The sequence below is a fragment of the Eurytemora carolleeae genome, unplaced genomic scaffold, assembly GCF_000591075.1.
Source record: "Eurytemora carolleeae unplaced genomic scaffold, Eaff_2.0 scaffold919, whole genome shotgun sequence".
NCBI lineage: Eukaryota > Metazoa > Arthropoda > Copepoda > Calanoida > Temoridae > Eurytemora > Eurytemora carolleeae.
The window spans coordinates 1-69,247 of NW_019396812.1; the positions used below are offsets into that span (position 1 = coordinate 1).

Sequence of the window (69,247 nt, forward strand, 5' to 3'; positions counted from 1 at the left end):
TATTTTCCATTGCTAGCTTTACTAACATCTTTCCAACCCGCCCATTTCCATCATAAAAGAGTATTGTTCAGTGTTCCACTTTTTATAAAACCAAAACAAAAACAAGATCCTTTGAAAGTGGCCGAATGTATAATCTTATTATGTAGCGGGTCTCAATAGGCAATAGGCATTAAATTCCTTCCATACTTTAACCCTCCCCGCCCCCTACCGGCTACCCCCCATAATAAACGAGTCAATAAAGTGACCTATGTTTATTTTATAGATACAGGGTGCTCCAATAATAACTAGAAGGTCAAAAAATATATGCAAATTAATTTGCTACGTTTGACCCAACTAACAACTTCAACCGGTGTGATGTGAGATAATGCTTGGTTACATTTTTATAATTTTAAACATATCTACCTAATAAACATATCTGCCTAATAAACATATCTACCTAATAAACATATCTACCTGATAAACATATCTACCTTATAAACATATCTACCTGATAAACTTTGATCAAAACCGAAAAAAGTATAAAGTGGAAAAGCGAAATATTTTAAATTATCATTAAAAGTTACAGCTGTCTGGGTCAAGGACCAAACTGTTAATTCAGCCCGCTACGGTGAATATTCTTCTTGTGAATTATTAAGAGCATCATTTATCAGATTTGTTCGACATTTTTAGCGATGATTTTGCTGCGACTTCCTCGCCTAGCTAGCCTGTGAAATCGCAGCTAAATTCTAACTCGGATAATTGGTATTTTCGTTTTATTATCACACATGTTAAGGTGAAATCAGCGGATAGTGCTGGAGAAGCAAACTGCCTGGCAATTTCAATTCAGGTCAAAAAAAATTAACTTTCACGAGCAACATTTTTTTATTCTTTAGTTAATCGTACAAATTTGCTTAACCAGAACATTTTATTAATTTCGAACATAATGCTCGTAATTTCGGTATGTTCGATATTAGGAACAAAATGTTAGGCCTTTTCTACCGGTGTAGAGATGAATTTCTCCAGCATGGGAAACATGGGAATTATATATTAATAATATTAATAATTATTCAATATTGTCTTAGTTCAAAGCAGGATTATTTTGCAAATATGATTTTGTAGTTTCACTGTTAAAACACTTAACACCGAAAACTACTAGTCTCGGGATTTCCAAAATGTGGTCTTCCATTTTTTCACCTTCAAGATTGACGGAGATATTTGGAAATTTGTCCAGATTCCAGTTAATAAAAAAAAAACTGTTCAAATGTGTTATATCTTGGTCGATTTTAAAGATGTAGACCACATTTTGAAAAGCTCATTAGACGTCCAATCTTTTCTTGATATAGTATATGTCGTTTATCAATTATCGGAAATCAAAGACGATATTCAAGTCGTCTCTCAATTCCCATGTTTATTTGGGACACCCTTCAGTTTTGAAAATAATCATTATGTTTTTTTATCAGGATGAGTTGTATTTTGTTACAGTAAGAGACTTACCTCCATCTACTGAATTGGTAGTTTTCTTACTTTTATAATGATTGAAAAAAATTGCTGGGAAAGTTGATTGAAATGTCTAAAGAAGTTTTGTAATTGTACTTAATGTAAATGTTCAAATTTAATCGCTGATAACTGCTTCTTATACAACTAAAAGAAAACTGGTTGCGAAGAATCCTGAGATGAGATTTTAAAAGCTTAAACACGAGTAAAACCCGGTATTTTCGTCTGCTTAGACCCAAGTAAAGCTCAAGTCAAGACCCGGGTTTTGAATGGCCTTGAGTTTAGTAAGAACCAACTATCTTGGGTTTTTCTCTCTTTAAGGCTCGAGTCTTCAACAGCTGATGATTGTAAATTTCGCAAAATCTTTTATATTTGTACATTAAAAATCTCGGGAATTATTTGTTATGTCAAATTTTATTAATTATATAAAATAAACATACTATAAAAATAATGTATCAACATAAAGTTTGAACTTTCGAAATTTACATCTCTTTGTCACAGCTGATCTGACAACATTCTGTCTGCTACAGAGAGAAAGCTTGCAAAACAGTCTCTCATTGGTCGGATCAGAACCAATCCTGACTTGGGTTCTATCTAAGCCCGAGTTTGGGTTTTCAGTTTAGGTTTAGTCGGGTTTAAGCTTTTAAAATCTCAGCTCTGGACTCATCTAGTTTATCTTGTTGGTCTTGACTTTTTGTATCCGATAATGCAAAAATGTTAAGACCGGCCAAATATATATTTGGCAAATGCAAACTCCTGACAAGACAAACTCCAAAAATGAAATAACTCCGGAATTTAAATTCCTGCAGAGCTCGGCCCCTATCCCCTCCAACTTGCAGCCTGCGAACCTCTATCGGCCTACCCTAATAAAATAATAAAAGAAATGTAAAAATATCAATTTTTCGGAGTTTAATCATTTCGGAGTTTGTACCAGTTTGTTTGTACTGTATACATGTCGGGAGCTTTGCTTTCAGAAGAATGTCTTTTTCGAAGTTTGTATTTCTGCAGTTTGTCTTTCATGATTTTATCATGGCACCATTGCACCGATCAGGCGCAATTTTTCTATGTGAAGCTGGCCTTTAATTATCTATATTTTGTTTTATTGTCAGACGTTTTATTCTCGTGAGGATCCAACCGTAGAATTTTGGACAACCTGGACGGAAGCGTGGGCAAACCAGGTTTGTGTTGATGTTGATGTTGATGTTGATGTTGATGTTGATGTTGATGTTGATGTTGATGTTGATGTTGATGTTGATGTTGATGTTGATGTTGATGTAAAAACTTTGTGTTGGAAGCGCTAATCTAAAGCGGTTGATCTCGATATCCATACTTACCACTTTCAAATATCAGAACTATGGGCTTGATCCTTCAATGTTTGACCACAGGATATCCCAGAGAAATTAATTCAATCCTTTGGGCGACTAAAAATAAAAAAGAGGCTTGATCTTTTGATTCATTTCACACAAAGAGATATAAGGATATTTACTTATCAAAGATTTTGACATCATTTCAAGATTAATTGTATGTAGCGAGGAACATAATTAACATATAAAAGGTGAAGAAGGTGAAAGAGTATATACAGTTTTTATCATTATGTTTATAAAAGGAACGAATCAAATTAATCTTAAATATGGGTTACTAGACATTTTTGGAAGACGTGTTTAACTAATCTACTTTATGACATTAAAGTGCACAGTAGTCAAGGATCCAAAATGTGCACGCTCTCACGGAAATATTTAACTGTTTTTGTCATTTATTCTTTGTTTTTAACTTAGAGAAACTGGCTCGCTGTATAGTTCTAAAAAGCCGCGGCTCAAATTTGAGACGCGGCTCAAATATGGCTGGTTCCACTAAAAATTGTATTTAATGTTTCAAGATATAAGGCGGCGCTCAATTGAAACCGGTTTTTGGCGGATTTGAGACACGACTCAAATTCATTTATAAATTCTGAATCTTGAATATGTTTTAGACCCGGTGCATTCGCTGCTCAATACAATTTGAAGATATTGCTGATTACAGGTGAGCTTAAAGGCCAAAGGGACTGTCGTGGTAATTTCACGAGACCCTCCATTACAGGAGGGCATGGCCGATTAAAAAGGAATTAATCTTCAGATCAATACTGTAAATATATCGGCGACAATTAATTCCTTTAATCCTCTTTTCACCTTTCATAGAGAACTACAATTGAACATAATCAACTTTCAAAAATAAGATTGTTGATATCTAATGCATTTTTGATCAGACAAAGCTTTTAAGGGTACCGTCTTTAATCGGACATGTCCGACTTAAAGGGACTTAAATGTGATTCAACAAACTAAACATTTTCTAGCACATCTTTCTTACTCTCACTTTTTTAAACCGCGACCGGTGGCCGTAAAGAATTTGAGCGGCAGTTTAAATTTAAGCTGCGGCTTAAATATGGTTGGTAACACTTAAAATTGTATCAAATGTTTCAAGATTTAAACCGGCGCTTAATTTAAACAGGGTTTTGGCGGATTTAAACCGCGGCTCAAATTCTTTAAATTCCATCTCCGTCCGCTTAAATATTGTTTTAACGATTGTAAACTTTTTAAATTATTTTCTTTGTCAAATTTTAGATGTTAAAGTTCAAAAGAAGAATTATAAAACTTATTATCGAAAATCTATCTTTTGATATTGCAATATAAACTCTTATTGAAAGGATTTGCTTTTAGAACGCTTCTTAAAAAAAATGTTAAAACTATTATTTTTGATTGTGTGCAATGTGCTTTTGTCTTTGTTCAGCAATAAATGTCAGCTTCAAAAGTCGTATAAATTGGTAATGGCATTTTTAAAATTAAAATAAACTATAAACTAACCTATTGGGCAATATTAGTTCCGCAATAATATCTTGACTAAGTGCGTAAGTCTTATATATCGTATTGACGTTTATTTTGATTTATCAATTAATCGTGAATTTCAGTTATAATGAAAAAATCTTGACAACAATGATTGCTATAATAATAATGATTTCAGAGTTCATATCTCTGTTTGGCATGACACTTCCTTTCAGGGGAACCCACAGGTCAATTATGAAATCAAATCTGAGCTGGGAACTTTAGAATGGGATACCTTTAATCCCGACTGCTTAATCCAAAAATCCAATGTGAACACTTTTAATTTCTTGCTTAATCCACTCTTTTTTGGATATAGGACAGACAAATCAAAAACCAGTTTTTCAAAATTAGAGAGCCCCTCCCGTTTCTGTATGTTAATTTTAAATTTTATACACTTTTTAGGATACAAGCACAAGATTTGGTTAGTCTCGAGATTAAGAAAAAGAGAGAATTAAACGTTAATCTCGATATCCACCATTCTAAAGTTCCCAGCTCTGATTATTTATTCTTTGATTCTTAATCCTCTAAAAAGGTTTTAAAAATTTACCAATCTGCAAATTCTTTTGTGTTTGATTATTTATTAGGACTTTAACCTCGAAACCTCTTCAAGAAAGTGTTCGCGAAAAATGAAATGAGGCATAGGCTTACGGCGAAAACTTATCGAAGGTGATCGCTACTAATCTTACTTCTATCTGTTGCGTATATAAGGAGAAAATTGTTAAAAACGACTCATACCTAAGAACGTAGCGTCCCTACAATTCAATTCTAAACAAACCATTCAGATATTACAACCTATAATCATATAATTTTTCGACACATTCGAATATAGCTGATATTTCATAATATTTTTGATTTTTTAAAAATTAATATTTCACTTTCACGGTCGCAGAGCTGGATTTTCGAACATTCCTGGAAAATATGAAAATGTCGTCGTTATTATCAAAAACCCTCGAAACCGAAATAAATGTTTTCAAAAGTAACTCTTAGATCATAAAGTAAGATTAGTGTCGATTTCCAACGATAATTTTTCGCGAACACTCCCTTTAACTGTATAAATTTATTTCTTCCTATATACATCTAATGGCAGTGGGGTTGTCTATTGGAAAAACATCAATAAACCCTCCAATAAAGCAAGTAATTTACCGTTATAGTTAACCAAGGAAAAAACAGGACATAAATAAACTTAATTATTCTTTGTATTCACAAAGCTAGGGATATATGTGTATGTATTATAGATTGAAAACCATTAAAGAAAAGAATAATTTTATAAATCTCTTTGCTTAAAGCTATTTTTGCACACATAATGTTAATATGCATGGGTATTTAGGATATTTCATATAAAGGGTATTTTATATACAGGACATTTCATGAATAGGACTTTTCATAGAAAAAGAAACTCATAACTAGGACATACAATAAATAGGACATTTAATAAATAGGACATTTCATAGATGGACTTTTCATAGACAGGAAATTTCAGAGAAGAGTTTTCATAGATAATGGTGATTTCATAGACAGAAAAGAATTTTTTAGAGACAATGAAAAACTACTAATGAGTCACAATTTTAGAAAATATGATCAGTTTGAGATACAAATAATTTTTATAACAATCCATATATAAATGTTGTTTGCAATGTGCGCATCTCAACTGACTCAATAAAGAAATTTGTTATAAGTTTAAAGCACAACTATATGAATAATATTTGAAGTATAAATCAGAGAGATCGTAGAGAGAATGATTTAGTAAATAAGATTGCTAGAAAGAAGAAAAAATGTTTCTTCTCTGTCTATGAAATGTCCCAATACCCATTTATGATGGGGTTTAATGTGCAAGATTTGTTTTCTTCAGCTAGAATGTTAATATGCCTAAAACTTGCTTGCCAAGATAAAGGAATTCTAGAATAAGAGTTTGAAGTATGATTTCAGTTTCTTTTGTACGGATTAAATATCATGGACTAGTTACAGCATATAATCTTTATGTGTTGGATTAGAAAAGGCGAATAGATAAACTTCCGATGAAAATTTCAGTGCCAATTTAATTTGAAAAAATAAAACCAGAAACTAGAATTGTAAAATATAAATTTTCTCAAATATTTTCAGAACCGAATATATTTCTGTCCAGACTGTGGAGCAAAGAGGATCGGGGCCAAGGATATTGTTAAACATTGCAGGTAATAGCCGAACAATACAACCAAGCATTGATTAAAGAAACTGATGTATGGACAGATTGAGAAAGTCAAAAATGTGTGACATCTCCTCCAGTTTTGATTATGTGCACAAGTATGACAAAGTTGCAAATTTATCCGAGTACAAGAGTAAAACATTTTTATTTTTTTTTGTTGTGATTGAAAACAGAAGATTTAAATCTTACGTAAAATTTACTCATGCAGTGTTATTTAGGATAATTAGCCTAGCTTATATGACCAAACTCGGTTTAAAGCTGTTCAAAATCACAAAAAAATTGTGATTTTTTGGTATTTTTGCAAAGATCTGAAAATTATTAAAAAATTTTAATTCTGGATTTGAGATTTTAAAAAAACTTCCAAAATTTTCAGATTTTGGAAAATATTGAATTTTTCGAGGCTTTTAGGCCTTAGAAAACAACTTTTTATTTCTTTTCAAAAATGTCAACGAATTTGACTTCCTTGTATTGTAAAACGGTGTGTGTACTGTTCATGAAATTGTACATTTGGGAAGTTTCCACCTGGGAAAATGCTCGAAAATTCGGCATTTGAACAAATTAATTTGCATGACATCCAAATACACATATTTGCATTAAAGGTATTGTCGTCAAGAAACCTTTCGTTAAAAATGGGCTTGCCCGATTGAAAACGGGGCCTTTAAACATTTATTAATGGAAGATATCGCCGTTTTTCAGTTCGAAAAGTGTTTAATTTTGAAAATTCATTCTTGCAAAGTGTGGACGAGTACCGTTGTGAATTTGACGTGCAATTCTGAAAATATAGGACCTATAATGTTTTTTTTGTTGTTAAAGGATTGAACATGGTAACCTGGCCTTCCCTTGTAGATATTGCAAAAGGAGGTACATTTTATCTATCTTCATACTTCATGTGTATATTTTTATTTCTGATATCTTTATCTACACGATTGTGTATGGTTTTCAATATAACAGAATTCTGCTCACGACTAAATTCTAGATATTGTGAAGAGAAAAAATCTGCCATTTCGTTTGAGCATCAATTATCATGCTGTACCCAGGGATCATCATTTTTAAATAAGAATGAAAAAAAATTCATTTGTCAAAACTAGCGAACCTTTGACTTTAAAAAAACGAAGGATTAAAACTAACGAACTTTTAGAAAACGAAAAACGAAACTAAAATAATGTTAGTTCTAATTAACCACAACTGTTTACCCGCGCTTGAACGAACCTCCTTGCTTAGACAAACAGAGCACTGCAGGTTAGCAGAAATCACACTACGTATATAATTGTATTTTAAATATTATCGGAGACATAAAATAGGTGGTGTATTTTTCGACCTACACATATCCGCCATACTCCACTTCTGACCTACGCCAAATCCGCTATACTACACATCCGACATACTAGCACGTGATATTACAGCTGCTATATGGACTTGTGGCCGCAGCGCCCGGCCCCCTAGCCTGTTCTAGCCGCGGCGCTCGGCCCCCTAGCCTGTCCTAGCCGCGGCGCTCGGCCCCCTAGCCTGTCCTAGCCGCAGCGCTCGGCCCAGAAATTGTCTTAACCTAACCTATCCCTCAAATAATACTAAAATAAACAGCTGGCGTAGGTCCGATATTGCAGTAGGTCGGAAAGTTAGTAAGTCAGAAGTTCAGTAGGGGGGATGTTGCGTATAGACGATGTAACATTACCATAAAATATCAAGAGTCGAAATCTAGTCAAGTTTCTTTATATCTCTGTTAGGGTTGAAGAGTTATCGCAGACCAAATTTAGGAAATCCCAAAAACTAATACTTGGGGATTGTTAACTAGATTGTTTTTAAGGGTGTTTTCCTACAGCTTTTTTATTACAAAAAATCGACAAATCTTAATCCAACGTTTGCGATAGTTAAACTTTTACGAATTTCAATTTATTTCAATTTCTATACTTATAAAATAAGAATAAAGAATAATAATTTAAATTTTAAAACTATTATCATTATTAGATTTGGATTTATTTGCAAATTTTACAATTTTCATTTTATCAGAATAACAATCTTTAAATATATATTAATTGAGGATAATGAGGGAAGCGTAATTTTAATGGGGAAAAAGTTTGAACTTTTTAGTTTTTGGTAAAATTTTGACCCCGCACCCTCACGTGCTACCCTGCAACTTTCCTAAACTAAAATTCTCAACCTTTATATAGTGTAATATTGACAAAAAAGAAAAGATTAAGAAGATTGCAAAAATATCTTGGAAAGATTTGAAAGAATTAACGAAATGACAAACTGATTTTTTCTTCATGATATGAAGTGTGATTCATTCACAATTTCACATTGGGTAGCAAAGATATAGGGATTAGAAATGTACGATTGTGACAACAACTCAATTCCTTTAGACTTTCTTACCTAACAGAAGTCATAGTTTGAAACATGAAAAGTCTACAACACCAGCTTGCAAAGATGTAGAGATTAGAAAACTATAATTTGTGGCGAATTTTTAGTTCTATTTGTGTTTTTTTTTAATGTTACAAAGTGAGTAACACAATGAAAATGTTTTCAGTGTTCATGTTTGAGGTTTAAAAATATCAAATAAAGTAAAACAAATGCTATTTATTTTTAACACAAACAACGCGAAATAAAATTTTAAAAAATTTTTTCTTTTTTTAACATATCGATTAAAAAATCAGTTTTTTATTATTATCTAAAGTTTCATAAAAATCTATTGATGAATAAAACATAACATGCATTTTCCAATTGATAAAATAGTTTTGCATTTTAGTAAGTATCTACATTTCTGAAGTGTTCAACCTAAAAATGAACCATGCCAACAGAAGTAATGATTTCAGTTAATTAAATAAACATGAAACACAGCTCACAGACTCGTTCCACTTAATAAGTTGATTTTTTGCTATTAGTAAATCATTTGCTTTATAACAGAAAATGCATATGTAAAATTTCATAAATGTCGTCTTCCTTTTCCAGATATTTAGTAAGTTTCATTAAACAATGGCAAATCAAAAATCTTTAATGTCCAAGAAACATTAATAAGATTTGAATTTTTACTATATTAACATGTTTAAAAAAAAACTCGCTTACACTTTAGAAAGAAACTAAGTTTTTTTTAAAATATACTAATCCCTATATCTTTCCAACCTGATGGTTTAAACCTTTTATATTTCAATATTAATGGTTTATGGCATCGGGTTGCAAAGATATAGTAAATGAAAATTAGAGGTTGTGGTATAAACTCATTTCCTTTAAATGTGAAATGAAAAACCATTAGTCTTTGCTGTCATAATCATTAGTCGAATCTCTTACATTGATATATTAGAGAAGTTTTGAAATGTTTTGATTGGCAGAATTATTGTTACACTTTTGAAATTAAAACTCAGCCCTCATAGCCTAACATTTTATGAACAATATTTTCATTAGGCAGATATCTTTCGTTAGCCTAATTAATTTATCTTTTTTTTGAGTATTCTTTAGGAAAAAATGTGCTTAGAGACATAAAATTATGATGTTGAAAAGCTAAAATACTTGGATAACACTTAGATGCATAGGACGCCATGTTCTGCTGATAAAGATTAACTTTCATAATTTGATTGTTTTTTCAATTGTAAAAAAGTAACACATTTATTTTTTAAATGGGATTGAAACTGCTTTCGTTGTTATTAATTTTTTAAGACGATTTAAGTTGGATCATGACGATTTGCCTAAAATTTTGAATGGGGAACTCAGTAGAACCACGAAAATATTCATAGACTGGTTTTTAAAATTCTAAATTTATTTGGTTGAATTTTTTAACAAAAGTTATTTCTCTGGACAAAGCTGGGTTCCATATCTAATTACAGTATAGTCCATTAATTGGGACGTGGTAGGTCATTAACGATTGGTAACGAAGATAGATCTTTAACGATCGATAACGAAGGTACAGTCATTAACGGTTGTTAACTAATTACATACGCTTACAGAACGACGACTTAAAAAGTACCACTTTGTTTTTTATTTAAAAAACGATCCTTTTTAAAATAAATCTTTTCGTTTTTGGTTCGTTAAAAAAAGTTATATAAAATCGAGTGAATGTCTGCACACCTTTTAGTCAAACAAAATTGTTCGACCTGATTCTAATATGAGTCAGATATGAGATCATGTCGAGTATCACCGTTTCTGAAACCAAGTAAATGTATTTATTTTTCCATAGGTTTGAGTCATACAATTCCCTGATAAAACATAAGAAGAGATTACATGCTGAGCAGAAACCACAGGAAAAGAACAAATAGACTTTTAAACACATTTAATGAATATTTTAAAGAATATAAATAATGGTTTGATAATAATATTTTCATATTTTTGGCTTTTCTATTTTTCCAATTTTTTAAAAAGCGGCTATACTGATCAATGATCAGATTTAAATTTTTGAATATAAAACTTTTTTTAAAATAAAATAAAACATAAAAACCGCTGAAATGTTGTTTTGTTATTATTTTCAAATGTACGAAAGATCTGCAACGATGAAATCTGAAAAACCAGCAACATATTTGCTTAAATTCTATTAATTTGACACAATAAATATTTGTGTAGTTTAATACAATATGTGTTCTAAAGTTTAAGTGTACCGAGTGTGGAAAGACCTACAGAGATTCCAAAGCCCTAAAGGAAAAACAAAACTTTCATTTTGTGTGGAAATTTTGATAAGATTATTCAATTCAAAACAAAAACATGGTCAGAAAAGGGGTTACCTTATCAAAAATAATAAGCTCTCACGCAATTATAACTTTGATTATTACTTCTCAAAAACAGAAGCTAAAATCTAAAGGTTAAAGTTCTAAAATTTAAATATTTCTAGATCTTAACAAAAAGTAAATTAATAAGGGGGAGTCAAAAGTATAGGCGCTGTGACACTTCAAAGCCGACACAGTCTTGAAAATTGATACAACATTCCGTATCAGTCTAGATCTTTGTGCTCCACATTTGTCGAAAATGCCCCTAATCAGAAAAAATCGCATGCCTAAAATACCTACACGCATGGAGCACGTGAAAAGTTATAAAATCATTGTTGCAAAATAATATTATATTAACTTTTTTGTTTCGGCATTAAGGCTCATGTAGACTCAATACACTACAAAGTGGCAGAACTGAACTGCGGACACTGTGAAAAGATGTTCTCTTCAAAATATGCTTTAAACAGGCATATCAAAGAAGTTCATGATAGGTAAAAAAAATTCTCGGTGAAATTTCTAGTGACCCTTCATTTGATTAGGATATCTTCAGTTTCTTAGCTTAAAAGATGGTTGATTGTGAAAATTTTATCCATCTCATTATTTTTGATAGGGCAGAGTTTTTAAGGGTGCCGTTGCAACTGCAAGTCATGAATGCCGCCCTGTATACAAAGATGCAATTTAAATTACGCTTACAGTCCCAAATTCAAAGATCGACTGGAAAAAAATCCAAAACCATCCCTATTAAAAAAGCTTTGAATGGATATTAAAATATACATATAAATATATTCATACGTAATTTGTTACTTTTGAAAGTAACATTGCAGTGACAGCTGACTAAGTAACTTCTTTGTGTAATAATTCACTTATCTTTCTCAGTGAAACTAACTGAAGAAAAGAAATTACAACTGCTTGTCCTATGTTAAAAATTAGTAATAAATAATAATATAGAAGATGTTTTTGAAAACTGTAAAAGTAATTCCAAGTAATCCTTAATTTATAAATTGTCATAAATACGTCTGCAGAGCAGACAGGATTTTTTCTAATTAATAACGATAATTTGTTATTTATTCTCTGTAGAAGATTCTTGCGGATGCAGTAGAGAGCTGAAGAAAATTAGAACATTTTTATAGTTTAAAGGCAGTTAAAAATGACGACTTCTTCATCATTGTTAATTAAAAAAATGGTTAAAGGGACAGACCGGCTATGTAAGGTAGTTGAATTGAGTTTGCAGTGTTGTGGACACATTCTTTAGGATTCATTTGAGACATATAAAACTTATTTAAGATCTAAAAATTCTGAGCTTGAGCGCAAGTCCACGTTCAAAACCGTACATTTGGGTGAATACGTTTTCACAATGGTTTTTTTTATTATTAAATAACGACGACAAAAATTGTAAACAAAATTCTACAGTGAACTAAGAAGTTGTATAGGAACAGGTTGAGAAAATAAAAATTAATCTTATCATAGAAAATGAGTAATCTTATTCAATTATTAATCTCTATATTCTCTCAATATTCACAAAGATTTTCTGCAGATTTTCTGGATTTTTTATTGAAAGACGACATTTGAAGAATTTGTAGAAATCTGCGAATAAATTCATACAAAATAAGAAAATCAATATAGTGATGTAAACGAAATAATTGATTCTTTTAAGAAATATGTTCCTAACCATTTAATTAGTTTACTGTATAATTTTATTTTATTTTTCCTCTTCGTGATTTAATGATTTAAAAAAAAACCGACTTTGAAACGTACCGACCCAAATTCATGATTTTATATCGTGGAAACGTTTAATATGTCTCAAATAAATCCTAAAGAATTTTTCCACAACTCTGAATACTCAGTTTAACTACCTTACATAGCCGGTCTGTCCCTTTAAGGGTATTGTTGTGAATCGGAAATCACTTAATATTGAGGGTTACTTGTCAACATTCAATTCAACCCCTTTAATGTGTATTTTTATTTTAGAATAGTCCAACATACGTGTGAGGAGTGTGGAAAATCTTTTGCCCAATTCAGGTAAAAAATATGTTTAAAATTTATAATAATACAGCTCTTCGCTCATATGTATTTATTATATTTATTTTAGCTTTAGCTTCCCAAACGGCTGGGCCAAATTGGCTGAAATTGTTTAAGGGAACCCATGGGTATGCCCTGGTGATAGGCTAAAAAAATCAAATTATGTTTTTTCCTTCAAAATTCTTAATTTTTTTTCAAAGGGTTTTTAAAATTTTAATGGCAACGTGGGGCACTAAGTTTCTTTATAATAAAGCTCTTCCCTCATATGAATTTTATGTATGTATGAACCAAATTGACTGAATTTTTTTTGAGAGAACCCGTGTGTAGAAATAGGCCAAAAAAATTGAAATTCCCCGGCAACGCCATGGGGCCCTTCGTCTTAAATCATTATTTAATACCAGCGCGGGAAAACGGCGCGGCAGGAGTAGTAATGAGTAATAATATGAATTTGGGCAACGCCGGGCACTCCAGCTGGTAGTTTATATCCTAGATCGTCTAGATTCTGGTAGTTACAGACTAAAGGAATTTTGATTTTGATACAGTGTAACTTTGTAACGTTTATAAAGCCAAATAATAATAGTGTTAAATTACTGAAAGTGACAGTAGACGTTTATTCAAGTGACCCCATAATGCATTTTAGGTCCGATTAACAACTGTACCTTAAACTTTTTGTTAGATCATTCATGTCGGGGATATTAATCGCAATAATTTCAAGGCGAAATTAAAAGCACATTTATTTCTTCTAGTTCTAAATACATGATATTTTATACACGAGTGTATAAAAGGAGAGGAAGTTGAGAAGGTCTTCTCTGGTTCCAAGATCCGACTCTACTGATTTGCGGATTTCATAATTCTCTTCCCGGGGATTTAATGTATACAATATCCTTTTTGTTCAGCAACTTAAAAATACACTGGAGAACACACACTGGTCTGAAACCCTTTATTTGTCAACATGAGAATCCAGTGTGTAGAGTTTCTTTCACTACAAAACAGTGTTTACAGGTAAATCAAGAAGATGAAGTTATTTACCTTATTTTTCATTTTCAAAAACCACAAATTCAAATATAACCTCTTTTTTTTACAAATATGATCAAAGACCGAATTTAATTAATTGGGGAGGAAGCTGAACTACATACCGCCGCCGATTCAAATCCTGATTCACCTATTAAAATTATGATGTTGAAAAGTTAAAATACTTGGATAACACTTGGATGAANCGCCGGTTCAAATCCTGAATCACCTATTCAAATTCCCATGAATTTTTAACTTTGAATCAGTAAATTAGGATTTGAACCGGTACAAGGTAGTTCAGCGGCCTCTCTCCGACGCCAATTCATTCAATTTCGTCCCAGTTTAAAGAATAATTCTATTTTTCAACATGATAGAAAATATACGCAGTAAGGCATAAATGCGTGCAATATGTAGAAGCCTAAGAAGAGATAAAAGCAAATCTTTGAACATCTCTGTTTTAAACGATCTATTTCTTTTTGATTCATTATAGACAAATTTCACGTTTCTTCAAAATTTAGAATAATAAACTTTCAAACTAAACCTATTAAACTTTTATTTATAGTGACATTGTACAGGGTGTCCCAATAAACATGGGAATTAAGAGACGACATGAAAGTCGTCTTCAATTTCTGATATTTAATGCTTGGCAAAGAAAGTATGAAAACGAGGTTGTACGTCTTACGAGATTTTAATAAAGTGTTCTACCTTTCTTTGTCTTAGAAATTGATGATTTTAAGACAATTTTAATTTATTAAATAAATTAAAATTTTTACAAAAAATGGTACAGCATATTTTTAAAATTTCAAGACCAGGCGTTATCGATGTCAGGTGTTTAAACTGGAATACTGAAAGAAATGCCATATGGATAGAAGACGATATACAAGTCGTCACTTAATTCCCATGTTTATTGGGACACCCTGAATCTGAAAAAAAAGGTTTTCTCCGATTCACAATGGTACTTTTTAACATTTATCTGAACAAAAATGGAGGATATCATCGTTTGAAAATGTTTAGTTTTGACAATTTCCTAATTATACTTCTGAAGCAAGTAACTTTCTATAAAAAAAACGCAATCAAAATTAATTATCTTGCGAAGATGAGATTATTGATATATCATGCATTATTGATCATGACAACGCTTTAAAGTGTACCCTAGTGAATTTAAAAATATAGAGGCACTTAGAATAATGTGTACAGTCCCTTTAATATGGCTGTTTACTTGTTTAGGTCCATTATAGAAAGATTCACGGATATAACGACAACACTATGCCAACAATACAATCTAAATCTTCAGACTTTCCTCATCATTACCGGTATCATAGACAATCACAACAGTGTCAACAACGAAAAGATCAACACGGGAATTATACCAAGTTGAATCAGTAAAATATTATACCATAGAGCTGCAGAGCAACTTTAAAGGTATCATGATTGATCCCGAAAATGTCTGACGTAAGTTAATATAAAATAATAATAAAATAAGTCAAATGTCTTGTCATGAAGACCGATGAATTGGCGTATTTTTTCATTGACAAATATAGAAAGTATTTAAAATTTTGTACCATTCTCAAAAATGCAAGAAGCTTTTGAAAAAGCTTAAAAGATAGTTAGTAATCCATATTTTAATTTTGTTTCTCATAACTTGCAACAATTGTTTTTTGCTTACATACGTAAATAAGTACAAAATATGAATGATGGTAAAATCAAATATTGTAAAAGTATATAAATTAGAATAATCTTTTTATAGATAGCACCAAAGCCTTTCATATACACACAAAGGATAAGACTTTAAAGACGAACTAAATCTTTTTATTATTGCGAACTGAAGGTTAACTTAGATCTTCTTCCTTGAAGGGACTGTAATGGAAAAATGAAAGGGGGGTAAAGGCTGAAACCTAAGCATTTTAGGAGTTGATCGAGACCCATAAAAGTTCTATCTGATGTTTCTGTTTCAAGAAATTGATATAAAACTGTGACAAATTTTACGAAAACCTATATATATATATATAACATTTTGTATAAAGAAATAGTAGGTTTAAACGAATAATATTGAGCAAATATACAACCAATCTGAAAACGACGGTATCCCAGAGGAGCCTAAGAAACTTAGGTTTGCTTCTACTATCTATCTCATCTATCTATCTATATATAAATTTGGCTTGTCTGTCTGTCTGTCTGTTTGTCTGTTTGTTTGTATCCAATAAACGTCAAAAAGGCTGAACCGATCGGGCCCAAATTTTTTGTGGGACATCACGTGACCACAGGGAAGGTTTATGAATGATAAAAATAAAATAAAAATGTGTTTTAAAGGTTTTAATTTTGTAAAAAAAATTAAATTCTTGAAAATCCGCGAATTTTTTTTTAAAAATCCGGTAACATTTTTTTCTTCTTTGTTTTAAAATGTAAACAAAAAGAACATGTTCACAATTTAAATAGAATAAAAGCCTAGTTATTTAAATTTAATAATTTTTCACTTATAAAATATATAATTGATAAATTATTCATACGTCCGTATCACGTGACAAATACTCCCAGCAATGGCAGTGCAGTATACTGATCTCATGATACAGATTACAGACGGAGTCACGTGATAATGATACTTCAATGCCGTTGTCACTCAATCAACTTCTAAAATGCTTAGGTTTAATTTTTCCTTTACAGTCCCTTTAAATAAGTTTTTCCATTAAATGATTTGACAAGACATGACTTTGTAAAACATGCCGGAATAATTTCTTCAGTCGGGTCTGATATCTTGTCCTTTGTGGGTTGCCCTGTATTTAACAAATTATGTAAATCAAGACTATTGATAGATCTTAAAATATTGAGATGGGAACTAGGTATGGATAATAGGTAGTTGAACTACTTCAATCATGCACACTAGGCCACACTAAATAGGAAGCATTGTTACAATCTCTACCTAGCTCAACCACTTGTCAGTACTCATCCAATCCAACAAACATTGGTATTTTAATAGCATTTGTGATTCTAAGCATACTAAATTTTTACTACCAACAATTAATGGTGTTCTTTAGTTATAAATTTAAATAGTTTTGTGATTAAATAAAAATAAAAACTAATCTCATAAAACTTAGCACAATTTATCTCTTTTAAGTTTAGTATGATAACAAAGTGTGTAAACAATATAGATATATTGCAGGGGAAGAAAGTTCCAAACCGTGATCTGGCCCAAACCTGACATTGAGTGTCAGGTTTGGGCCAAAGTTATCTTTTTTAATTGTTTATAGTTTTCAATTCAGGTAAAAAACATAGTTGTAAGATAGATGTTCCATTTTGGTTTGAAATTTTTAGACAGTCCGTTTACACCTTTTAGAGTATCTTTCGCATGGCTACTCATGTCAAACTATAAACTTTACTTTAACAAAATTTATTTAACATTAAAATACACACTGCACAACGCTTTTTTCACATTTTTGCAAAGAAACATTCCTTTGACAATAAACTACACAAAACATAATTAAAATATTTAAAATATTTAGATATTGTTAACATTATTCTAAAAAAATGCTGAAAATTAAAAAAAGTATGCAACATTGCCTTTAAAAAATTTTAAAATTATAAATTTAAAGCGCTTTCTTAAAATTTACTGAGCTTTACAAATTTCAAGCGGCAAACTGGTTCACTAATAAATATTATTAATATTTTAAACAATACCAACAACTGCAGTTTGTGTTGATCACGTTTCACAGCTCAACATGGAATATTATTTAAAGGACTATGGATATTTAGTTTTAAAACTGATTTGAAAAAAATATCAGCTACTGTTTTCAAATTCGTTTGAAATTAACATCCTGTTTTATGTAAGAGACACTCCTATCAAAATCACAGATTTTTTTAAGCAGCAGTGGACGAATTTAAAGCAGCAGAGATAAAAGGTTGTGAATTGTTTGTGTTATTGTTTATAGTCAAAATGGAAAATAGAAAATATCTGATTAAATGAAATGTTTTAAGAGTGGAAGTTAAGAAAAAAAGGAACAATTAAAAAATCATTAAAAGTTTTAGTGAACAAAATAGAAAGAAATTTAGTTCAGAGTTCATCTCTGATCATGATTGTTTCATCATCATATGCATCATCATGTTCGTCATCATCCGTGTAATAAATTGGTTCATGATAATCATTATCTCTTTTATCATCTACTGAGTCATCTTCAGGTTTTTCATCAAGACTTTTCCCCTTGATTAGGATTTCTTCAACTACCCCGACTATAGTATCTGGGTCCTAAAAACTTGCTAGTTCAAATAAACATAAATAAAAAAATTTCAAAACTTATTTTTTTATTATTTTGAAACATCTTGTAACTGGAAATGAGGGTCTAAAGAATTAACTTTAAAAGTCAGTAAAGTAATTGAGTCTTTGCAACAAACTCAGATCTTCTAATCCCTATCTTTGCAACCTGATGGTGTAAACCTTTGTTATTTTAAACTTAGATTATTATGACCAACCAGAATTCATACTTTGAAATATCTAAGGTCCACAACGTTGGGATGCAAAGATATAGAGATTAGAAAATCAGAGTTTGTGGCCAAGACTCATTTCCTTTGTGCTTTCCAATACAATTTTGAGTTCGCAATACTCCATCTAAAAATTTGAAAAACATTATACAACGCCTCCTTTTTTCAGTTTATTTTCTGAAATTTACAACGGTTTATCATTTTAATTTAGAATGCGGTGAAAAAGTTTAAAAAATGATATTCTCACCCTGGAATTAATATTTTGTGAGAAATAATCCTCCTCCGCATCAGCTCCTTGATATATTCTAAAAGTTCGTCACTTTTAGAGTTTGAAATAAACCATTTCTTGAAACGTAGATAGGTCATTTTAGCAACAAAAATACGGTTAATTCAGGTTTTTACGCATCCAATATCCGTTAGATTTGATTTCTATAACTTTAACAGATTTCCTTTCATAGTATCAAAGTTAATCTATACAGTTCCTATATGTCCCACAAAAATTATAATTGTAAATTTAAGTTGGTTATTAGTGTATTTAATAAACAAGGTAAACAAAATTAAACATAGTCCTATTTCTAATTACTAACCAGCATTAGATAAAAATCCAAAGAAAGCACGACGGCTTCTTAAATAAAAATTGTTTAAAACGAATTGAACTTCATTGATTAAAACGATAAGGCATAAACTTTGCAGCTCGGTGCATATTTTCAAAAATATTTGATGGTCGGGGGGGGGGGGAATGAAAAATTGGACGTGGAGGGTGGACAAAAAAAGGGTTTCCAAGAAAGAATATTACCTTATTGTTGGATAACCAGTTACTCCTGCCTGTTTGCAAATTTGCTTGTACCTAGTAAATCAAGGTTCAAATTCTAAAATTGCATTACCAAAAATAGTAAAATTGCAATTATGATAAATTTAAAACAGTTTTTTTTTAATTGTATATTTACATTTTTAATTACCTTTCGCAGTTTATTTTTCCGACGTTAGCCTTTCCTTTTAACGCCGTTGCAACCTAAATTAAAATCATAAATTATCAAATTTTGTATAAAAAGCAACAGTAAAAATCTATCGCCAATTATTCTTTTGCCATTTACTCTAACGTCCACTAGTTATATTTTTTTACATACCCTCTAGTACACCTCTATTATGACGTAATTAGCTCTTAATAGTTCTTATTCTTTGACTGAACATGTAATCTGCTCTATAAACATGTTTCATGTCTGTTAAAGCTAGTCTAACAGTAAATAGTTTTCCCAACACTTCGATGTCTCCTTTATTGCTATTTGCTCTATTACTGCTTGCTTTGTTGACTATTTTCTCTTTACCTTTATAGCCCTATTATTGCTCTATTTAACATTTGCTTGTTTAGTTAACACGTTCTTAGCTCATTATTAATAATGGTTTAGTATAGTAAAATTTAACTTTAATTCTAATGTTAAAGTCGGGGGAACTTAAGGCAGATATTTTTTTTATCTTCTTGATTATCCAGAGCTAGTTCCTAGCATTATGAACTCTTTTATCCAAAAAATTGCAATAATTTTAATGTTTAACATTTTTAAATGTTTAGTTACAGAGCAAATAACGTAAAAGGGGTTGTAAACTTGTAACTTTACGCAAAATTATAAAAATTATTTTTTATTTTGTTTTAATCACCTGTTCATATTCTGGTGCAAACTTTACACAAAACCCGCACCACGGGGCGTAGAATTCAACCAACCATAATTTTCCAGATCTAAAAAAAAAATCATTTAAGGCACTAAGAATAAGACCTAATTGAATTCTCTTGAAAACTTTACTTGATGTTATCTGAAGACAAAAATTAATTATTCAGCATTCTACACAATACCGCAGTTTGGTATAGAACGAATAAAATAGTCATTCCCCGTTTTCCAGCTAATTAAAAATTTGAAACGATATTAGTTTAAAATATTTTTAGGAATTTCAAGTTATCAAATATATCTAACATTTATATATTTTTATATATTCCTTTCACATTTCCTACCGTACTACAGAATGCTGGAACACATATGGTGTGATATTTTCCACATTGCTTGGAAGTGACTCCATTACCCATTGGTATAGATTATCAACATCCCTGCAGATCCATCATTTAACTATTCAAAATTTTATTAAAGTTAATCTTATTACTTCCAACTAAAATAAGATCATTTAACAGTAAAATATGTTGATTATTTTGCGCTTAAAAAAATATCTTACTCCCTTTGATCTTTTGTCGGCTTTAGAGTAATAATAGATGCAATAATTATAAAACCAAACTTGCGATTTATTCTTTTTTTGAACTATTTTGATTAAACAAAAAGTGTTGAAATTAAGCTCAGTTCCGTAAAATGAATAATGATAAAAATAAATAAGAAAAAAGATAAAATATAAATTAAAGAATATATAAATAAATGTGCCTATGATACTGCTGGTATGGGGTATAGCGTCTGCTACCAATACTCTCAAGAGGATACATTCTAACCAAACATCAATTTTTAATTCAGTTTTTGCTTTATAACAGATTTTAGATCAGGGGGGAAATTCGAAAATTCATTTAATTTCCTCAATTAGCGAGAACAAATTAAATAATTCCGCTTCGCATAAAACATACCGAATGGCGAATATAACTCACATCTGTGGGGAAAAAATATTCTCAAAATGGAGAGAATCTTTGTAAAGCAATAATGAAGAATCGTGAAGAATAAATTTAACTCATGTGTTGGAAATGAAGTTGTCCATGGACCAAATAATTCCACGAAGTTTGAAATTCTTTTTATTAATCGGTTTTCCTTATAGTTGGGTAGCCGGTTATAACATTTTCCTCACACAACTCAGACTCAGTCTAAAAACAATGAATCATTATTTGATTATTCATTTAAAAATACGACTTGTAAAAAAGTGCTTTAGGGGGGCTTAAAAACGACAGTTAGACTCAATTTAAAATTTGTATAGTTCAATATCGAAAATTATTTCAGTTACTACCAGATTAAGATAAATGGTGTCCCACGAAACAGACACAGATGGTGAATAGTTTAAAATGTCTTCTTCCATAATTTGTTTAGTTGTTTGATATTAAAGAGAATAATAAAAAATACTAAATGGGAATCATACTATAATAATATTGATTTTAAAGTAAAATATATTTATTGAGTAAAAGATTTTTTTAAAGGAATTAACCTGCAGTCTTTAATATTTAATACAATGTATAGAAGAAGACATTCAAAACTATTCACCAACTGTCATGTTTCGTGGGACACCCTGTAGATTGTTTAAAGTTTGTAAAGCATTCAAAACAAAATTCTAAAAGACTGCATTAAAGAAAGTAAACTTTTAATAAAACATAACATCTGATTAGAAATAAAAAAAATATGTAAATATATATCATTTATAAATATACCTGACAATCTACTTTTCCAATCTTTACATGCGGCAATTTTTCCAGCTTTCTCCCTTTAAAAGACTTCAGTGAGAAGGTGATCAACATTCAACATGTATGCAAATTTTATGAACAAAATATTACCCAAAGCACTCCATTCAGGTGCAAGCTGTCGGCATGGACCACACCAGGGGGCATAGAAATCCACCAACCAAACTTCATCAGCTGATTTCCCTCCAACTAGCTGCTTAAAGTTTGCCTATCAATGAAAAGAATAAAAATCCACTTAAAGGGACCAGCTTCCATTTTTTAATGACGTCACTGGTTCACAACAGTACCCTGGCACTTGTTTTTGTTGATAAATTTGTTTGCAAGCTGTTTTATATTCATAAAATATAGAGCCAGAAGTGACAGAAAAAAAAATTTTCTTTCAAATTTTTGAAAAATAAAATCTGGATTCTCGAGAAATGTTTTTCATGTCAGCTGTGTTGAGTTCACACTATATGCAAGTGCACAGTGCAACTATGCAGTACAGGTAATTGTAACACCGTTATACACTTAAAATATGAACAAAAGGATAGCTCTGTCTTCAATGATAAGGCGAAGTTTAAAAAGAGTACTGTTGTGAATCAGGCATACGCCTCTTCCAACGGAGGTTCACTTGAAATCACTCCTACAGTCCATTTAACTGATTTACACCAAATCTAACTGTTAAGCCTTAAATTATTAATAAAAAATACCAGTACATTTAAAGAATAATATGCTTATTGATCATTTCCTCAGTATTAATTTAACCATTCCATATAGCCCGTATCCCATCAAATCTTTATCCTTATCCGAGCTTATTAATAATCTAAATTCAGTCGATCCATGATGTCATTTATGTCTTTGAATAAATTTACTTTGTTAAGAACTGTTACGCTAGGTCTAAGAATATCAGTTACAAAATCAGCAATAGATTCTCCGTCATGGTTTCCAGAATAGATATGCCGAATGCTGCCATTGAAGAAGATGCTGGTCGGATAGGCATTGATGCCATGCTCATTGCAAAGTCTATAGTATCCATTTGAAAGAAAAATTATAGAAAATGTTAAACAAAGCATTATTTGTGTAAAATATTTTTGAATCCATATTTTCTTTAATATCATAAATTTCATTTATTTTATACAAATAAGCACATTTCATTACAAGGCAAGAACAAGAGTAAGGAATAAGAATATCATATTTTTTTCAGAAACATTGAAGATTCTTCCGCCTCCAAGGACGCATTAGAAACATGAGCACAAAGGTTACAATTGTGATATAATTCTAACAAAAAATGCATAATAATGATTGTAGATGTAAATTAAATGAAATTACCAATCTAATTTAAAATGTTTTTGCAATGTTAACGGGACTTAAAAGAAAAAAGGATAAAAAATACCGATAATAGTACTGGCTTTTCTAAACTCTGGAAGAAGTCTCATACAAGGTGGACACCAAGGTGCAAAGAAATCCACAAAGGCTTGTTTCCCTCCTGTTGAAATCTCTGCTAGATCCTCTTTGGACAGAGTTTTCATGGTTCTTGCCTTAATTATTATTACTATTATTATAGAAATTTGGTTTAAAAACTTTTGCTAAATAAGAAACCTCATTAAAACCGATGATAACCATTATAGATTAACCTTTAGGCGTTCTTCGAATCTAAAGGAATTGGCTCTTTGCCACAAACTCTCATTTTTAAATCTCTATTTCTTTGCAACCAAATGTCGTAGACCTTAGATATTTCAAACTATGAATTCTGTTAGATCAAATAATTAATGTTTGAAATATCAAAATGTTACTCTATCAGGTTGCAAAGATATAGAGATTAGAAAATTTGAGTTTGTGGTAAAAACTCCTTTTATTAAAATTGTTTACCTGAGCAGCAAGTCTAGCAAAAGTGGCAATATCTTGGACACCAGTTTTACCATAGTTGAATTCAATACCTCCTCCAACCTTTTACAATAAATGAGTTACAACTTACAAACAAATGTACGAGACTTTTATGTCAAAATAGCATAATATATAGAGATATTGAGTATTTCTAAATTTTTGAAATGATTTGCCTCAAAATTTTGATTTGGTGATTGTTAGAACCCCGGATATATTCTCCTATAAGCTTGATTTAAAATTTTCAAGAACAGTATTTAGTGTTTAGGAAACCCAATTGCTAGAATGTGAACCCAGCTTTGCCTCAATTTTTAAACTGATTAACCTCAAAATTTTGATTTGGTGATCGTTAGAACCACAGAAAAAATTCTCCTATAAGCTTGATTTAAAATTATCAAGTTCAGTATTTAGTGTTTAGGAAACCCAATTACTAGATTGGGAACCCAGCTTTGCCTCAAAAATAATTTTTTCTATAAACTTCAACCCAATCAACTCAGAATTTTAAAACCAAACTTAGAACATTTCCGGCTGGTTCTACTAAGATGCCTTATATAAAAATTTAAGGGAAATCGGTTAAGGGGGTTTATGAGTTATGATCTGACATACAAACAAGCAGACAAACAGAGACGAACACAATCTTGGGAACCCATCTTTGCCTTAAAACTAAACTTTTGATAAAATAAAAATTCAACCTCTTCCACTTTGAATCTTCTAACAAAGCTAAGAACATTTTCCCGTGATTCTTCCGAGTTTCCAAATCAAAACTTGAGGCAAGGTATTCCTGAGTTATAATCGGACAAACAAACAAACAGATATAAAAACAGATATTGCTACTTTCACACTCCTCTGCCGATTTTATAATTGTAAATTCGCGGTACAGTCCAAAGTAGGACTGCAGAGGTTGGCCCACCTCGGACAACCAATTATGTACATCGGTAGGGCGTGCTATACAAATACAGATTATAGAATACTTCTCCTTATTAATAGAATTGGTTTGATCTTCAAATCTGGATATTGTTGGTTACATTTCTCTATTATTGCTCATTTATTGTATTATACTATACACAAATTCTTCCTAATCAGTCTTCTGATCTTTCGCTATTGTTTTGTGGTATATTTTTTAGACAAGTTTGAAAAATATGTTGTGTCCAAAATATGTGTGATGCAGTTCAGTATTTTTATTGTATTTTTCAATAATATTATTCAATAAAAACAGATTTCATTAAATAAAAATTTTTTTCAAAATCTATAATTATTTTCTTTACACATTTTGATAATAATTGTAAACAAAATATTGATTATACTAACTACTTCGTTTCTAACATGAATTGTCTCTGTAATTTCTTGAAAAGATAAGTTTAGCAAAGTGCCAAAGTTATGATAATTGATAATATTAAGCATCAACTCATCACAAAGTATCCCATTAAATTTTGACTTTAAGTGAAACAATGTTCCAAAACACAATGTTCGATAAGTTGTACAGGTTAACTTTTTAAAAACTTAATATATAATACATCATCTCCCTTATGTGGTAAAGTTGTAACTCTTTATAGCTCTTTATTTAAAATAGCGATGACAACATTTTTGTTTGCACTCTCCAAATATTTATATACCTTAAATGCGATGAATGTTGGAAATTTCGTTACTGCTAGATTGGCACAAGTAGATCTATAGATGGCACAGTCAAGTTGGCCCATTCTTTGCCTCGGAATCAAGTATACCAGCTTCTTATATTCTAAAATTAAATCAAGATATATAAATACCGCACATCTTAGTAGATGGTAGTGGTACACACATTAATCGTCTTTGTTTGTAGATTCTATGTCCGAATTTAATGAATTTTAGCCGCGTCTCAAATCCGCCTAAAACCGGTTTCAATTGATCGCCGGCATAAATCTCGAAACATTGAATACAATTTTAGGTGGAACTAGCCATATTTAAGCCGCGGCTCTAATTCTTCCATTTCAGTCGATGGTTTATTATGCACAATTGTTGAACTTGGTTTATACAATTAGTTTAGTGAGATTTACATGTTACTAGCTTCATTTTTCATCTTTCATTAAGGGTTTCCATTGGCATACCTGTGTGTCAAAACATACCTAACGAATGGCCCTCATCTCCGTGCACGAACTGCACAACCCAAGCAGGGCTGACCTCTTTGCGAAGACGACTTTGCATTTCACTATTAATTTTATTTAAGTTTTAACTTTTAGATACGTCTAATTCTTTTATGCCCTGGGTGGCCTCTTTTTAATCTGTGGTGAACATATATTCCCAGCTAAGCTGGACTAAAATTTTCACTATTTTCTTATGGGTTAATAGTAAAATATCATCCCGGCTGAGTACACCTTTCAATAATTGCAAATTTTTTGATATTAAACTTTTGATAGTGTTAACCGAGCTGGGAACTTTTGAATGGTGAATATCGGGATTAATGCTTGATCCAATCTTTTTATTAATCTCTAGACTAAATAATGCTTGTGCTCCTTTCGTTACTAATCTCCAGATTAATTAAGCGATCGGGATTAAGGTTATCCCATTCTAAAGTTTTCAGCTCTGTTAACATTTGAATTCATATTTCTTTCTTTCCAGGGCATTAATTATCTAAACGTCCTGCTGGTTGAAGGGGGCTCCCTTCAACCAGCAGGGTTATAAATAGTTATTATTCAGTCCAAATTGTTCAATTTTGGGATCATAGCATAGGCCCATTGATGTTTTGACGTTCATTGGATACAAACAAAGTAAATGAACAAGTATTTATGAACAATGTCATTTTGGAAGTGCACTTAATATTTTTACAAGCCCTACGGATCTAATAGTGAATGATCTAACATCAGAATTCATCAATTTAATGTAATATTATTTATCCTATTCCATATTTCATGTAGATACTAAATATTTCGTAACGTTTTTATTAACTTTGTTCAATTCTTAAGGCATGTGGTGACTTTCTGTCTCATAGACAGGTTTCAGGTAGACACCGTTTATTTTTTATATTTAATTTCAGTGTTAATTAAATAAAATTCCTAAAGGAATCATCATCCAAAACTGTTGACCCAGGTAGTAATTCCAGCACTTCTCTTAATACAAAAGGTTCAAAAAACATGGATTAAAAATGAACATTTCAAATTAGTATAGGTTGAAAAATTAAATAAGTTGAATGTTTTACCAGAAATCAGATTTGTTGTGTAAAATAAAGTAAATTTTAAACTTTTAGATTTAGAATAAATGCGTGATCTCTGAATTTATCATTTATCCCTTTAAGAGTATGATTCAGCACCCGAGGGGAATAATTTTTGGGACAATGAAAAATTGGACATGAAAGGCAATTTTTAATCCTTTTTTACACTTTTCCCCAAAAATAAAAATTTATTTTCCCCCTAAAAATCATTTATTTTCTCAAATTCAGCAAATAATATCCTAAATTAAAAATTTACGCTATGCTTGATTGACAACTCAAAACTTTTGACTTCATGTCATATAAATCTGAATTTATTGAAATAAATTAAATAATTAATTTTTTTGTTGCGTCATTTAATTGCGTGATAAAATTAAATACGGCCAATTAAAAAGATTAAAATTAAAATCCAAGTATCTACTTAGAGAACAAATTACTTTAATATCACATTCGTTTTAGTTTCTTCAAAGTTTTTGCTTTAGTTAAAATTCCTGTACCTTTTTTCAAGTAAAACGGTCTAGCAAATACCTTGATATTTCTCCATGATCAAAAATAGAAGCCGGAATATCCACACCTTCAGTTGTTGTTGGATCACTGGAAAAGTACATGAGAGATCCAGTGCTTTTCTTGCCTCCCAGTTTGGTGCAAATAGACAGGTCCTGGCAAAGTAATAATTGTAAGTTACTAGTCGCTAAAGATTTAACTGCCCAGGGGCGAAAATAAGGATTTTCTAGGGGTGGGGGTAAAGTTGAAACCCCCCTTAATTACGCCACTGTACTGCCTTTAAATAATCTATATCTCAAAACAAAAATTTGCCCCAGAATATTTCGGCCTGTTTGTGTGCATGTATCGAATAGATAATCGTATAGGGAAGCCAAATCTGATGAAATCCTTGGGAAAGTCAGACTCAGAACTCTTTAAAAGATAAATAGTCCATACAAGATTTAATTTAGTGTACTATAATACTACACTTAAAGAAAACTCCAAGCAGGAGCTCTTGTGTTGTATCAGATTCAAGACTATGTATCATGTATCTCCTTGCAACTTGCTAGTGCCTGCATTTTTTCTTTTATTCTCCATATATTTGATAATATTTACTCCCCTGATATAAGTTTACGCTAAATCAACAGAAATCATTCCAAATACATGCATTCACTTTCAAGCAGAAGGCATTCAAAGGTTTCAACAAGCAACATTAACATTTAAACTTAGAAAGTTTGTAAATAAAGTTTTTTATTGATTTATTAAGCTCAAAAGTTCTTATTTGGTCAAGTTAAATTTATTTCGTAAAAAAAAGTATCGGGTTCCGAAAAATTCCAACTAAAAAGCCAAGTTTATCATAAAATAGGCGTAAATTTCGAAAAATATATACTTAATTACTTGATCACAATCTACAAGGCCCACTGATACAAGACCATGAAGAGTAGCTCCCACTAGTTTACGAGTGAGTGCATCTGGACATCCTAAAGAAACCAAATACTAATACAAATGTAGTTTCATAAAAATGTCCAAAACCAAACTATCAAGTAAAAAATATTTTCTTTAGGATGTCATAAATAAATTTCGTAATCAATACCTTATTTAATTTTAAATTTAAATTTCAAGTTACTAGCTGTCTCCCTTTTATTATTGATATTTCTTATTATTAAATAAAACCAAATAAGAAAAAAGAAAAGTTTAAATTTTTTGGATTCATTATAGAAAAGCTTTTTATGGGATTAAATCTTCATTTATTTTTTGTAGTCGAATAAAAAACTAAATATTTCATCTACCTAACTGTTCAGAACAGAACATTATAAGCCAGGGTTTTGACCTTGCATCTTGATTATTCATCCACTTATTCAGATTTCCAGACCAGAGATCAATCACATTCTCGGTCAGAAACCTGTGAAAAATGGCCGATTGTTCATGATCTCCTTTAGAATTACTAATAATGAATTTATTTAGCGGAATTGAAAAGTGTAAGCATGTTTTTGGGTTTAAGTTAGGAAACATGTGAACTGGATATTTTAAATATGATTAAAAAGTCAAACTTAAATGTGACAAAATTTCACGCTTTTACATGTTGAACTGTTTTATAATTATATAATCTATATCTAAATTTCTTTACTCAATAATTTATATTATATCATATCTGTTCGGTTCCATAGTAGTAAAGCTATCGTATAAGAATTCCCATTATTACACGGTTCAGGAGGAACAATTTTAATATTGTTCGCTTACTAGCGTTTAAGAATGCTTATTCTTACTCTGTAGGTGTAGAATTTTCATTCTTTAACGCTCAGACCGTGTAAGAATGGAAATTATTACACGGTCAGAGCGTGAAAGAATGTATATTCTTACACGCTCCGAGCATTAAAGAATGGAAATTCTTACACTAGTTGAAGAATATTCATTCTTACACGCTCCTTATATTGATTTTTTCAGTATAGATCAATATTGATATTTTGTACTGAAAACATGGACAGGGCAAACTCACCTTTTTTCTTTTACATTAATACATACAAACTTGCCTTTTTTAACTTAAAAACAACTTACCTTTTTCTTATATATTAAAACATGCAAACTTACCTCTTTTACTTTGTATAACATGCTCACTTACCTTTTCATGCTCACTTACCTTTTCGATGAACTAATCTTGATACATCAAGATTAGTTCATCTCGTTTAAGAATTTCCATTATTACATTTTTTTCCTCTTAAGATTATCATACTATTTTATCAAAATAATTTAGTTTTTTAATTTCCCTATTCCATTTTAATGACAGAAAAGCTTAATTGTGGAACATAAAAAATTTAACGAGTGGTTAAATACCTGGAAACATACTCTATGAGACTTTCTTCATCTCTATTTCCTTGATACTTCTTCGTACCTTCCTTCATTGTATACAGCTTTATAGTCGGGTAGCCTGTACAAAATTTAAAAAATAAAAACACTTTAACAAAATTTTCTAATCCCTATATTCTTGCAACTTGATAGTTTGAACTTAGATTATTTCATCTAAAAGAATTTATTGCTTGAAATGTCTTAAGTCTATGATATCAAGTTGCAAAGATGCACGGATTATAAAATTTGAGTTTGTGGCAGAGACTCAATTTCTTTCCATATAAAATAAAAAAATTAAAAACTTAAAATTCACAAATTATATATTTTTAATGTTATCAGACCTTTAAAAAAGCGGGAATTAAGTAACGACGTCCCATATCTATTCCCTGTATACGGTCATTTGCATTGAAACAAAAAAGTGACATACATGTGTTCATGTTTTTTGTGTAACATAAGATGTATCAATATTTGCGAATCAAAGATTTTAACCCCCTATAGCGCCCTTGTAAATATTGTTTAGAGGTGCTCTTTTTCTTTGATAGATTTATGTATATTAAATATCAAATTCATGCTACCGAGGAGTCTCTTAACACGAAAAAAACTGTTCGGCGATTATGATTAATCGATTTTACTGATACACACTTTTACCAGATTGAATAACCAAGATCGCCGACACATCAGATTGACTAAACCAAGATCGCCGACGCATCAGATTGACTAAACCAAGATCGCCGACGCATCAGATTGACTAACCAAGATCGCTGACACATCAGGGAATTGTTTCTGTGGCCTGTAAAATATACCTGTAATTCCTTGTCTTTGGCAGATCCAATATTCATCCTGACAATTTACAGCTCCAATTCTTATTACACCTGAAAAAAAAGTTTATCAATATATATAAAGTAGTAAATTCTCTGCCCGGTTTTTTTGTATGTCCAATAACAACTCGTTCACTTCATGACCGATTTGCCAGGTCGAGATGCGTCCGGATTCTTAAATTATAATTCAATCGTATTTTGGTCTAAGAAAAAGCTCAAATTCACGCGACATAATTGGTACGATTTTCTGATGTTGTAAAGAAAATATTTACCCCTGGATTGTAGTTACCTTGAAGCTGTTTTGCAAGTCTTCTCCATGTTGGGGCAAGGTCATGGCAGTGCCCACATCTTCATCAAACAATAGTTGTATTTTATATTAGTTCCATATCTGCTTAAACAAAATTCTTTTACTTCAAAGCAGAAAGTTATATTTTTTAGAAATTATATTTTTTTCTGTTTTTGGACAAAATTATCAATTGTTTTCCTTGGACTGTAGAAGTTTATAAACCAAATATCATGTGACTCCAGTACGCTGTTAAACAAGCTCAGTTTATAAAGTTAAACATTTTGACGAAAGGAACTGTAGGTGATATTTCAAGTGACCCTCAGTCCGATTTACAACCTTTATCTCGGCAAAAATGAGTTGTAGTTTGCTACCTGGAATTGAATTAATTAAATTTTAACAATTTCTGTTTTTCTCTTGAATTAGCGGGTCTCTTGAAATCACAAATACAGTCCCTCTCCACTTCTCAAGCAATTCAGTTTTAGTTTTATTTGAATTCATTTTGGCATATACGTATATTTTGTAAATGGTTCTATGGTAACCTGTGTTCGAATTTAATGAATTTGAGCCGCGTCTTAAATCCGCCAAAACCCGGTTTCAATTGAGCGCCGGCTTAAATCTTGAACCAATGAATTCGATTTTAAGTAAAACCAACCATATTTGAGCCGCGACTTAAATTTAAGCCGCGGCTAAAATTCTTTAAATTAGGTCTCTGATTTATTTTCATATATAAATACAATCTTAAAATTCTATGTTTATACGTTCATTTATGATCAATAATCTCTGCAGTTCTATATTTTTATCTGTGATAATGCGATTTTAAAAAAAAAATTCTACAAATTTTAAGGAAAGTTGAGCTAGCCTCTGTTGAAACTCCGCTTGATCTAAGGTTACTATTTCCACATCGTCGTCATAAATGCCAAAATCCTCATGATAGTAGTTCCAGGACTGATAATTTCCACCATGCCCTGCATGTTCATTGAACAAATAACTTTGATTTTGATGTAAAAACAAGACAGAAATTCGTGTCAGATATACATTTTTTTCAATTAAACCTTTTTTCCTTTTCATGTAATCAAATTTCTTAGCATATATTATACAGGGTTACCCACAAATTATAAGACTACGGAATGTTTGTTTTGTCGTTTCCTAATATTTATGATTTCCTAAAACTGTAAACTTAATGCTTTCTTTATTAAAGTATAAAATAAGATATTAAAAGACTTTATTTAAGGCAGAAGACTTGATCTAACCTTGGGATCGTTATATTTTATGAGTTTTAGGTCGTCTTTACAGTCTCATCCTTTGTGGGTAACCCTGTATGCAAAAATATAGATTACTTCAAATTTAAAATTTATTCAATACTTTGCATTGTGACTTTTTACCGTTCGTCAGCAACAATAAAGATATCAATTTATAATATTAATAATAGTTATTTCAACGTCATTCCTTTGTTTTCATCTAGTCCCTCTTCTCCAAACATGTCATACTTTTTTCTCAGGACTTCATCCTTACCACCAAGAATTCATTTCAAAATTTACATACTAAATTATAAGTCTTTTCATCTCAGTTTAATAGAATATCCAAACATGAAGTTAAGATTTGTAAGTTCTTGGATTCGAAATAATAAAATAAATTGAGGTTTAAATTGTAAACTGATTGATTTAAACAAAAAAAAATATAAGTTAATTAAAGATTTGGTATGAAGGGTTTCATCGAATTTGCACCATTAAAATATAATCCAGTAGTAAATTAGAAGAAAGAAAAAAGAAAACAAAAATAACTAATCAGCAATTAACAATTTAAAAAAAGCGATCAGTAAAGAAGGTTGATTTTTAAAATTTTCAAAAAATGTCGATTTGGGGTTTAAAAGATGCGCCTTGGACCGCTCACGTAGAATTAATTCCCTTTTTTCTATTTCTTTATTATGCAAGGCTAAAAAAACTAGTTTTTTAATACCCTGACATATATCTTTCCAAAAACCGGTTTTTGCTTTTAATTTGATTGATTTTCAAAGGATTTCTTTTACGAATTTAACGTTTCTCTAGATCTATTTTTTTCTGACTCACAGTAGTGTTCTGATTTACAAAAAAAAAGTAAAAATCTTAAGAGCTTGAAAATTACGAAAAAAAAATAATTCTCAAATCTTTTTTAAAAATGTATCAAAGAAAACTTTAGGAACTGGTGCATGGTGGATTTGAAAAAATGGTTAAAAATTTACTCTCTTATTGGTAAAAAGCATAAATCTTGAAATAAAGCTTGCAAGCTTGCCTTGAGAACTTCATAAGCGCGTGTCAGCTCTAAAAACTTTTCATGGGCATCATCTGCATCATTCTTAACATATAATTATGTTTTATACTTTGCAGTGGTTTGTAATTATTCTAAACAATTATTTTTAAATATTTTGCTTCAGGGGGGGGGATAAAATGAACATTATTCACAAGTTTAAATTCTAAAATGCATGTTACACTATAGCTCAAACATTCAATATATATTTCAACAATACTGTTCTTTATCAATGATACCATTTTAACATAACATCACATTAATTTTTTTCTTAGATTGAATGATTACAACCTTGATGATTTAAAATTTAATTTTTATTTCTGGAGTGGAAATTAAACTGCTTGGGGGAGAAAACAAAAAGACGAAATCTTTTTTATTTTTTATTTAATAAAACCGTATTCTACGAAGAGACTACTTTTGTATATTTTGTTATTGTTCTTATTTGTACCTTATCAGGATGAAGCTTCAGAGCCAGCTTTTTAAATGCTTTTCTAATTTCTCTATTATCTGCATTCTTTGGTATTCCTGAGGATGTGAAAACAAATTAGAAATTATACGATTAATGAAAAAAGTTTTATATTGATAATATGATAAAAGTGTTGCTTAACTCAATTTAAACGAATATTCTAAAAAATCATTTTGGGTAAAAAAAAAAAATTTTTGGTGACATTTTTTTTATTTAGTGTGCTAAACTCAATTTAAACGAATATTATAAAAAAAATTTTGGCGACATTTTTTTTTTAGTGTGATAAACTCAATTTAAACGAATATTCTAAAAATCAATATTGGTAAAAATAAAAAAATTTTGGCGACATTTCTTTTATTTAGTTACCTAGCAGTTGATAATATTCTTTTGATAAAATACTGTTTATGTTAAGAAATAATAAATACAGCTGAATGAGATTCATTTTCATTTTTAGATCTGGAAAAGAATATTTTAAATGCTATTATATTACACTAGCTTGGGAACCCAGCGTTGCCCTGGTTACTCAAAGTTACTCCTGCTGTTAACCCGCACTTTGTCGTTAATTACGATTTTAGCTATTTCTCCCGATAAAAGACGACAAAGTCAGTTTAGACTCTCAAAATCAGGCTAAAAACATTTCAGTGGTTCTCCCGAGTTCTCCAAACAAAATTTGAGACAAATCAGTCCAGGGGTTCCTGCGGTATGATCTGACAAACAAACAAACAAACAAACAAACTGACAAACAGAGATTACAACTAAATATATATGTTATACATTTAGAAATAGTTGTAATCCAAATTGTAGAAAAATATCTAGCGTTAAAATGAAAAAGTTCAAAATAATTAAAAATTTCTACAAGTTTTCAGAAAACTATTAAAATGCAATTAAAATTAGTGTTCTATATAAGAAGACTGAGACCCATGAAACTGTGGAATAGAATATAAAAACGACATGTAAGCAATCTAATGTGTATTATAGATGTATTCAGAATTCTAAACCATTAATCATTCATACAAATTAGTTTGTATAGACTCCGCTTTGATTACGGTGATAAGAGTAATTTGGTTCTCTTTGAAACATATTAGCTGAGATCGTGCCCATTGGTTTGGCATTGATTGATTAAGAGCTTGTGTCCTACTTGACATTGATGGCTAGTTATGGTTGAAACATATGAGCTGAGTTCGTGCCCATTGGTTTTGGATTGATTGATTACGTGCTTTTGTCCGTTGTGACATTGATAGCTGACGGGTTGTACCTGGATTGATACAGTTTTGGACGAAGTTTTAAGAGTACGGCATTTACTACAGGCCCACCTAAAGCATCATCATGGTTGCCAAGAATGGTAACTTTTTATTCCTTGTTTTAGAATAATTAAATTCGCAAATCAACATTTTTGTTACTTTTTTATATTTTATATTCTGAACGGAATGATCATCCAATTATTTTCCCTATCAAGAGCAATTATCAGTTTTAAAACAAAATAAATTCAAAAACATATTCTCTTTTTCTGAAATTTAAACAAAAAACCGGATAAACATTTTTTTTAAACTCAAAGCGATGTTAAAGTATTGTTTATGCTTCAGGTCTTTGTGTAGCTAGATATTTTTACAACCGAGTTTTAGCACAAACAAATAAAAAACTGCTGATTATACTGGAGGGGATCTTTTGCAGTGCTAACAACAGCTAAGGAAGTTTTATGTATGACGAAGCATCTAAAACTGAGTCTTGACACATACTCTTGTTTTTTAAGCCCTATATCTTTGCAACCCAATGTCATAAAGATATTTTAAACTATGAACTTTGTTATATCAAATAGCTTAAGTTTGAGATATCAAAGGTTTGCACAATTATGTGGAAAAATATTGGGATTAGAACATTCGAGTTTGTGACAAGAACTCAGTTCCTTTATCCAAACCGAAATGATAAATCAATTTTTAATTTATGGGACATTTTATTCCCATTAAACAGCAGTCCAAAATAGGGTTTCCAGCGAACGAAACGTTTCGCGAAAAAACGCGAAAACTTTCGGTCGCATTTTGCAAACTTTTTCGTGAAAATGCGAAATGCTAAAATTTCGTGAAAATGCGATAATTTTGCGAAAATGCGGAAATTTTCGCAAAAATGCAAAAAAAATATATGCGAAAATAAAAAAAAAGAGTTTTATTGTTACAACAATAAATAGCTCAAAAGAGCTTGTGGAATTCGTTTCTCTGATAGCTCAATATTTGAAGTTTTATTTTTTAACATAAATAATTTCTCTTCCTTTACTTTAATAAATGTTTGATGAAAAGTATTTAATTTCACTAGCTGTATTTGAAGTTTCTGTCTGTTCATCCACAACACGTTCAACCATTATTCTTTCAAGAAATTTTCGCACTATTTTTTTCGCGAAATTTCGCATTATTTTTATCGCGAAATTTCCGCATTTTCTATTTCGCGAAAATTTCACATTGTTAACGAAACAGATTGAAGCAAAATTTCGCGAAAAACACCAAAATTTTCGCATTTTTCTCGACCACGAAATGCGAAAATGAAGCAAAATGGTCACGAAAAACATTTTTCGCGAAACGAATTTTTCTTTTCGCTGGAAAACCTAGCCCAAAGTGTGTAAGCTCTTGAGAAAAAATCGATGGGAATTTCGTCTGCAATTTCTCCTAAAAACTTTTTAAAAATATGCATATATGGTTTAAAGGTTTAAATGTACATATCTAGTCTACACAAACAGTATAAGTGAGTTAGTAAGGTAAAATCAAAGGCCAAAGGTGTTGCGACACTTAAAAAAGTAAAAAGTAAACTTAGTCTTGTTGCAACTCTTTAGAAGTCTGGATCCATGTGAATATGTGGTATCAAAATGTGTGGGTGATTTTTTAAAATTTCAAGGAAAAACAGAAATTCGTTGCAAACCAATTCCTGGTTACCAAAAAAGGTTACATGTTTTAAAAAAAATTTAAAAAGTACCACAAGAAAAAGAGGCGCAGAGTGCCATAAACTCTCCTTTTCAAAATATAACTGATGGTTAATTTTCTAAAATTATGTTTGATATTTGTTTTGATGTGTTCATTCTAACTGCAGATAAAACTAATAAATCAATCTGGAAATTTAATACAATTTCATTGCAAGCCACATTATTCATATTGGACTAGATCTGTTACAATACTACGCTAGATTTGCTACACTACTAAACAGAGCAAACAAAATGTATCTTCAAAATTACTAAACTGGGTCAGCTACTGATACTTTAGTAAAATATACTTTTTTCTCACTAAATATTATCTAGACTGGGTCCGATAGTCGCTAGACAGTGCAAGCTGCGACCCATAAACCCTGGAATAGGAAGATGACTGTTAAGACTCAAGATGTAGTCCAATGAGCATAATTAAAAAGTTAACAGACTTATTTTACTTAATAGGTCAATTTTCAAACTAAACTTTAAAAAAGTGTTGCTTTACAATAGGTCCAACTGCAGGTTTAAGATAGTTTTTGACAATAGGTCCAACTGCAGGTTTAAGATAGTTTTTGTTTATATGTTGATCTTCTAAAGTTCTATTCCACTGTTTATAATTCCAAAACCTGGACTATTTTAAGCTTAGGAGGTCATAGGATACTCATAGATCTGCTACATTATCCTCTATACTTGCTACAATTTAATCTAAACTGGGTCTGCCAAAACTATCTTGTAGACTGTATTTTCTACAGCATCTAAATTGCTATACACTATCATCTAAACTGGGTCTGCTACACTGTCCTGAAAACTTTGTCACATATTGGAATTAAAGGAGTTTATCGCATAAACACAGTGGCGTATTCAGGGGGGGACAGTAATACACTTGACCCCCCCCTGGGAGTTCCAGGGGGCCCTGCCCCCCCCCCCTCCTGGAAAATACAAAATTAAAAGGAAACTAAATTATATAAATGTCGTCTTACTTAGCAGACTTAACGAACCTGAACTTATGGCCTGACACCATACAAGGCTGTCTGAGCTCTCTACTGAGAAAATCATTGAAATGTTTGTGCAAACAAATCCCAGAAAATTGAAGCTTAAAAGAGTTTGTGAATATGTAGATGGAGAAAATTATATCTAAAATTTCCAGAAGAAATTTTGCTTATTAGTGAAAATATAAGTTTTTAATGCTGCTGTGATTATTGATTTAGTTAGCTTTGTTGGAGTTAAGTGATAAATTTATAAAATTAAAAGGCTACAGTTAGTTTTTCGAGCAAAGGAATAATTTTTAGGCTTTGTAAGGTTAGTAACATCCAAAAATTACAGTCTTTTAGGTGTATTTTTATGGTGTTAATTGACTCTTTGCACAAACTATTCCAGGAGGGTGCGCAAAACCAGCCAGGGAGGGGGACAAACAAATTTTTTTCGCGCTCCGCAAGAAATCTTGCCCCCCTGGCTAAAATCCTGAATACGGGCCTGCATAAATAGGATATTAACAACAAAATCAGTCACAATTTGGTAGAAAAGTTAAAACAAAAATACTCTAACTTTGCAAATGTACTTTCAAATTAATTACAAATTTTGGTAATTTAGCGGATCATGTTTTTTTAAAACTATTAGATATTCTCAGCCCGATCCAGGTATAGCTCAAATCTTACTGATTTAACTTTCAGCCTGATCCAGGTATAGCTCACATCTTACTGATTTAACTTTCAGACTGATCCAGGTATAGCTCACATCTTACTGATTTAACTTTCAGACTGATCTAGGTATAGCTCAAATCTTAGTACGTTAACTTTCAGCCTGATCCAGGTATAGCTCACATCTTAGTGCGTTAACTTTCAGCCCAATCCAGGTATAGCTCAAATCTTAGTGATTTAACTTTCAGCCTGCTTCAGGTTCGCTCAAATTTTAGTGCGACAACTTATTAGTCGAAATGGAATTAATCTTTAATCTTAAATGGAGTTACGGGCAATGTATGGAGGTTGAACTGAGAATGTAATATTGTGAAGAAATATTTTAGGATTCATTTAAGACATACAAAACGTTTTCAGGATGTATAATTACTGAGTTTGAGACTTTCCACTGTATTGTATAATAGTAATCATTCAAAATCACTTTAGATATTTTTTGCTGGAAATCTATTGAGTAGATCATGTGTAACACTGAGAAATCATTGTATACTGAAATTTGAAAATGAAATGTTCAGTTTAACCCTGAGCCACCGCTCACATTGCGCACAGGTGTACTGTAGACTGTGTGACTGTGAGTGAGTTTGGGAAGATCACACATGGGTGCTCTCGCGTTCCTCGCGTAGAGCACTTATGATAGTTAGATAGACAAACCGTAGATAGATAGATAGAAAGAGCGCGTCTACATTGAACACTGCACACTGCACTCTCAAAGACCTTTTCAGGGATAATTGTATTCTATAAAAGTAATTTAGTATCTTAATTATTTTTGTTTTTCAAACTACTATAGAAACAACAATTGTTATTTTGTAAATTTTACCACCCTGTATTTTCGATGAGGGAATAAAGGACAACATTTATTATTTTACATTATTCTTACTTCTTAGGGGCGTATACAGGGGTGGGGATTAATGAATATGTCAAATATACTTTTATTAGAGCTGAGCCTTGCAATTGGAAATCACATTTTAAATAATTATTTGACTATTTTATTCCTTTTTATACTCGCCCTGCACTGGCACAGCTACACAGTGATCTAAAGGTTGCACGCTAAATTACGCTCTCACAGGTAAAAAATTGCTTTATAGTTTTAAATAAGCAGTTTAAATGAGTTAGTGTAAGAAAGTAATTATTTATTTATGAAATATAACATAAACATACAAAATTAAGTGTTTCAAGCGAAAATATTTAAAAAACTTTAAAAGTAGAGGTTGTGGGAATATTTCATCCCAATTCTAAAAAGAAATTTTTTAAAAATAAAAGGAAACGGAAAGTTACATATCTATTGTTTACATTACATTTAATATATGGATTGGTGGATTGTGGATTGGTGGATTGTTAGTATTTTTGACGATGAACTAGCTAACAACTTTTAGAAATTAAATTTATACATAGATTTATTTTTAATGTTGAAAAAATAAATTAGGCTTTCATGAATTATAGGCATTTCTAAACACCTTTTTAATTCGCGCCGATTTTTGGCATCCTTTATGTTTGATTATATCTTTTAATCTTTTTAGTCTTTTCTTTGTAGAATCGTCTTTGATTTTATCGATTCTTTTGCAAACATAGAGTGTGTTTGAATGAAAACAATGATTCTTCTTATAAAAATCTTCAATTAAATTCTCTTTTAAATTTGAAATAAGATTGAAAGTTTAAAGTTTAGAAAAGTGTTGTTTATTTTCATACAATATTTTAGATTGAAATAAAAGTTTTATAACATTAAAAATTTCGAATTTTCTGAAAAGGGGGTTGTTCAAAGCCCAAAAAGCTTCCGCTGTGTGACTTATTCTAGGTAACCCCATCAATAGAAGAATAGTGTTTTTTTTTTGCAATGATTCTATCTTATAAATACTTTTGTTTTTAATTAGCGTTAGAAATGTAGAACCAAATTTTAATGAGAGTGGAAAAAGAAGTATTGATGCAATTTCACGGTTTCAAAGCTTAAGAAGTTTTTATTTTTTTTATAGCATAAAGTGAAAAGGTTAGTCGCCTGTATATCTTTTTTAAATAGTCATTAAAGTTCAATTTAGTGTCCATTCAATTTTTAGCGTAGATTCTCCTAGTTTTAAGAAAACATTGGGACAGTCGTTTTGTTTAGAAAATTTGAAAATAAAATTGCATTAGTTTTCTCAAAGTTAATAGTAAGTTTATTAGACATGTACCAACAAGTTATTTTCTGATTCTTTATTTATTGTGTCTGCAGGAGTATTCAATCGTTTACATTTTGATGCCACATTTGTGTCGTTGGCAAATGCTACACTGAAAAGTGTGTTAGATTGGAAGAAGATCATTCACATAGCTAATAAACAGTAAACAATTTTTGATCCTTGAACAAGACACATCTCTAATATTTGGAAGAAGTCTGAGAAGGAACCATTTATATCGACTTTTTCCCCCCTGCCGCGTAGATAAGATTCAAACCATAGTAGTGTGTTGCCCCTGATTCCTGGGTTTTCAAGCCTTTTTAGAGGTATCTTGTAATCAATACAGTCGTAAGCTTCTATATATAAATTTGGCTTGTCTGTCTGTTTGTTTGTTTGGTTGTCTGTCTGTTTGTATCCAATAAACGTCAAAACGGCTGAACCGATCGGGCCCAAATTTTTGTGGGACATCTAGGGACCCCAGGGAAGGTTTATGAATGATCAAAATTTCAAATATTTGTCTCAATCAAAATTTGATCTTCATTAAATTTTTGAAAATTTTGAAAATCCACGAAATTTTTTGTGAAAATCCGCGAATTATTTTTGTTTTGTTTTACGATGTACACAAAGAGAACATGTTCACAATTAATTTAGAAGATGGGCGCGAAGCGCCCAAAGGCTAGTTGGAAATATATAGCATGTCAAGTAAAACAGATTCATTATCATTTAGTGCGCTGAAAATATAGTTTAAAAGTTTAGTGATTGCTTGCATAACACTAAGTCTTGACAAAAAAAACAAATTGATTTGTTTTTAAAAAGTTATTATTGCTGAGAAATGAAAGCATTCGTTTAGGTAGAATTTTTTCCAATATTTTAGAAAATCCATTGATGAATCCAATTGGACGAAAATGAGATAAGTCGTCTTTTTTATCTTTTTATCCATTTATCTTTTTTTATGACTAGGGAGAGTTCTGGACATTTTCCAACAATTGGGGAATACACATGTCTCAAGGCTTAAATTTTAAAAGAAAGATAAATCAGGTGCTATTTCTGTTGACATATTTTTAATCAACTTTCCTAAAACTCCATTTAAATCCTCATAAGTAGTTTGTCTTTAGGATACCTTTCTTGCATTTTTATTTTATTATTTTTTTCAAAGCAAAATATTTTTCAAAATTCATGAAAAATGTTTAAATAAATTCTGTTGCCGCCATCTCTTCAGTTTGAGATAAAAATACATTATTTCATTTGTCATTTTCAAGTGTGCAGTTTTGATAGATTTTATATTATTATCATTCATATTCCTTTTCAGATTTTGAAATGAATTTTTGTAGTGTTTTACATCCAGAATAGTTGGTAGAAATATTGTATTATGGTCTGAAATCGATTGGATATTTTGGAAAATGTTTTTATCTTTTTTGGTTATCATTAGTTTAAATATGGTCAAGGAGTGCAAAACTTTGTATATTTACAAATCGCAGGGCCGCAAAATTTAAATGGAAATGAAGTCTGAAGATAAAACATGCATAGAATATTCACTGACAGCATCATTTTTTGCTTTAGAAGATCTATGTTAGTGTCTAAGAAAATATAGGATTTGCAATTGTTGTTATTGAAAATTTCTAAAAATATAATAACTCGTTAAAAAATGGTTTAAAGTGAATATTTGTTAGATCTGTAAGTGTAATAAGATCCAATAATAACTGAGACGTTTTCAAGTTGTATTTCTATTGCAATCGACTTAAAAATGAAAGTATTTTGTCTAACTAAGCCAGGTATCTATTTTGGATTCAAGTCTTTTTTACAATATATTGCAACACCTCCGTCTTTTGATGTTTCTCGTGTATTAGGAAATAGTTCAAAATCTTTGATGAAGAATAAAATAGGTAGAGAGACATCCCATATGTTGTGTCAAAACTAAATATCTCTTGATTTTTTTATTCTATCATGAAATATTTACAATTCTTCAAATTTTGAGACAGACTTTGAATGTTTAAACTAAGTACATTTATCCCGCTAAAAGTTCTCATGTTTAATGCGAAACTTTTTTCATTTTGATACATATTTTTAAGCTCAATGTTTGAAAAGAAATCGGATCCATATTTGTTGAATCTAGATAATTTAGAGTATATTGCTCGTTTTTATTAAGGTAACCTATATAATTGTTTACATATTCAAGATTGTCGTGGTCGTTTTTGATTCAATTTAGGAAAACTAAAGTTGTAATATTTTTGTCGAAATATGCATGTAATCCACCAAAAAGGATCGAAAGGAAATAGGATAGGAAGAGATTAGAATCGTGTAAGCGATGGGAAAAACTGTGTGGCATATTGATAAGCATGCTAAAATGGGAATGAGGTTCATTAGAAAAAAATAGACAATTAATCTTTGGTTTGTAAAGAAATTGAAAAAAGTTCATAATATCTCAAATTTACATATTTAAGTACAACGTGCAAAAAGAGGCAAATACTTAGTATCAGTTAAAAGTTTTCAATTTAACTTTGGTAAATCATTTACCAGGTTTAATTTAAAATTGACTTGAGATTTAATATTTCTAAAAAAGAGAGTTAATGATTTTTGTGTTCATCTTGCTTTCTGTATCCCTGGCGTACATAATCTTCCCATGGAGAGTTGTTCTAACCTTGTGCACCTATATCTTGTCCTTCTTCTTTACTTCAACTCACAGGGCAGCCCAGTAATTCAGAGTTCCTTTTAGTTAAATTTGGATATTTCCTTTCATGGTTGGTTTTTCATTGCGCAGTCGATACTCTATGTTTGTGAGAAAATTGCTGGATGAAGGGTATACGGGTGCGGCTGTGCATATTGTAATACCCATGAGAAGTAACATATAAACCGGTTTTTTGAGAGGATAAATTAAGAATGACTGACTCTCTTTCAGTCAAAAAAGAGAAAATAGTTAGAAATTCTATTAGAAATGATGTTAGTATTTTTTTTCTTAATGGGTAAAATTTGAGTACAGACTACAGATAGTCCACAATCAAGTCGAGTGAGGTCTTATTCCAATCGTTCCATCCTGTTCCGTTCTTAATTGAGAACGGTTACAGCAGGTTTGTATACAAGGGGCCCCCTGGGATTTATGGGAAAAGGTTAAAATCAGGTTTGGTATATTAAAAATAAGCTTCTCCTATCTGCAAATCTTTACTTGGCCATTTATTTTTCAAATTTTGCCTTAGTATTTCCCTTTCATCTATCATCGCCCCAAATCGTTAAAGATAAAGAACTTTTATCATTCCTAGTTTAAAACAAGGGTTTTCAGCAAAAAAAAGTCCATAACTTTTTTTTATATTTTTAGTTACAGATCTAAAACTTACATATTCGAAAAGCCCATAAAAATGGATGCAATAACATGTCATTTCAATATTTTGAATCTTCTGCATTCTTAGTTAGAGGTATATTATTTGAGCTGGCCTTGAAAAGTTGGACTTAGAACATGTATTACACTCAACTTTAAGGGTAAAATCATAGGGGGGGTGGGGGCGTAAACCCTTTGAACGTATGAAATGCCTTTTTTTTGTTGAAAAAAGAGCATTTTTTTCTAAACTTAGGTAAAAAGGTAGTTAACAACCATTTTGCTTTAAAAAGTATTAGAATTTAATGAAAAAATGTTTTAAACAAAAGAAATTTAGGAAGAAATTCTAATTTAAAATTTCTTTAACCCTATTCCTGCTGGGGGGGGGTCAATTTGACCCTCCTCCCCTGTAGTTTTTTTTACATTACTCAAAAAGTATTGGTCTGAGGCTGTTGAAATTTTCTGACTTTTCCTACATACCCAAAGCCCTTCCTTTAGGCCTAAAACCAGGCTTTAATACTAACTGCCTGAGTCCTCAGGTACACTGCCTGAATGACTGCTTTTTCCTGAAACAAACTAAATCTTTGTTTTGACCCACTTCCACTTGTCAGATTTTGATAAAACTTAGCTTTTTGGAAAGCCTTTGACAAAAGGAAACGAATTGCACAAGTTTTGCGAAAAAAATTGCAATTTTTTGCAAACAACCTGTCAAAGGAAATTTGCACATTTTTAGTTTTTCTTGATTAAAAATCAGGTTATTTAAAATTTTGCAAAAAATTTTGTATATTTGAAATGGCATGGTCAAGGGCTTTTCAAAAATGTATGATTTTTTTATTTTTGGACAAATTTCTTTTTTCAAACATCTTTACTATATAACTGGATTTTGCGATAAAAAATTCAATTTTTGCAAATTTGCAAATTTTTTTGCAGATTCTAAAAGTATGAGCACAAGAGCTTTCCGATGATGTATCATGTGTCATATTTGGACATCAAACATGGGATTTAGAGGGGGGGGGGGTCAAATGGGCCCCCCCCTCCTGGTTTTCAAGTACCCCAGCAGAGATAAGGTTAAACTGCCTCTTTTTTTATTACGACTTGCTTGATTTATTTTTAGTTTGTGACGGTAGATAGATGATTGGATCTAGGAAAAAAGATAATAAAAAAGATATATGTTTATCATGTTCTTAGAAAATCATTTTTTTGTATTTTTAGATTCTTAACCTTTTAATGCAAATAGCATCGTAATAGCACTTGGAAAAGAAAACATCCAAAATATCTATCTTAACAAATTAAAATGTGTAACAAATTAAAAATATAGTTTTTCATCCCCCCCCCCCATCCTTCCTTCAAAAATTCATAGCTATGGACCTGGTCCAAATCAAGGTTTATATTCTCCCTATTCCCCCTGCTCCCCTTTTAGGGGTGAGCAAGAATAAATTTTAGTCTTTAAATGTAAGTTGTAGTGAGGGTAGGGTAGTGAGGGAAGTTCAATACACTTTTGAAGAAATATAAATCAACGTTTATTCAATTATTTGTTTTCTTCAACTTCCCACTTCTATATTTACCATAAACCTTTTAAAACCTATAAATTAACATTTTATTTAATCATTTTTTATTATTAACTTAATTTTTCATACATATATGGAAACAAACCTATGTTTTTTTTAGATCCACCCTACAACTTTGTTTTTTTAACTGATGCAAACTTATCGACATTTTTTTATATTCACGCTTCCCTCACTATACAATTTTATAGAAAGCAATTAAAATATTTGATTTAAAAATATTAAATATATTACTTCCTCAACTATCTTCAATTTATCTACAATTATATTGTTAAAAAGGAAGCATTTAATACAGGGCCCCCCCCCCCCATCTCTATATTAGACAAAAAGGAATTGAGTCTTTGCCACAAACTCAAAGGAACTAAGTTCTTGCAAGAAGTTTAATTTTTTCTTTAAGTTATGAATTCTGTAAAATGAAATAGTCTTAAGTTTGAAATATTCATCAGGATTCAAATATGTAGGGATTTGAATATTAGAATTTGCAGCAACGACTCAATTCCTTTAGATTTAGAACGAGTTCCTGATTTTTAACTCAGTTAATTTTCTGATCCCTATATCTTTGTAACCCAATGTCGGAGCCCTTGGATATTTAAAACTACAAATCCAGTTAAATCAACTAGTCTAAGTTGGGAATAGCAAAAGTTTACAACATCAGGTTGAAAAGGTATAAGGATGAGAAAATTTTAGTTTGCTGCTCAACGCATTTAGATTTAAAACGAGTTCCTGATTTTTTACGTTTCCAGACCGTTCTTTTCAACCAGTTACCATTTGTACCACTTAGGGATGGATCGTTTACATTTTTTTAAACGATCGTTTCGTTTTAAAAACGACAATGAACAAACGAGACGATCGTTTTTAAAAACAATATTTTTAAAAAACGATTTAAAAACTATCGTTTTTCGTTTCTGAAAAACGGTCTTTTTTTAAACGATCCTTTCTGAAAACGACTTCTCGTTAACGATTGTTAACGACGATCGTTTTTCGTTTTTTGGAAGTTCAAAACGAGTGGTTCGTTTTCAAAAACAATCGTTTTTTCAATCTCAGAAACCCAAAATCCTGGTACTGTCCCAAAAGCCCGGGACAGTCCCAGTTTTAAGGTTAATACAGGGGGCAGTGCCCCCCTCCCTAGAACTCAGAGCTTTCACACTTTTCAAATCTTATATTCAAGAGTGAAAAACATAAAAAAAAATTTGCTGTTCATTCAGTGCACTAAGAAGATTGTATACGTGGACCAGAGCCACCATGACAGAGTCCAAAAATCTATTTAGAAATCACATTTTTCCAAAGCGGATGGGCGCTATCAGGGATAGCGAAGTAAAACAATTATTTTTAAATGCCAAGCCACGAAGGCTTGAGTTTGGAGATAGTAACAAACCATTTTTAGTTTTTTTAATTTGCATTTAATTTACTTTATTAATTGCACCGCCGTTTCTTTATTACAAACTAGCTGAAGTGCCAGGCGTTGCCCGTGAATTTTAAAAATGGAATTAAAACAAAAACTTATAATTTGTTTAGCTTATATCATTCCCAAGGGTATCGATGAGTTTCCTCACTAAAATTCAGCCCATTAGATTCAGCCGTTTGGCCAGCCATAGAAAAGATGAACGAAGAGCTTAATTAAATAGATTACAATTGTACTCCTCCTTTTAAAAAGGAATTGAGTCTTTGCCACAAACTCAAAGAAACTAAGTTCTTCTAAGAAATTTAATTTTTTCTAATCCCTTATCTTTAAGTTATGAACTCTGTAAAATGAAATAGTCTAAATTTGAAATATTCATCAGGATTCAAATATGTAGGGATTTGTATATTAGAACTTGCAGCACCGACTCAATTCCTTTAGATTTAGAACGAGTTTCTGATTTTTAACTCAGTTACTTTTCTGATCCCTATATCTTTGTAACCCAATGTCGGCGCCCTTGGATACTTCAAACTATAAATTCAGTTAAATCAACTAGTCTAAGTTTGAAATAGCAAAAGTTTACAGCATCAGGTTTCAAAGATATAAGGATGAGAAAATTTTAGTTTGCTGCTCAACGTTTTTACGTTTCCAGACCGTTCTTTTCAACCAATTACCATTTGTACCACTTAGGGATGGATCGTTTACATTTTTTTAACGATCTTTTTGTTTTAAAAAGACAAAGAATAAACGAGACGATGGGGTTTCGTTTAAAATCGTTTATGAAAACGACCCTTTGTTAACGATTGTTAACGAAGATCGTTTTTCGTTTTTTGAAAGTTCAAAATGAGTGGTTCGTTTTCAAAAACGATAGTTTTTTCAATCTCAGAAACCCAAAATCCTGGGACTGTCCCAAAAGCCCAGAACAGTCCAAATTTTAAGGTTAATACAGGGGGGGGCAAGGGGGCAGTGCCGCCCCTCCCCCTAGAATTCAGAGCTTTCACACTTTTCAAATCTTAAATTCAAGAGTGAAGAACATAAAAAAAATAGTTTGCTGTTCATTCAGTGCACTAAGAAGATTGTATACGTGGACCAGAGCCACCATGACAGAAGTCTGAATGAAAAAATCTATTTAGAATTTACATTCATCCAATTCGGATGGGCGCTATCAGGGATAGCGAAGTAAAACAATTATTGCTGACTGCAAGGAGGGGTATATATTTATTAAACTAGGATCCCGGACAATTTAAGGTCTCAAATTGGCAATAGAATGTTGGTAATAGTTGGCAATAGCGTCTAAAATTGGCAATGGATGACAATAGTTGGCAATAGTAGACACTAGTTGGCAATAGATGACAATATTTGGCAAAAGATCACAATAGTTGGCAAGAGTAGGCAATAGAAGGCAATAGTTGGCAATGGATGACAACAGTTGGCAATAGTAGGCAATAGAAGGCAATAGTTGGCAATGGATGACAATAGTTGGCAATAGTAGGCAATAGTTCCAGAGGTCTTCTCAAATTCCTCACAAATCCATAGAAGATAACACACGTAGTAGGTGTATTACAATCCTATAAAATAAGTATGGTTAACAACAATGCATTGATATAAATTGATTGACACATAAATGTTAACAATGTTTTTTTTTATATTATGAAACATCCTTACTAGTTGAGAATGGTGGGGTGAATTGAGGCGTCTGATTGTCAAAAATAAAATAACATTTAAACTTCTGAAATAAAATGACAATTGATTATCAATGTAAATCGCTATTTTTTCATGAATATTATTTTTTTGTTTAACTTTTGAAATTGCATTGCTACACGGGAAGTTGTTTATAGTTTTGTCGGAGAGAGGAAATCAAAATACGCTTCTTTCATTGTAAAGGTTATATGCAGTTTAAAAGGAACATTGAAATATGGTTTTTATCAGTATATAGTTCAAATACAATTTAACTATAGTTTGCTGTGAGTTACACAGTGAATTCAGGAAAGACTTAAAAGTGATTCATTAGAATAAGATTTTGGATAATGTGTTTCACAGATTTAGTTCATCTTTAATCCTGATATAAGTGGGTCATCAAATTCAATGAATTCCAATCAAAAATATGTCCACACGATTCGAGTTTTAACTACCGTCAAAGACTATCGTAAAATATTTTAGAAAAAGGTCAAACATAATCTATTTTTTCACGCAAATTCCTCCGGATTAAAGTAAATCTACGAAAATCTAAAGGAAAATCGGCGAATTTTTGTTCAATGTACACAAAACCAACAGAGAGAAAAGGAAATGTAGGATTGTAGGAGGGGGGGGGGAAGAAGTTATGAGATTAAAACAGCTTGTTTTTTACAATTATAATCTAAAAAAAGTTGATATTATTATATTGAAAAGTTTGTTATCTCCACCATCCAAAATAAAACCTGTACAAAAGATAAAAAATGAAATATATAATCCTAAACTTATACGCTGTATAATATATAATAACACAGCTTAAAATAGAATTGTTTTTGAGTAAATAGATTGGAAATAGATATGTATAGGTAAAACAATTTAGATATATGAAGAAAAAACGTACAAAGGTTATTAGATAGCTAGAGCTAGATAGAAAGATATAAATATTTAATATAGATTGAAAGATAGCTAGCTAGATAAAAAGGTTAAAAGATACCTAGCTAGATAAAAAGATTAAAAGAAAGCTAGCCAGATAAAATGATTGAAAGATAGCTAGCTAGATAAAAAAGATTGAAAGAAAGCTAGCTAGATAAGAAAGGTTGAAAGATAGCTAGCTAGATAAAAAGATTGAAAGATAGCTAGCTAGATAAAAAAAGATTGAAAGATAGCTAGCTAGATAAGAATGGTTGAAAGATAGCTAGCTAGATAAAATGATTGAAAGATAGCTAGCTAGATAAAAAGATTGAAAGATAGCTAGCTAGATAAAAAGATTGAAAGATAGCTAGCTAGATAAAAAGATTAAAAGACAGCTAGCTAGATAAAAAGATTAAAGGATAGCTAGCTAGATAAAAAGATTAAAAGATAGCTAGCTAGATAAAAAGATTGAAAGATAGCTAGCTAGGTAAAAAGATTGAAAGATAGCTAGCTAGATAAGAAATATTGAAAGATGGCTAGCTAGAAAAAAAAGATTGAAAGATAAATAGAAAGATAGCAGGGGTCGTTTAATTATTTTGTAGTCTGATGCTTCTATGTCGAATATTCGAAAATTTCTTTGGTAACAATTCTGCTAAACAATATTGTTTAAGAAACGAAAATATCATTTACACATATTTAGACGATGAACCCCCTCAGATTTTTCTTCTGAACTTTCTGAACTTTCTGAAATCCAAGGTTTTTACATGCCTAGTCCTAAACCTGTATAACTCCCCAGTAGGTATGGTATAATTTCGTTTTCCCCTATATAGAGAGAAACCTGAAAAGAGAGGTTGCAGCAATCCCGGTTCTATTAATTGTAATGGACCTTAGAAATATGGCATTTTTTAAAGCAAGGCATCAAATGAGGCCTCTTCAAGAAATGATTTGAAATATATAAAGAATGAATTTATGCAAATTTTCTCTCTCTCTGCAAAATAGAATTTAAAATTATTAATTGTTAATAGAGAGTTTTCTAATATTCGACTACATTTTATATAAAAAAGATTTTTTAATGGCCGACTTCAGAGGGTTCAAAGCCAAGAACTCATATACTAGAGCACTTTTTTATTCTTTTATTGAATTATTGGGAATTGAAAAACGCGAATCCCTGTTTGTAGGTCACACAGTAGAAATAAAGATAGCCATCTAGATCAATAGCTAAAAAGATAGCTAGGTAGATAAATAGATATTAGATAAAAAAGATAGCTAGGTAGATAAAACGATAGCTAGATAGATAAATAAATACAAAGATTGCTATCTAGATAAAAAAAATGAAAAGATGTAAGAAAGATAGCTAGCTAGATATATATATTTAAAGATAAAATGTATTCAGATGAACAGATAGAACGATAGATAAGAAGTAGCTAGCTAAATAAATAAATAGAAAAATGAATAGTAAGAAAGCATCAGCATCATTGCAAGAACTGACTCTCCAGTGGGAGGCTGCGTGTTAAACAGCCCCTGGCTATCAATGCCTCCCCGGCTCAAGTTTCATAAATATGTTTTAAAATATGATATTTTCTATATTTTTAACTTGAGACAAATATATATATTTGATTTGATTTGATTTGATTTTGATAGATAGATAAAAAGATAGTAAGAGAAATAGACAGTTGATCTAAAACTTACAACGGAAGATTAATGAAATGCATGAAACATCCCGTTGTGAACTATACCCCTAAATTTACTCTGTTGTAAGGTCGTCTCCGACAAACTGTACCTCCGTTGAACCCTCCGTCCACTTTCCAAACCAAACATTTCCAAGGTCTTCGCGTAAATATAAACAAAAAACTCATGGAGCTAATAAAACTTAAAGTGCATTAAAAGAACCAATTTAAACATAATTTCAGTGAATCATCTACGAATAAACAGTGAAATTACTTTAACCAAATAAATATTTATTTCAGAAGATCTAAATTGCTTTAGACTTAAATTCAAACAACTATTCCCGTGCCATACTATTTTAGATCGTAAGTTCCTTATGTTTAATTCACAATATCTTTTAAACCTTTTTATTGGCCGATTCACAACAGTACCTTTAAAACCTTTATTGCCGATTCACAACAGGACCTTAAGCCTTTTTTCAATTCTCAATGATACATATTTCTTTAACCAATTGTTCGTTTACAACAATATTCATGTATTTAGTTACACCCAACTGGTTTGATATTTATTAACAATCATTATTTATATACATGTACGTCAATAACAATTTGTATTTTGTAGGAAACCTCGTTATTGAAATATACATTTGTCAAGAAGAAGTTCTCATATGCATGAAGAATAGAGTGTTTATCTAGCCTATTCGCCTTTTTGGATTTGTCAGCCTTCGAGTTGCATTTCCTCCGCCTTATTTCCGCCCTTTCGTGTAATATTCCTTTTGTTCGGTTCACACCCGTATAGTGTAATTGTTACATAAAAGTCCGATTAAATTAATAAATGTATCAAATATCAAATATCAAGTCAGATCTGGTATCTTTATATATAATACTAGCTTGGGAAACCAGCGTTGCCCAGGCTACTAAAAAATACTTCCGCCGTTTACCCGCACTTGAACGATTTTACCAGTGGCCGAATTAAAAGAATTTGAGCCGCGGCTTAAATATGGTTGGTTCCACTTAAAATTGTATCAAATGTTTCAAGATTTAAGCCAACGCTTAATTTAAACCAGGTTTTGGCGGATTTTTGGCTTATTTAAACCGCTGCTCAAATTCTTTAAATTCCATCTCTGGAATCTTAATTTTCTTTATTAAAGTCGACCCACTCAAAACCAAGCTAAGAACATTCCTGTGGGTCCAGGCGCGTAACCAGGGGGGGGTGCAAGGGTGCAGATGCACCCCCCTTTCTTCTGAAAGGGGGTGCAATGACGAATTTGCACCCCCCCCCCAGTCCCATATAAAAGAAATTGTTTCTCATAATTTTCTAAAATAGATGTCAAACTTGACATCTCTGAAATCAAGAACTTATACAAAGTAAAACATCCTTTAAAGTTTGAAAAGTTGGTTAAAAGGAAAAAATTCATCCATTTATTTTGGATTATAATAGCCATTTTTGGGAGTTTCAAAAACATTATTTTAAGCGAGGATATTTGCCATTTTTAGTCAAAGTTATAGAAGGGTTTTTTTTTGATTACTCAAAAATTCACTAAGAATGTCTCAATGGCTCAATTTCAATAAATAAACTCTTTTAAACAAAATATTAGAAATTTTATTTTTTATTCATCTTCATAATATCATGATGAGGCCGAGGGACAAGAAGCCTTAATTTTAAATAATGAATTTTTTCCATAAGCTAAAGTACCATTCATTTATTTTTTTATGTATATTTTATATGTAAACTGAAAAGTTTCAGACACTAAAAAATAACCCTTAACAGCTTAAATACAAAACCAAAAAAAAAATTTTCCCTGCGGCGCGCTTCTTTGCACCCCCCCTGGAAAAATTCTGGTAAATTGGCAAATTGGTCTAGGGGTTCCTGAGTTATGATCGGACAACCAAACACCAAACAGAGATTACAACTTTACATACATAGATATAGATAGAGTTGTTTAAAGAATTGTAACTACTGAGGATCGTCATGATAGACGTGAAACATTATGTTTAGTATAATTCTTTTTTAATAAAAAATGTGAAGTTAAAAACTGAAATACATAGATATATATAATATATAATATATACAATGTATCTATACTGTCAACTTAAATGTACATATATTTACGAGATAAATTACACTTTTAAATATTTTCATTATTACCCATCTTGTAGGGCGCTAGTAATTATAAATAGCAGAGGCTGTAAATCTATATATACGCACCATAAAGATTTGTTTAAAGACATATATATATATAGATAGATAGATAGATAGATAGATAGATATAGATAGATAGATAGATAGATAGATAGATAGATAGATAGATAGATAGATAGATAGATAGATAGATAGATAGATAGATAGATAGATAGATAGATAGATAGATAGATAGATAGACAGTTAGTTTGCAAAACTAAATGCATAAAGGACGCATGTGCAAATCTGCGCAGATTCATCTAAAATTGCACTCTGCGCATGCATGCAAAACTGCACCTGCGCACTCATGCAAAATAGTGCAAATATTTGATCAGTTGCAAAATCAGGGGTATGCACTAAATTAAAAAAATAATATGATGCGTTATGTTGGGAGGAAAACTGTTAAATATAAAAGTTTAGTTTTCTAAATTTTAAGATTTGACATCTCTTCTACATTTTTTTTATTGCAGAACAGCTGCAGTTGCAGCTGTTTTGCAGCTACAAGAGGGGTGAAATATATTTCTAAATATGTAAAACATATTCTTTTAAACCTAAACTTTTTATATATACTTCATAAAGGCAATAAAATAAAATGTACAGTTGTAAAAAGTTGCAATAATTGAAACCTTAAAATCAATAAATGTTAAAATTTCACCCCCAAAGTATGTGCAAAATGCATATATTGCAACTGCAGTTTTGGCTGAAAAGCTCCCATGCTGTCCTGATATCCTGATAGAGTTGGCGAAAATCCGGGGCTCCAGTGCACTCACAGTCTAGACAGCCAGACAGCCAACTGTCAATATTGACAACTAGACAGAATACAGATAAAACTAACAGCTAGACTTTGACAGCCAGGCATCCATGCATCTATATCGAGAGCTTGACAGCCAACAGAAAAACATCACGGATATCAGACACTTTTGTTCACAAAAGGATATGTCAAAAATGAAATAGACAGAAATAGTACGAAAAAGATTAAAACTATTTTTTCATCAAATATGGAAAAAAATTTACTATTTATTATTTTTAGCTGCAATCTTTGCACTATTGTAATGTATACCTGCGTAGAGCAAATATTTCTGCTGCACGCATTGCATGAAGTAGGTTCTATGAAAACTCAATAAATACTAGAAAATGCATTCAAAATGAAAATTAATGAATGACACACCGCTAGATCATATCAATCAAATTAATGATCGGAATATTTCTGTTCCGTACACAGAAAATATTTGATCCCAATCTAAAAGATAATAATGTGGTTATATATTTGTTTAGAATTTTAAAAAAATTTAATTTTAACCAAAATTTTTTGGCGAATCCGAATCTAAGAATGAAAGAAAAACTTTTTTGAAATATTTTGTTTGTTTTAACTGACAAATTTAAGGCTTTGGAACTGAGTACTCGTCGCAAACTCCTAATCTCTATATCGTTGCAAACTGATGTCGTATACAGGTGTTGTTTTAATCTTAAATTTCTGTATAGAGCAAATAGTTTATGTTTAAAATATTAAAGGTTTACACAATCAGGTTGCAAACATTTAAATATATATGTGGTGGTGAACATGCCCAATTCACAACGGTACCCTTCAAACACTGCTTTATTAATAATATGGGAGATAACGTCGTCTTTTATATTGAAAGTGTTTAATTCTGATAATTTCTCCATTTTTGATGAAGCATGAAATGCGCTGGTCACTTTTGCAGAGAAGCCACTACTTCTGAAAATTAACAGTTTTCAAAACCAAAAATATGGTCTCTGACTATGATAAGTCAATTTAAATTATGTTTACAGTTCTCTCAGGGTAAAAAGATGTTTTTACTGAAGTAAGGATATATCATACAAGATAAATTTATGTTTAATGTTAGACATATATAATTGTTTATAATATATATGTGACACGCAAAAAGGGATTTTTAAGATGATGTGACAGTTGCCTTTTATTATCAAATTCACAATACCATATGCAGAAAAAAAACGCTTTCAAAAATGAATTGAAATTTTAACATTTATTATTTAAAATTCGGTGATGTAGCAAACCTCTGTAGAGTAAAAAAGTAGATGTTAGACCCACATTTATTGAAAATATATTTCGGTCTGGGTTGACCCTCGTCAGTTCTAACGATATAATAACCATCAAATCGATAAAAAAAATTTTTTAACGAAATATTTTTTATTTTCGTAAACAAATTTAATTTCACAATATCATACATATATTGTTAAAAAGTTTACACGAAAAATGCATTTACAATATAGTTTTGCTATATTTTATTTATAGCTATTGTTACAGTTATACTGTTTAAGATAAAAAAAATTTTAAAATGTAAAAAGTCACAAGAAGATAAACAAACAAAAAAGATTATTCAAAATAATAATTTGGGCTGTCAAATGGACATAAGGGAAACGAACTCAGATTATGAGATGGAAATAAGATAATTTGCAAATATTCACTTTTAAAAAAAATGTTTTAAGACAATTATTATTCCTTGAGAATGTTTCTTCACAAAGATTAAAACAAACTGTGTAGATTTGTGTGTATAGAGTGGGTGGGGGTCGATCTAATTAACGAAGTTTTGCGTAAGTCGNTTGGACATATATTAAACTCCTGGCTCTTTATAAAGTCATACTTGAAAATAAAATTTTTTTTCGCAATACAATATTTAATTTAATTCACATAGAATAATTACCAAAAATGTAATTGTTTTGTTACTATACTTAAGGCTGATTGCCTTAAACCGCATTCTTTATTCGTCTTCAGTGTTAGATCTTAGCACAGGACTGAGGTTGAACCCGCTTGTCTCCAGGAAGCAGGTAGAGTCATACCATGCTTCTCTTGGCATCCCATGTCCTCCCAACCTATCCAGAAAACATCCAACCAGGCCCCCGATCACTCCGAAAATTGTCCCAAGTCCGATCGAGAGGGCCAATGCCACTGCTTGCCAGGCCGCTTGGTCAAAGGCAGAACGACCCAATAAGGGAAGATGGGGCAAACTGAGTGAAATCTGAAATTTTGACAGATTAACTCTCAAAGGGACTGTAAGCGTAACACCTCCATGCATAGATGACAATTCCCAATTTTAAAGCTTTGTCTGATCAAGTATGAATTAAATATAATATCAATGTTTTTGTTTCTTTAAACTGTTTATTTTCATTTGCGGGTTCAATGTCAAGCTGACTTGCGTTTTTATTGTTGATAAAAAGCAATGGAAAATTATCAGAAATAAATACTTTTCAAGTCAAGAAAACGACGGTGTATTTCACATTTTTGATCAGATGAAGGTTTCAAGGATAGCATTGTAAATCGGGCATTGCTATCTTTGCCATGGGAAGTCACTTAAATTGCGCTTACGTCTCTTTCTCTAAATAAACTTTTTTTGATCTAGACTTGCCACAAAAGTATTCTTTCTGCATTTCATGTTATGCCTTAAACCAAGGTCCTTTCTATATTTTTCGCTGTTCTCTTTTGTGTTCTAAACTTCTAATCCTTATTATATCTGCGCAGTGCGCATCCTAATCTATATAATAAAACAAGACATTTGTATATAATTGCAACCCGAGACTGACACACTTGAACCCGAACCCGTGTATTTGCCCGTTACTGTAATATATATATATATATATGTTGGCTATAGCCGGCCAAAAGGCTGGACCGAATGGGCTGAAATTTTTTGTGGACACTTATGGGTGGCCGCGTGGTGTTATAGGCTAAAAAAAAGAAAATTTTAAATATTTTTTTTTCAATTTTTAAAAAAGTATTTTTTTTTCAATTAAAAAAAAAATTTAATTAAAAAAATATTTTCTTTATAAATTTTTTCCCCCCCGGGAAGTGCAATTCCATGACATGCTTTCTAGAGTTGCGTGTCTTATTCACAACGGTACCCTTAAAAGTTTAATGTAAGCTATCCATGTTTAATCGTTATTTACAAGTGTGGTTTCTCAAGAAAAGGGACATTTCTACTGTAGGAACACATATAGGAATTATTAAAGTTAAACACTTTTAAACCTAAAAATACGGCAATATTTTCCACATTTTTGAGCAGGTATCAAGAATGTTGTTGTGAACAGAGAGAATAGAATATATATTAGAGTGGAATTTACTAGAAAAAAGTGCGAAACGGCCATTTTGTTGTACTGTTTCCATACTGCAGGTGTACTTCACATATTTATGCTATATAACCTTTTGGGCCCTGGAATATCATTTTATAGAAAATCTAAAATTAATATTAAAGAAAACCAAATTATGAAATAGGCTGGTTTCATAATTGACCAATGATCATTTCACATAGACTCTATGCCTTTCACTTTACAAACGATGATTTTCCGTTATAACTATAAATCGAATGATGTTTTTTATTCACTTAATTCATTATAAAGTTTATTTAACAGTTTAAAAAATTCGAAATTGAAATGAATAGTCTAGGGGACATACTGTATTAATGTACTCTACTGCATATAATTTGTGAACATTTACAAAATTTGGACACTTTGAACTCCCTTTCAGGCTGAAAGGGACTGAAAAAATTCATACCGAGAGATTGTCTAAATTCCACTCTAATATATATTCTATTCTCTTTGGTTGTGAATCATGTATTATCATTTTTGCATGGAGGATCACTTGAAATCAAGCTAACATTTTCTTTAACGAATCTTAACAACAATATGGACATATTTGTTATTTGATTCAATATATATAAAATTTTTGATTACAAGACAATGTATTAATAAAATAAAACTCTCAAAAAATACCACATTTCACCTCTTCAGTCCCTGTTGGGCAGATAAATATTTCTTCTTTTGTTTTATTCACATGCTCGCATCCTGAAAGCAGGAGCTAATTAGAAAAGTTGAAATTACTATTTTCATATTCTCAACAAAAAAATTTAACTTGCGGCGTGATGGTATAAGACATTGGTTTTTCCACTTCAGATAAACTTATTTCAATAACTTATAGTTTGAAATATCAAAGGACAACATCATTGGGTTGCAAAGATACAGGGATTAAAAGATTAGAGTTTCTGGTATAGAATCGGTTCCTTTTCATGAAAAGCAAAAAAATCTTTGATACTTTTAGATCATGAAAAAAAATGGTGGCATGGAAATTAACATTTGTAAGTTAAAAGCCCAGTATAATAGAACTGATAAGATTAAAACTGACTGACCTGGAGATGATTGACCAAGAGGATAGCTTCTACCTGGATACAGCTCATACAGGTCAAATCCATACGGTATTGCTCCTGGACCAAACATTACGTACATAAAGTGACAACCATTTAGATTAAAAGATATCCAGTTTAAACATAAAATAAATAAAAGCATTTGATTCAACTGATTCAACTATAACTTATGTGTAGTGATGTCATGAACAAATCCTGAATCACAGATTTAAGATAATGGTTGAATCGCTTCTAAGTAGTTCAACAACTTCTTGCGATTCATTCAAGTCGGTTCCTGAATAACAAGTACTTAAAACCGAAATTATACCTTGTTTTTCCTCTGCAAGACTTGCCATCAATATAGCAACTAATCCTCCCAGGAGAGCAGGAAGGCCATGAACTGAGAATGTATAATAAGAGATTGGAACACCAAGCTTCTTCGAGATCAGGGGTTCCACATGGGTTCCTGCAAGGACAACAAGAACACCTGGAAAAAATTGTTGCTTTCTTTTCATTAACCCCCAATTGATCCAATTTTACATAATTTCAGAAACTAGCCTGTTCCAATTCCTAGACAGGCGGCTCCCCATGGTTGGATTTTAGTTGCGGCAACTGCGCCTGCAGACACTCCACCCGCAATCAAACTTCCTTGTAGCAGTTGAAAATCCAAAGGTTTCCTATTCAAGCTTGAGCTTCCAATCAGCATTCCTTGATAATTTTTAAGAAATATATATTTTAAACTTTAATTTATTAAATTTTATGAATCTATTTGTAATAAAACGTTTGTTTACCTGCAGCAGAGGTGATTGTAGTACTTTGGATGAGGCAAGTGTTCAAAATTACAAATTCTGTGAAGAAGTTATAATGATAAATTTGACGTAACAAACTTTTTGCTATTCATTAAATCTATTCCTAGAAAATTCTCCATTAATCTTTTATTATAACTTTCCGACTTGCTGTCCGGGGAGTCCAAGACTGTTGATGATCAGTGAAGAGAATGCGAGCAGAAATGATCCACATAAGGAAACAGAAGAGGGGATATAATTGTTCTTTCTTTCTACTCAAATTTGATCTAACCAATTATGTTTTAAAGAATATTTGCAAATAGTTTATTAAAAATGAATGCAGATTCTATAAACTGGTAAATATATACGCCATGGTTAATTTTCCTGAGGTATGTGATCCAGTGCCTCTAAAATAAAAAATTATACCTTGAAAAAAAAATGTGTCTCTTAAATTCTTCAGGAATTTAAAGCTGCAGACTTTGAAAGTATGTCTTATTTGTTTTTGTGTTTGCATAAACATTTTTGGAAAATTTTTTTTATTAATTTACCATGAAATATGAATTTTACCTAAAAAGAATAAGAGATGAAACAAATCCAAAAACAGTTCCATAAAGTTGAATTGGACCAGAGGAGCCAGGATCAAGTGTATACAAGTATTCTATATTAAAACAATGATTCATCCAAAAAAACATCAGATTTTTATACATGCTTTAAACAAAGTTCAGTTTACTAGTATGTTATGGCCTACAGCAAAAAGGTACACATTACACACATGAATGTGTAGAAATGGACTATAGATTTATTTGATGCCCATAAAACCTTAACATAAAACTATTGGGCAACTTTTAAACCCCAATAACGGAAAAAAACAGAGAAAAATTACCTCCAGTCCCATATTTCATACTCTCTCACCTTAAAGAGAGATAATGCCCATTGTCTATTCTTGGAAAATCTAATCCAAATACTGACCTAATTGAAGACATCTAGCAAGTGACTGACCAGGTAAAAAGAACAAACTGAAACAACAGCAAAGGGTATTGATGGTTATTAAATCATAGCAAATGCTCTGCAAGCTCCAAAAATGAGATGCTGTAAATGAAAGAACACATCTGCATACATACAATAATTAACAATGAAGTTACAAAATTAAAAGTTAGAATTAGTTAGAAGGAATTTTGACCGTAAATAAAGAGGCAAACTGCTGAATAGCAGGAGTTGGAGAGGAGGCATTCTTTCCAACAAGAACAAGCTGGCAGTATGGTTTACCTAGCCAGCAGGAGATGGAGAAGAGGCATTCTTCCCAACAGGAACAAGCTGGCAATATGGTTTACCTAGCTAGCAGGAGATGGAGAGGAGGCATTCTTCCCAACAGGAATAAGCTGGCAATGTGGTTTACCTAGCTAGCAAGAGATGGAGAGGAGGCATTCTTCCCAACAGGAATAAGCTGGCAGTATGGTTTACCTAGCTAGCAAGAGATGGAGAGGAGGCATTCTTCCCAACAGGAATAAGCTGGCAGTATGGTTTACCTAGCTAGCAGGAGATGGAGAGGAGGCATTCTTCCCAACAGGAACAAGCTGGCAGTATGGTTTACCTAGCTAGCAGGAGATGGAGAGGAGGTATTCTCCCCAACAGGAACAAGCTGGTATTATATGCTACCTAACTAGCAGGAGATTAAGAGGAGGCATTCTCCCCAACAGGAACAAGCTGGCAGTATGGTTTACCTAGCTAGCAGGAGATGGAGAGGAGGCATTCTTCCCAACAGGAACAAGCTGGCAATATGAAAGCTGTTGGTTGCTACAAATTTTTGCCCGATTCAATAAAAAACAGACTAAAATAAAAATTCTAATTTAAGGAATAAGCTGGCAATATGGTTTACTTAGCTAGCAAGAGATGGAGAGGAGGCATTCTTCCCAACAGGAATAGGCTGTCAGTATGGTTTACCTAGCTAGCAGGAGATGGAGAGGAGGCATTTTTCCCAACAGGAACAAGCTGGCAGTATGGTTTACCTAGCTAGCAGGAGATGGAGAGGAGGCATTCTCCCCAACAGGAACAAGCTGGTATTATATGCTACCTAACTAGCAGGAGATGGAGAGGAGGCATTCTCCCCAACAGGAACAAGCTGGCAGTATGGGTTACCTAACTAGAAAAAGATGAAGAGGAGGCATTCTTTCCAACAAGAACAAGCTGGCAGTATGGTTTACCTAGCTAGCTGGAGATGGAGAGGAGGAATTCTCCCCAACAGGAACAAGCTGGCAATATTGTTTACCTAACTAGCAAGATATGGAGAGGAGGCATTCTTCCCAACAGGAATAAGCTGGCAGTATGGTTTACCTAGCTAGCAGGAGATGGAGAGAAGGCATTCTTCCCAACAGGAATAAGCTGGCAATATGGTTTACCTAGCTAGCAAGAGATGGAGTGGAGGCATTCTTCCCAACAGGAATAAGTTGGCAGTATGGTTTACCTAGCTAGCAGGAGATGGAGAGGAGGCATTCTCCCCAACAGGAACAAGCTGGCAATATGAAAGCTGTTGGTTGCTACAAATTTTTGCCCGATTCAATAAAAAACAGACTAAAATAAAAATTCTAATTTTTTTAATAATAAATCCAATATGGTAATGACTATTTTAGTGGACAGTTCCTAGGAGAGCTTCAGTTAGATCATGTAGTTCAATATCAAACTTACTCGTGCCCCTAAATAGTTTCTTACAATATATCAATAAATCTGTTTGTTTATTTGTTTCTGCCTAAAGTAAAAATAGCTAAACCAATTGAGCCCACAACTTTTGTGATATATCACTTTTTTTAAACTAATCAATGATGAAAACAAATTTTGCGAAATTTGTAGTTTTACAGCTCATGATAACATGTGGATATGAAAAGCATTAATTTTAAACCTAAAACTTTAATAAACAAAACGGGTCTGAAGTTAACATATAAATAAGTCCATAAATCAATAAATTCAGAAATGTAAAGAACCCAAGATCTAACAACAACAAATACTTGTCAATCTACCCATATTTTCCTACCTGAGTAAGATAAAACTAAGACCCCTGAGAATGATTGAAGTTTGAAAAGCCAGGCATCCATTAACCACGGATAGAACTACACCTGGAAGAAAGAACTTTTTGTTAATTTTTTTTGGTGTACTAACTTAAGTCTGTAACAACTTTTTTCTGGAATGTAGCATATTTTCTTTTCAGTAATTTAGTGATTTAATGCCCAATTCACTGTTGTTTGATCTTTTTGTGATCGTCCGATCCAATCAGGGTTCAGTAACCTGCTTGGTGACTGCTTGGTAATTGTCCAATTAGAGATTAATTCTAAGATCAGTGAGAAACAAAGAAGAAATGTGTACTACTACCAAAACAATGAAATTGTTCAAATAGATTAAGAAATTAAGGTCTTACAAGTCACAACTTTATAATCATTTTGACCTTAAAAAATTAGGAGGGGATATTGCAAATATTTGTATATCAAAAAAGCTATAAAAAAGTGTTTTACCTTATTGTGTCCTAAAATTCATGAATTTTTTTAAAATAAATTTTGGAAATCTCATAACTGGGTATATTTTAAAATAACCACGATCCATAATGTGTAAAAATCAGGAAAACTATGTTCTAGAAAAAAATATGACATTGATCAATAATCACAGCAAATATTTAAGTCACACTCAATTCTCATGTTTTTAGAGACACTTCTCTGTACACTGTACAGTGTACATATCTTAACATATCAATATACCTGTTTTAGCAAACCCATCCATACAATGCAGAAGACAAGGCCAGCCACAGAATACAGATACAAATACAACCTAGACATGTATAAAGGTTAGTACAGAATACAGATACAAATAGAATCTAGACATTTTTATAGGTTATAGTACAGAACACATATACAAATACAACCTAGACATTTTTATAAGTTATAGTACAGAACTCATATACAAATACAACCTAGACATGAATATAGGTTAGTACGGAATACATAAACAAATACAACCTAGATATTCATAGACGTGGGGCATTCAATAAGTTTTGCGAAATATTTTCTAAAGGCATTTTTCCCGTAGGTTGTTTAGCTCTGTTGTCACTGCTCAGGAACAAATGAACCTTGGAAAACTGACACTTCGGATGCTCAATTCACAAAAATTTGGGGCTTAAATTTTCCAAATACAAAGCAGAAACCTTTGACATGATTCAAAATGCATTAGAGGAGAATAACATGGACAAGGCAACAATCTACATGTGGACTAAAAGGGAAAAAGTGTAATGGAGAGTGTTAACAGAAAGAGGAAATGTCTGAGCAGAAAAAAATCACAAAAACCCCTCAAACAGTTGACACAATTGAAAGTTTCTCAAACTAAATTCACAAGAATTCTTAGTTAATGAAGTTTTATGAGTAAGGAATCTGAAATGGTGCTGAAAGACAGGGTGGTGCATACAGAGTTGTAAAGCAAGATTTTAAAAATTACAAAGATTTGGACAACATTTGCTCATAAAAGGTCTTAGGAAAAGATACTAATTTGTGTGTTGAAATGTAGACTATAACTATAAAAAACCTTCAAGTACCCTTTCTAAAATAAAGGCTTAACCTCCTTTGACTTTTTAAGTTTCCCAATCTCTAGAACACACATAAATGGATAAAGTTTAAGTCTATAAATAAAATATTTAGGCTGATGACAAGCAACGTTTACAGGCTCTGGGAGAAAGCTATTTGCGTCAAACATATTTTCTAATCGACATTAGCTGGTCAGAAAATTGAACCAGTATAAATAATAAATATAAAAATTTAAAAATCAAAAAATTTAAAGGGTTGAGATGTCTAAAAAATTTCGCAAAACTTATTGGACGCACTTATCAACCTAGATATTTATATAGGTTAGTATAGAATACAGATACAAATACAACCAGACAAGTATATAGGTTAGCACAGAATACAGATACAAATACAACCTCCCGACCAGACCAGATAGCGTAGATTTTACGCAGACCCTGCGAATGCGTTGATTTCGACGCTACAAAATTTTAAAAAGGAATTTTTTTAAAATAAAGAATACAAATACCAACCTAGCCGTTTATATGGGTTAGGAGAGAATGCAAATACAACCTATACATGTTAGTACAGAATAGAAATACAAATACCAACCTAGCCGTTTATATGGGTTAGAAGAGAATACAAATACAAACCTAGCCGTTTGTATGGGTTAGGAGAGAATACAAATACAACCTATACATGTTAGTACAGAGTAGAAATACAAATACCAACCTAGCCGTTTATATGGGTTAGAAGAGAATACAAATACCAACCTAGCCGTTTATATGGGTTAGGAGAGAATACAAATACCAACCTAGCCGTTTATATGGGTTAGAAGAGAATACAAATACCAACCTAGCCGTTTATATGGGTTAGAAGAGAATACAAATACCAACCTAGCCGTTTATATGGGTTAGGAGAGAATACAAATACAACCTAGACATGTTAGTACAGAATAGAAATACAAATACCAACCTAGCCGTTTATATGGGTTAGAAGAGAATACAAATACAAACCTAGCCGTTTATATGGGTTAGAAGAGAATGCAAATACAACCTAGACAGTAGACATGTTAGCACAGAATAGAGATAAAAATACATACATAGCCATTTATATAGGTTGAGAATACGAATACAAATACTACCTATTGTTAATAGAAAGTATATACACTTTTTTATATGCATCAGTATATGCATTTACCATCTATACACTTTAGATAGATTTTATTATATGTAAGACTAGTTTGAGAACCCAGCGTTGACCATGCTACTTATGGTTACTCATAGTGGACCCACTTAGAATCTGAAAACCAAGCTTAGAACATTCCCGTGGGTCTCCCGAGTTCCCCTATCAAAATTTTAGGCAAGGGATTCCTAGGTTATGATCGGACATCCAAACAAACAAACAAACAGAGATTACAATTTTATACAGGGTAAGTCAAAAAAAAGTGTGATTAGTAGCGTCTGATGCAAAATTGTACCTCCTGTATAGTATTTTTTTCAATATTTAAAAAGAAAATTTTTAGGTACTGATATCCTAAGCCGACCCCCTTGCTTATATCCCCCCCCCATGGTAAAAAAAATCCGCGAAACTTTTTTCTTTCAAAATCAAAGTTTCAGAAAAGCAAAAATGTGTATACATATTTTATTTCTATCAAATTCTAGGTTTTATAAAGATTGAATAACAGAATCACAGAAAATTTACAAATTGCAATAAAAAAATTCGTAATTTTCAGTTCTGTTCTAATTTTCAAGGAAAACTTCATTATATCCACGAGTTTATTGTCTTCTTAGTATATTGTAAAGTTATAAATATGCGTTGTTCATTTGAAAACTGAGGAGCCATTGAAAACAACTTTTCCTTAAAAATTAGACCAGAACTGAAAATTGCAAATTTTCATATAACACTTTTGCGAATTTTCTGTGATTCTGTTATTCTACATTTACAAAATTTTAGAATTTGATATAAATAAAATATAAACACATTTTTGCTTTTCTGAACTTTAGATTTTGAGAGAGAAAAAAAGTTTCGCGGATTTTTTTGGGGCTATTGGAGAACAAAAAAAATTCCAAAAAATATCGAAAAAAAACATACAGGAGAGTTCCACAAAAAAGTACAATTTTGCACCAGACGCCGCTAAACACATTTTTTTTACTCACCCTGTATATATATAGATTATATTTTATGTGAGTACAACTTACCATAAATGTCATGATTTCAGCAGACTGTTCAACTAGAGAAAAACTGTTTAAAAATGAAGCAAATAAACAGATTTATATTTCAAGCCTTGTTTTTAATTTAGAGTCTTGATTTATGTTTAGAGGATATCTTTTCTTAAAACTACAATGTTCCAGGCAGCCACCTCTCTTCAAATGTTTTGTTATAGCTGGTCTAATTACTTACTCTGGGGGTGTAAACTTAGGATTTAAGATTACCTAAAAAATATAATTACACTGATTGAGGTTATTTGGGAATCTATAATCAGGTTAATCCTTATCCCTTATTTTGCATCAGAGGAATTTCAAAACTTCATTTGAATAAGATTTCCTACGAGAATGATGGTAAGGCATTTTTATATTATCAAAAATGTCCAAACTCGTCAATATTGGTTCAAAATGAAGGCTTGTAGCTACCACTTTTGAAAAAAAAGACTTTCATAAGTCCTGAAGGTCATTCTCACCCCGGAATAACCAGAGTGAGCAGCATTCGGTTTCTTCTGGAATATTGACAGAACCGTTAAATCCAACAGCATGATGTTGACGTAATTTCAAGAAATCCTCCAGTTACATTCTCGATTCACAACGGAACCCGTAAAACATTTGTCTGTGTTAGAAAAAAAGAATTAGATATCCTTGTTTTCAAATTTAAAATCTAAAATTTCAATTGCAGTTTCTTAAAAAAATGACCTACGGATTTATGCAGCAGAGAAAAGAAAGGAAAGTGGCAGAATTAATTTCTTTTAGAAAACAAAGTTAACATCTCTATTGTTACTTAGATACAGATTTGAAACTTACTGTTGAGATTTAGGCAACCAAGCAACTTATGCACTTTAAAGAAGATTAACTTAAAATTATGTTAACAGTCCCTTCTGATTTTAAGAAATGATTAAAAACAGTTGTACTCCCCTGGTGATTGTGGTTGGTTTCTGTATTCTACTATAGATAGGATGACCAGCATATTCACCAGCTGCCACACTATTACTACTATCCCCAGCTTCACCTGGAATGTTCAGATGGTACCAATGGCTGGGGCGTATACAGAAATTGTACACCTCTTGAATAATCCCGTCTGATAAAATTTCACAAACGGTTTATGCTCTTACTCAATAATTATACAACGTCTTATTGGTATTCAATGACCCCTAAATGATCTTACTCAGTGGTTATACAACGTCTTATTGGTATCCAAGTACCCCTAAATGCTCTTACTCTGTAGTTATACAGCGTCTTATTGGTATCCAATGACCCCTAAATGCTCTTACTAAGTAATTACACAAATTTTTATTGATATCCAATGATCCTTAAATGCTCTTACTCGGTAGTTATACAACATCTTATCAGTATCCAAGGACCCCTAAATGCTCTTATACTCATTATTTACACAACGTATTAATGGTATCCTATGACCCCTAAATGTGCATTACTCAGTATTTATATAATGTCTTATTGGTATCCAATGACCCCTAAATGCTCATTACTTAATAATTATACAACGTCTTTTTGGTATCCAATGACCCCCAAAACTTAACTCAATATTACATAATTTTCTGTTCAACATGTTACCAAGCCTATTTTTCCCTTTAAAAATGCTGTTTTAAACCATCTCTGCAATAGATAGGGGGGGGGGGGGGTTTTTTCACCACTGCGCTCATCCTTGGATAATAGTGGATAACCAGCTTTATCTTTACCTGTTTAAATCTTCTTTTAGCCCTATATTCTTCTATACTCTGAGCTCGAGTCCTGAACAAATTATCCAGGTTTGGTAGACATTTTTCTTTAATGCAGATCTTAAAGGGACTTCTGCAAAGAAAAAATGAAAGGGGGTATAGACTGAAACCTAAACATTTCAGGAGTTGATTAAAACTTAAAAAAGTTCTATCTGATGTTCCTGTCTCGAGAAATTGATTTAAAACTGTGTCAAATATATAGCAAAACTTATGTATGTAAGATTTGGTATAAGATTCTAAGTTGTAAACAGATCATATTCAGCAAATATCGCAACCAATCTGAAAACTTTGATATCCCAGAGGAGCCTGAAAAACTCAGGTTTGCTCCTATTATTATTTGAATTTTATAATTTTCATTTGAAATTGATAATATTATTTTGATACGTCTGTATCACATGACCAAATCTCCAACCAATGGCAGTGCAGTATACTGGTCACATGATACAGACGGAGACATGTGACAATAATGCTCATGTTTCAGAGTATGCCCTATACCCCCTTTAATTTTTCCTTTTCAGTTCCTTTCACTAGAAAGTTATATAGCTTTCACTAGAAAGTTATATAGAACAACAATTGCAACAATTCATTGATTTGACATTTCATCAATGAATTAATTTCATGATATGACATTTCATAGATTTTATATTCCATAGATGAATTCATTTCATAGATAGGACATTTCATGGATAGGACATTTCATAGATAGGACATTTCATAGATTTTATATTTTATAGATGAATTCATTTCATAGATAGGACGTTTCATGATCAAGAAAATTAATTTATAAAAAGGAAATGATTTACCATAGTCATTGAGAATATTATTAGTTCATGAAAATTCGTATCTATGCAATGTCCTGTCTATAAAATGTCTTTCTATGAAATGTGAAACGTGTCAGAACTTCGAAAAAATTTTAAGAATTAAATCACCTGTTACCAAAATCAAAGCTGACTCCTCCCATTTTGATCTGGGATTAAAGCACAATTCACTAAAAATTCATTTCCATACTTTTGAATGCCGGCCCTCTTCTCTTCTTGATTAAAAGAAATAAAGTAAATCTTAAATAGTAATTTGACAGCAAAATAGAAATAAATGCTCATAATTATAGCGGAAATATATTTTATTGATCCATATAATATAATGAATTATTTACTAACTATATCAGCGTAAATAAATAAAAAAATCTTGCCCCCCCCCCCCATTGCTAAAATCCTGTGTTCGCGCATGAAACATGAAAAGAATGGTTTAAATCGATCCCCAGTGTTTACACGACTGAATACAATATTTAGGCGTCGTTCCTAACTTGGCGGAGGGGGGGATAGATAAAACTCCTAAGAATGCGCGAATACCGGATAATATTTCTTTAATTCTCTCTCTCTATGACAGCTTGCCATGACAGCTTGTTTCTATAGATAGTTTGATTTTAATTTGATACGAATGTTAATGATTTATATTATGACTGTGAGACTGGTTGGATTTTTGATACGAATGTTGATTTTAATTTGATACGAATGTT

General features: G+C 31.5%; 4 protein-coding genes across 6 annotated transcripts; 1 reads left to right on the top strand and 3 right to left on the bottom strand.

Moving 5' to 3' along the window:
* Positions 1 to 772: 772 nt before the first annotated feature.
* Positions 773 to 16,143, top strand: LOC111708932 (zinc finger protein OZF; the record flags this gene model as incomplete). The annotated part of the gene is given in 13 exon segments (XM_023482446.1): positions 773 to 826; positions 1,440 to 1,490; positions 2,583 to 2,651; positions 3,443 to 3,492; positions 4,468 to 4,516; positions 6,429 to 6,499; positions 7,324 to 7,371; positions 10,676 to 10,739; positions 11,080 to 11,130; positions 11,574 to 11,686; positions 13,164 to 13,214; positions 14,111 to 14,216; positions 15,453 to 16,143. Coding segments are annotated over 13 exon segments (936 nt in total), but the record flags the coding sequence as incomplete, so codon positions are not given.
* Positions 16,144 to 17,755: 1,612 nt separating this feature from the next.
* On the bottom strand, positions 17,756 to 34,295 carry LOC111708933 (dnaJ homolog subfamily C member 10). The gene is made up of 28 exons (XM_023482447.1): positions 34,206 to 34,295; positions 33,822 to 33,898; positions 33,359 to 33,421; positions 32,537 to 32,597; positions 31,950 to 32,055; positions 31,289 to 31,336; positions 31,094 to 31,152; positions 30,790 to 30,858; positions 29,975 to 30,068; positions 28,933 to 29,045; positions 28,541 to 28,623; positions 27,689 to 27,819; positions 27,009 to 27,062; positions 26,082 to 26,164; positions 25,596 to 25,717; positions 23,971 to 24,048; positions 23,472 to 23,639; positions 22,974 to 23,183; positions 22,216 to 22,330; positions 22,093 to 22,145; positions 21,485 to 21,537; positions 21,113 to 21,172; positions 20,698 to 20,790; positions 20,349 to 20,427; positions 19,655 to 19,707; positions 19,492 to 19,542; positions 18,943 to 19,000; positions 17,756 to 18,462 (listed from the first exon to the last, which is right to left on the bottom strand). Exons 1-28 carry the CDS (start codon positions 34,285 to 34,287, stop codon positions 18,271 to 18,273), a joined length of 2,508 nt encoding a protein of 835 aa, XP_023338215.1. The 5' UTR covers positions 34,288 to 34,295; the 3' UTR covers positions 17,756 to 18,270.
* A 21,612-nt stretch (positions 34,296 to 55,907) lies between these two features.
* LOC111708929 (ammonium transporter Rh type C) lies at positions 55,908 to 61,302 on the bottom strand. 3 transcript variants are annotated; one of them, XM_023482444.1, is made up of 11 exons: positions 61,260 to 61,302; positions 60,223 to 60,269; positions 59,821 to 59,911; positions 59,638 to 59,660; positions 59,418 to 59,525; positions 59,260 to 59,316; positions 59,027 to 59,176; positions 58,797 to 58,955; positions 58,475 to 58,549; positions 58,072 to 58,133; positions 55,908 to 56,317 (listed from the first exon to the last, which is right to left on the bottom strand). In XM_023482444.1, the coding sequence occupies exons 1-11, from the start codon at positions 61,286 to 61,288 to the stop codon at positions 56,060 to 56,062; spliced, it is 1,059 nt and encodes a 352-aa protein (XP_023338212.1). In that variant the 5' UTR covers positions 61,289 to 61,302; the 3' UTR covers positions 55,908 to 56,059. The 3 variants fall into 3 exon arrangements, with proteins under 3 accessions (XP_023338212.1, XP_023338211.1, XP_023338210.1); XM_023482443.1 differs by lacking the exon at positions 61,260 to 61,302 and adding an exon at positions 60,780 to 60,857; XM_023482442.1 differs by lacking the exon at positions 61,260 to 61,302 and adding an exon at positions 60,585 to 60,641.
* Positions 61,303 to 61,500: 198 nt separating this feature from the next.
* LOC111708931 (uncharacterized) lies at positions 61,501 to 69,241 on the bottom strand. Its single transcript, XM_023482445.1, has 8 exons — positions 68,661 to 69,241; positions 67,693 to 67,744; positions 66,911 to 67,004; positions 65,987 to 66,018; positions 62,994 to 63,063; positions 62,279 to 62,360; positions 61,891 to 61,943; positions 61,501 to 61,787 (listed from the first exon to the last, which is right to left on the bottom strand). Exons 1-8 carry the CDS (start codon positions 68,690 to 68,692, stop codon positions 61,711 to 61,713), a joined length of 492 nt encoding a protein of 163 aa, XP_023338213.1. The 5' UTR covers positions 68,693 to 69,241; the 3' UTR covers positions 61,501 to 61,710.
* Between the last annotated feature and the right edge of the window lie 6 nt (positions 69,242 to 69,247).

Bases quoted from the DNA above. Each gene is read 5' to 3' on its own strand.
- LOC111708933 (XM_023482447.1), bottom strand. From the start codon at position 34,287: ATGAAAATGAATCTCATTCAGCTGTATTTATTATTTCTTAACATAAAC. The intron at 33,422-33,821 runs GTACAAATAAGA...TTATATGTTAAG, and splicing joins TGAAGCTTCATCCTGATAAG to AATGATGCAGATGATGCCCA. The intron at 19,001-19,491 runs GTAATATTCTTT...ACGAACTTTTAG, and splicing joins ACTGGTTATCCAACAATAAG to AATATATCAAGGAGCTGATG.
- LOC111708929 (XM_023482444.1), bottom strand. From the start codon at position 61,288: ATGCCTCCTCTCCATCTCCTGCTAGCTAG. The intron at 59,177-59,259 runs GTAAACAAACGT...AAAATTATCAAG, and splicing joins TACAATCACCTCTGCTGCAG to GAATGCTGATTGGAAGCTCA. The intron at 56,318-58,071 runs GTGAAATGTGGT...TCAAAATTTCAG, and splicing joins GCCCAACAGGGACTGAAGAG to ATTTCACTCAGTTTGCCCCA.
- LOC111708931 (XM_023482445.1), bottom strand. From the start codon at position 68,692: ATGGGAGGAGTCAGCTTTGATTTTGGTAACAG. The intron at 67,745-68,660 runs GTGATTTAATTC...TAATTTGTTCAG, and splicing joins AGCTTTGATTTTGGTAACAG to GACTCGAGCTCAGAGTATAG. The intron at 66,019-66,910 runs GGGAGTACAACT...GTTTTTCTCTAG, and splicing joins AAACCAACCACAATCACCAG to TTGAACAGTCTGCTGAAATC.